Source organism: Callospermophilus lateralis, unplaced genomic scaffold, assembly GCF_048772815.1.
Source record: "Callospermophilus lateralis isolate mCalLat2 unplaced genomic scaffold, mCalLat2.hap1 Scaffold_72, whole genome shotgun sequence".
Taxonomy (NCBI): Eukaryota; Metazoa; Chordata; class Mammalia; order Rodentia; family Sciuridae; genus Callospermophilus; species Callospermophilus lateralis.
Genome location: NW_027515276.1, coordinates 5,841,526 through 5,913,614, shown reverse-complemented (window position 1 = coordinate 5,913,614; position 72,089 = coordinate 5,841,526).

Below are 72,089 nucleotides of genomic sequence, written 5' to 3'. Positions count from 1 at the left end.
TGAGCAGCATAAACAAGCGAGGAAGAAAAGGAGAACAAACAACGAAGAACACCCTAAATATTCAGGAGGACCAGGATTCATCAGAAAAGTGGTCATATAAAGAACTCAAGGAATACCTTAGACAGATGGAATGGAAACTTAAAGAAGATACGAGACAGAAAATCCAAACAGTAAAAGAAAACATTGAAAATGAATTACATAAACATATAAAAGAAAAAGTTAAGCATCTTTATCAGTGGATAGAGATTATAAAAAAAATCAAACAATAATTCTAGAAATGAAGGAAATGATAAACCAAATTAAGAACTCCATTGAGAGTATCACTAACAGAGTGGAGCAAGTAGAAGCCAGAATGTCAGATAATGAAGACAAAATATATCATCTTGAAACGAGTCCAGCCAACTCAGAAAGGCTGGCAAAAAAATCACAAGAAAAACATCCAAGAGATTTGGGATAACATAAATAAAACCACACTTACGAGTCATCAGGATAGAGGAAGGTACAGAGACTCAAACCAAGGGAATGAGAAAACTGCTGAATGAAATAATTACAGAAAACTTTCCAGAAATAAAAAAGGAAATGGATATACAAATTGTAGATGCATACAGGACAAGAGCACACAAAATCACAGTAGACGAATGCCAAGACACATTGTTATGAAGATATCCAATATACAGAACAAAGAGAAAATGATAAATCTACAAGAGAATGGAGGCAGAATACATTCAGTGGTAAACCAATAAGGTTAACAACGGATATTTGATCACAGATGCTGAAAGCGAGAACATCCTGGAAAAACGTATTTCAAACACTGAAAGACAATGGATGCCAACCAAGAATTATGTATCCAGCATAATTAACCATCAGGTACGACAATAAAATAAGAATCTTTCATGACAAACAAAAGCTAAAAGAATTTGAAGCCAGAAAACAAGCTTTACAAAGCGTCTTGAGCAAAACACTACACAAGAAAGAAATGAAAAACAACAACCAAAACCATCAGTGGGAAGTACCTTGGTAATGACAGAGGCAGGGTGAAAGCTTATCATGGAGAAAAAAACTAAATTTAAAAAAAGATAAATAATCAAACATGGCTGGCAGTACAAACCATACATCAATAGTAACTCTGAATGTAAATGGCTTCAACTCTTCAATAAAGCGACATAGGCTGGTAACTTGGATTAAATAAACAAATCCAACAATATGTTGCCTCCTGGAGACACATCTGAAATGCAAAGACACACAGGCTGAAGGTGAAAGGTTGGGAAAAAATACACCATGCACACTTATCCTCATAAGCAAGCAGGGGTGGACATCCTCATATCAAATAAAATCGACTTCAAGACTAAGTTAATCAAAAGGGATAAGGAAGGACATTATATACTGTTAAAAGGAACCATTCACCAACAAGACATAACAATTATCAATATTTATGCACTAAATAATGGTGCTACGATGTTCATGAAACAAATTCTCCTCAAGCTCCAAAATGAAATAGACCTCAACACAATAATTATGGGTGACTTCAACACACATCTATCACCATTGGACAGATCCTCCAAACAAAAGTTGAATAAAGAAAGTATAGAACTCAATATCACAATCAATAACCAACATGTAACTGACATATATAGAATATATCAACCATCATCAAGTGGATATACTTTTTTCTCAGCAGCACATGGATCCTTCTCAAAAAAAGACCATATATGATGCCATAGGGCAACCCTCAGTAAATATAAAGGTGTGGAGATAATAACATGCATTTTATCTGATCATAATGGAATGAAACTGGAAATCAATGATAAAAGAAGGAAGGAAAAATTCTACATCACATGGAAAATGAACAATATGTTACTGAATGATCAATGGGTTACAGAAGACATAAAGGAGGAAATCAAAAAATTCTTAGAGATAAATGTAATTATAGACACAACATATCGGAATCTATGGGACACAATGAAAGCAGTTTTAAGAGGGAAATTCATCGCCTGGAGGTCATTCCTGAAAAAAAAGGAAAAACCAACAAATAAGTGAGCTCACACTTCATCTCAAAGCCCTAGAAAAGGAAGAGCAAAACAAAAGCAAATTTAGCAGAAGGCAAGAAATTATTAAAATCAGAGTGGAAATCAACGAAATTGAAACAAAAGAAACTATTGAAAAAATTAACAAAACTAAAAGTTGGTTCTTCGAAAAAATAAATAAGATCAAGAGACCCTTAGCCATGCTAAAGACGAAAAGAAGAGAAAGAACTCAAATTACTAACATATGGGATGAAAAAGGCAACATCACAACAGATGCTACAGAAATACAGAAGACAATTAGAAATTATTTTGAAAACCATTATTCCAATAAAATAGAAAATAGTGAAGACATCGATAAATTTCTTAAGTCATATGATTTGCCCAAACTGAGTCAGGAGGATACACACAATTTAAACCGACCAATATCAATGGATGAAATAGAAGAAGCAATCAAAAGACTACCAACCAAGAAAAGCCCAGGAACGGATGGCTATACAGCGGAGTTTTACAAAACCTTTAAAGAAGAATTAATACCAATACTTTTCAAGTTATTTCAGGAAATAGAAAAAGAGGGAGCTCTGCCAAATTCATTTTATGAGGTCAACATCACCCTAATTCCAAAACCAGAAAAAGACACCTCAAAGAAAGAGAACTACTGACCAATATATCTGATTAACCTAGATGCAAGAATCCTCAATAAAAATCTGCCTAATCGAATGCAAAGGCACATCAAAAAAATTGTTCACCAGGATCAAGTAGGATTCATCCCTGGTATGCAACGATGGTTCAATATACGAAAATCAATAAATGTTATTCATCACATCAATAGACTTAAAGATAAGAACCATATGATCATCTCGATAGATGCAGAAAAAGCATTTGACAAAGTACAGCATCCCTTTATGTTCAAAACATTAGAAAAATAGGGATAACAGGAACTAACCTCGACATTGTAAAAGCTATCTATGCTAAGTCTCAGGCTAGCATCATTATGAATGGAGAAAAATTGAAGGCATTCCCTCTAAAATCTGGAACAAGACAGGGATGCCCTCTGTCACCACTTCTATTCAATATAGTTCTCAAAACACTGGCCAGAGCAATTAGACAGACGAAAGAAATCAAAGGCATAAAAATAGGAAAATAAGAACGAAAATTATCACTATTTCCTGGTGACATGATTCTATACATAGAAGACCCAAAAGGGTCTACAAAAGAACTACTAGAACTAATAAATGAATTCAGCAAAGTGGCAGGATATACAATCAAAACCCATAAATCAAAGGCATTTCTGTATATCAGCGACAAACCTCCTGAAACAGAAATGAGGAAAAACACTCCATTCACAATACCCTCAAAAAAATTAAATACTTGAAAATCAACCAAACAAAAAAGGTGAAAGACTTATACAATGAAAACTACAGAACCCTAAAAAGAGAAGTAGAAGAAGATCTTAGAAGGTGGAAAAATATACCCTGTTCCTGGATAGGCAGAACTAACATCATCAAAATGGCGAAATTACCAAAAGTTTTCTATAGGTTCAATGCAATGTCAATCAAAATCCCAATGGCATTTCTTGGAGAAATAGATAAAGCAATCATGGAATTCATATGGAAAAATATAAGACCCAGAATAGCAAAAGCAATTCTAGCAGGAAGTGTGAATCAGGTGGTATAGCGATACCGGACTTAAAACTATACTACAGAGCAATATTAACAAAAACAGCATGGCACTGGTACCAAAACTGGCAGGTTGACCAATGGTACAGAATAGAGGACACAAAGACTAATTCACAAAGCTACAACTATGCTATATTTGATAAAGGAGCTAAAAGCATGCAATGGAGGAAATATAGCATCTTCAACAAATGGTGTTGTAAAAAATGGAAATCCATATGCAACAAAATGAAACCGAATCCCCTCCTCTTGCCATGCACAAAAATTAACTCAAAGTGGATCAAGAAGCTAGATATCAAATAAGATACTCTGCATCTGATACAAGAAAAAGTTGGCTCCGATCTACATAATGTGGGGCAGGGCTCCAAATTCCTTAACAGGACACCCATAGCAGAAGAGTTAATAACAAGAATCATCAAATGGGACTTACTTAAACTGAAAAGTTTTTTCTCAGCAGGATAAAAAATGAGAGAGGTAAATAGGGAGCCTAAATTATGGGAACAAATTTTTACTCCTTACACTTCAGATAGAGCCCTAATATCCAGAGTATACCAAGAACTCAAAAAATTAGACAATAAGATGATAAATAACCCAATCAAAAAATGGGCCATGGACCTGAACCGACACTACTCAGAGGAGGACATACAATCAATCAGTAAGTAAATGAAAAAATGCTCACCATCTCTAGCAGTCAGAGAAATGCAAATTAAAATCACCCTAAGAAACCATCCTACTCTAGTAAGATTGGCAGCCGTTATGAAGTCAAACAACAAGTGCTGGCGAGGATGTGGAGAATAGGGTGCTCTTGTACATTGCTGGTGGGACTGCAAACTGTTGTGGCAAATTTGAAAAGCAGTATGGAGAATCCTGGGAAAGCTGGGAATGGAACCACCATTTGACCCAGCTATTGCCCTTCTCAGACTATTCCCTGAAGACCTTAAAAGAGCATATTACTGGGATACTGCCACATTGATGTTCATAGCAGCACCATTCAAAATTGCTAGACTGTGGAACCAACCCAGATGCCTTTCAGTAGATGAATGGATAAAAAAATGTGGCATTTATACACCATTGAGTATTATGCATCATTAAAAAATGACAAAATCATTGAATTTGCAGGGAAATGGATGGCACTAGAGCAGATTATTCTTAGTGAAGCTAGCCAAACCCTAAAAAACAAATAAAAATGTCTTCTTTGATATATTGAGAGCAACTAATAACAGAGCAGGGAGGAAGAGCAGGAAGAAAAGATCAACATTAAACAGAGACATGAGGTGGGGGTCGGAAAGAGAGAGATAAAGGAAATTGCATGGTAATGGAGGGAGACCCTCATTGTTACACAAAATTACATATAAGAGGTTGTCAGGGGAATGGGAAAATTAACAAAGATATAAATGTATTAAAGTAGATGGGGTAGAGAGAGAAGATGGGAGGGGAGTGGGGATACTAGAGGATAGAAAATGTAGCAGAATACAACAGTTACTAATAGGGCATTATAAAAATGCAGATGTGTAACACATATGATTCTGCAATCCGTATTTGGGATAAAAATGGGAGTTTATAACCCACTTGAATCTAATGTATGAAATATAATATGTCAAGAGCTTTGTAATGTTTTGAACACCCAATTAAAAAAATAAAAAAAAATATGAAATAAAATAATTGAAAAAAAAAAAAACACATGGAGAAATATTTCACTCTCTTCCAGAACAATGCCTTGACATTACCCTCGCCCCAAGTAATACATCATTAGAGGAGAAGAGTTAGAAAATCTGGGAATACATAGCTGGAATTTAATATGCTCAAAAGTTCACAACATTGGAGATGGTAGACTAGTTTACTAAAGTAAGGGACAGGGTAAACACTCCACAAATATGGAGCTCTGCTGGCCTAAAGACTTCTTCTGAAACTGCCACTGAGGTTGGGCACTTGAAATATATGTTGTTGTCAGGAGCTTTAGATTCCTGGGTCTGCATCTATGTGACCTGGAGGACATGGTTTCTTATGTTCCAATGAACATGAGTCAGCAGTGCTGAATTCAATCTTTGTAGGTAAACTGTGGTCACTGGGGGCTAAGTGTCTCCCGGTGTGGACTGTGAAGCCATTTGGTCATCCTCCACATTTTGTGGTGTTTCTTGCTGCTGCACTGGTAGTTTGGTATTTGCTTCACAAAATACAAAGAGTCCACCTGGGACAAAGTGTTGGAGGAAGTTTCTCACGTGTGGTGGGTCAGGGTCTGCAGGAGAATGCACCCACCAAGGTTCTATCCCAAATAGCTTGCCTCTTGACCATAGCAACGTGATTCTGAACATTGCCCTAAAACCTCTACAAATAAAAATACGCCTTTACATATAAGGGTCTGCTCGCTGCACCATGTCAGGCACAAGCAATTTGGAAGCCAATGGAAGATCCACATGGCTCCACCACAGATGATTTATCACACACCTGCCGACTGCAGCTCTATGCCCACTACTCAGCAGGCTCCAAATTACTGGCATCTCTGCTCTACTCCATTTTCTGGAAACCCAGTCCATCAGGCACTGTCTGGTATACTCATAGTCAGCAACAGGATATCCAAAGGTTCTCCAGTGCCACCTGGTCATGGAAATTTAAAAAAATTTCACGGTATTTATCTAGCCATTTTTCAAGGATGAAGTTGAAGGCACTGTGGGTTTCACTTCATTCAGGAACCATTAAATGGTGAGGATGCTCATTTCAATGAAAGCTCTGGAGAACTCTCATAAGCATGGCTTCCTAAAGAGTGGCCAATGATCACATGATGCTAGGCACATTGAGGTCTACAATGTGAGGTCCATGTGTGTTTTGACTCTCAACTATGGCTGCCAAGTCTTTCAGAATAAAATTATGTGATACCCTGGCTGAGATTCCAAGTGCTCTGTGCAAAGCCAACCTGGGCCTAGATCTCAGTTTCCAAGGGCAAATCTCATGCGTGGCCTCCTAAAATCCCAACTCAATTCATGGCAATACTTCTCTGAGGTCAGTACCTCAATTCAGTATCTAAGAGGAATCACACCAGAGTTCAAGCCCAGGTGGACCCAGTCGTCACTTCCAACCACCACCCAAATGACCACAATTAAAACCAAAACACTCCCACATGACCCACATTTTCTTCCATATAGACACTCATCATAACTTCTGGCTGGAGGTTTCCATAAGGGGCTCCGCCCAAGCCAGTGTCAAAAATAAGCTCCTGTGCCCCTTAATTTGACTAAACTGAGGGTGGCTGTACACACTTCCTGTGAACAAGATGTGATCAAATAGGCCTGCCATTAATACTGCTCTGCTTCTCCAATTTGAGGACTACTGACTGTGGGTTTTAGATTCTTTATGTGAACTGGAGTCATGATAAAACCCAAGCACCTATGGGATAGAATCTGCAGGGCTTTGAAGAACTCATTTGAGACAAAGGATCCCTATTCTCACTTGATGGAGGTCACGAACCTTACAGAGGAAGACGAGAGACTTCATCCACAATGACTGCTCTTTTTGCCACTTTGGTTTTGGATGTACACATGGAATCTTTCTTTAGATCCATCAGGTGATGAGAAACTAAGCAACAGCCTCACACAGGGCCAATGGTCTGAATGAGACACATCTTTTTCAAAGCAATTAAGAAAAGAGCCACAGGTGATGCCCATTCATTTCCATTTGAAAACTGTTTTCTTCAGGCTTCACAAAGGGGTGGCCTAAGGCAAAGACCTTCCTGACATTTAGGGCAACAGAACAATAGGTAACCAAAAGGCCCAAAGCAGGGTTTCTCCACTGAGTCTTTAATGGTCATAGTGATTTCTGAGTTTTCTGTGATGCTCGCCATTCCCTTCAGCTATCCAGTACATGGCCATGTCACAGAGCTTGGAGGTGGTATATATCTTGCACAAAAAACCATGAGCCTATTCTAGAGAGTGGCCAGAATTCAGGAAGAAAAGTGGAACTTAGGAAGATAGCAGGTGTAGTCAATTGATAAGGCAAGCCACAGTCCATTCATAAATTGTGCAGGATGAATTCTGGGAAGCTTTCTACTAAACAGGACATATCCATTGATCCAATATCTTTTCTAATGTCTACAACCATAGATAACAGTGGGATACACAGACATAGAAACACTCGCCTTGCCAAACGACTTACTAGAAACAGTTCACTCCAAACCAAACAAACCGACTTCCCTGCCTATTTTCAGAACATGAGACAAAACCACAAAACCACAACCAAACCTACAAAGGCACCTCCTTCTGCCAAGTAGGTCTTTGACTATCTTGAGTGTCCTCTGACTTATGGGCCATACTATGTTCCCCCGAAATGGCCACTCCTGTCTCAGATTTGGACTCCATGGCCAACTCTATTTAATTGTCAGGAGCCAGCTGTGAGCCACTACCTGTTTTCTCAGGAAAGGCCCCTCTTCAGAGATTTCCTGCCATTTGGCCATCCTCACATGAGTAGGTACCAAGAAAGACTGACTCTGTCCTTGGTAAATCCAAACAAATGAGACCACTCGGACTGGAACTGGCCCTGGCTTTTTTGCCTGAATTCCTGGATCCCAAGATCAGAGAGTTCCATCACCAAGGAAGTGAGGTGAGGTCACTTCTTTCAGAAATTGAAAAATCTGTGGAAAGCAACCCTGGGCCTAGATCTCAGTTCCAAGGGTGACTCTTATGCGTGGCCTCCTAAAATCCCAACAAAATTCAATGCAATACTTCTCTAAGGTCAGTTCCACAACTCAGTCTCTAAGGGGAATCACACCAGAGTTCAAGCCCAGGTGGACCCAGTCATTTCTTCCAACCGCCACACAAATGACCAAAATTAAAACGAAAAGACTCCCAGATGGCCCTCATCTTCTTACATATTGTCATTCATCATAATGTCTGGCTGAAGATTTTCATGAGGGGCGAAGCCCAAGAAAGTGTCCAAAATAAGCTCACTTGCCCCTCATTTGCCTAAAGTCAGGGTGGCCTGGACACCCTTGCTGTGAACCAGGAGTGATCAAATAAGCCTGTCATTAATAATGCTCTGTTTCTCCAATTTGAGGCCTACTAATTTTCAGGTATATATTCTTTGTGATTTGGAGTCATGCGAAACCCCAAGCACCTCTGCAGGGCTTTGAGGAACTCTTTTGACCCAAAGAATCCATTTTCTCACTTGACAGAGGTCAGGAACCTAACAGAGGAAGGCAAGAGACTTCATCCACAATGACTGATCTTTTTGCCATTATGGTTTTTGATGCACACATGGGATCATTCTTTAGATCCATCAGGTGCTGAGAATGTAAGACACAGCCACACACAGGCCAAGAGGCTAATTCAGCCACAACCCTTTCCAAAGCAATTAAGCAAAGAGCCACAGGTGATGCCCATTCATTTCCATTTGAAAACTCTTTCTTCAGGCTTCACAAAGGGGTGGCCTGAGACCAAGTCTTTCCTGACATTCAGTGCAACAGAACAATACGTAAGCAAAAGGCCCAAAGCAGGGTTTTTCCACTGAGACATTTCTGTTCACACTGATATCTGAGTTTTCTGAAAGGCTGGCCATTCTCTTCCGCTATCCAGTACATGGCCATGTCACAGAGCTTGTAGTGGTGCATATCTTGGACACAAAACCATGAGCCTATTCTGGAGAGTGGCCAGAATTCAGGAAGAAAACAGGAACTTAGGAAGATAGAATGTGTTGCCTCTCGATAAGACAAGCTGCAGTCCATTCATAAATTGGGCAGGATGAATTATGGGAAGATTTATAGTAGACTGGACGCATCCATTAATGCATTCTCTTTTCTAATGTCTACAACAATGGACACAATGGGATACACAGACATAGAAACACTCGCCTGGTCAAACGACTTACTAAAAACAATCCACTCCAAACCAAACAAACCAACTTTCCTACCTGTTCTCAGAACATGGCCTGACCTCTCTCAGATCTGGTTTCCTTGTCCAACTCTGTGAAGTTGTCAAGAAAAAGGGGTGAGCCACTACTTGCTTCTTCTGGAAAGGTCCCTCTTCAGAGCTCTCCTGGCATTTGGCCATCCTCACATCGGTAGGTACCAAGAAAGACTGACTCTGTCCTTGGTAAATCCAAACAAGTGAGTCCACTGGGACTGGGGCTGCCTCGGGGTGCCTGGATTCTTGGATACAAAGTTCAGAGAGTTCCATCACCAAGGAAATGAGGTATATCACTTTCTTTGGAACTGAATGAGGTCACTGCCTTGGCAACCACTTTGTCCTAACAGTTGCTTCCAAGTGTCCCATGAGATGGAGGCTGCCCCTACTTCCTGTGACACTTTCACAAGGTAGAATGGTATGTCAACCATAGGCACCCAGCAGCAGCTCTCCACACAGGCCTGGTTTGGTCCATCTTCTCTACAATAAAAAGAGAGAGGCTGATTCAGACACATCCCTTCATCCTGACCAGGTTGTTTGCCATGGAAGATGACTTTTGCTCTCTCAGGTCCTTCATAGCTGCCTACATCTTCTCCAGGTATCATTTCTGAATGGACCTTTGAGGTTCTCAGCAGGTGGAATGTCCCCTACTTTCCTGTATTGTAAGAACGACTCTATCCCTGCTCTTCTGTAAAATGAGATTGAGGAATCAGTGTATGTTTAGGCTTAATAACAGGTTCGATTTGGGTTAGCAATCATTCTGTGTGATAAATAATGGTATTGGAAACCTGCGATATTTACAAGAATATCGAGGTGAAATATAAGTATGAAAACAGAAATCTAGGTATGATTTGAAGCCCAGAAGGGCATTGGGCCCTTAATTGGGATACTTAGTTTTGAATTATATTCTACAAAGATGTCTCAGACAATTTGATATACAATGGCATAGGACCTTGTACCTTGGATGTTTGAATGTAGAAGAGAACATCCAATCCAAAGGGATAGTCAGTAGAATTAGGAAGATAGTCGGTAGGTTTAGGAAGAAGAGTGAGTGTAGGATTGGGACTAAAAATTCTTTAGCTATAGGGTTTCGGATAGAGAGTGAATGTAAATGTCAGCACATATGAAGAGCCAGTCACTATGATGAAATTGGGAAAATATGTAGAAAAGCAGATATCAATAGAGACATTATGAAATCAGGCAAAGTATTAAGTGAGTGATAGGAGTAGACATTTTCACCAGGGTTGAGTTTGAATATATAATCTTAGGAAGAAACAAATATGTAGTAACCAATTGGATTGACATTTGAGAGCATTAGGCAACCTGGACAAGGATGTTTTTAGTAATCCATGATAGCTTTCCATTTAGTCTTTGGAACAATCATAAGTGTGACCTTTACATTTTTTGTCCAGAATATTACTGTGATAAAATCTATATGTAGATCAGGTGACATGAGTATTTCTACTACCATTTCTGGGAGCAATATACTGAAGACGTAAAATTTGTATTGGGGGTACAAAGAGGTGTACCCTGTGTCCATGAATATAGAGATTAAGCATGAATACACCATACTGTGAATAAATAATATAACTGGTTCCAACTTTAAATAATGGATTGAATTGATATCTGAAAATATACAATAAATCTTATATTGATATATATTCATTCATTCCAACCAGTTATACATCTAATGGTAATATTAGTGTTTTGATTTATCATGAAGAGTGTGTGAAGTTTGCTTCAAAAGTGATTTTGGAAATCGAAAATAATGTGTTCGGAAAGAATTCTCATGCAAAGACCAGTCAAGAAATATGGAGGAATACATGTGTTTTGAAGCAGGAAGTGATTGAAAGTGAAACAAATGCCTATAAATTTGCTAAATTTTTTATGAAATATATATCCTATGATGTGCATAAACTGATGAAATTGTAATGTACCAGTTTTGAATAAAAATTAACATAAAAATACACATCATGTCCCATTGGAATCTACTTGCATTGATGTTAAACTTGGTCAGTTACTGTAGAAATATTAGGATTCGCGTGCCTCATTCACCGAAGTTAGTTTTCTTTTTTTTTTTTAATTTTTTATGGTTGTTCTAAACATTATTTATTTCTTGATATATCATATTTCACACTTTGATTCAAGTGGGTTATGAACTCCCATATTTTCCCCATATACAGATTGCAGAATCACATCAGTTACACATCAATTGATTGACACATTGCCATACTAGTGTCTATTGTATTCTGCTGCCTTTCCTATCCTCTACTATCCCTCCTCCCCTCCGCTATCTTCCCCTCTCCTCTCTCTACCCCCTCTACTGTAATAAATTTCTTCCTTTTGTATTATTTTTCCCTTTCCCCTCACATCCTCTTTTATGTAGTTTTGTATAACCCTGAGGGTCTACTTCCATTTCCATGCAATTTCCCTTCTCTCTCCCTTTCTCTCCCACCTCTCATCCCTATTTTATATTAATCTTCTTCTCATGCTCTTCATCCCTACTCTGTTCGTAGTTACTCTCCTTTTATCAAAGAAGGCATTTGGCTTTTGTTTTTTAGGGATTGGCTAGCTTCACTTTGCATAATCTGCTCTAATGCCATCTTTTTTCCTGCAAATTCTATGATTTTGTCATTTTTTAAAGCAGAGTAATACTCCATTGTGTATAAGTGCCACATTTTTTTATCCATTCTTCTATTGAACAGCATCTAGGTTGGTTCCACAGTCTTGCTATTGTGAATTGTGCTGCTATGAACATCAATGTAGCAGTGTCCCTGTAGCATGCTCTTTTAGGGTCTTTAGGGAATAGACCGAGAAGAGGAATAGCTGGGTCAAATGGTAGTTCCATTCACAGCTTTCCAAGAAATCTCCATAATGCTTTCCAAATTGGCTCTACCAATTAGCAGTGCCTCCAATAATGTACAAGTGTACCTGTTTCTCCACATCCTCACCAGCACTTGTTGTTGTTTGACTTCATAATGGCTGCCAATCTTACTGGAATGAGATGGTATCTTAGGGTGGTTTTGATTTGCATTGCTCTGACTGCTGGGGATGGTGAGCATTTTTTCATGTACTTGTTTTTTGATTGTATGTACTTCTCTGAGAAGTGTCTGTTCTGGTTCTTGGCCCATTTGTTTATTGGGTTATTTGTTTTCTTATTGTCTATTTTTTTGAGTTCTTTGTATACTCTGAATATTAGGGCTCTATCTGAAGTGTGAGGAGTAAAGATTTGTTCCCAGGATTTAGGCTCCCTATTTACCTCTCTTATTGTTCCTTTTGCTGATAAAAAACTTTTTAGTTTGAGTAAGTCCCATTTGTTGATTTTAGTTATTAACTCTTGTGCTATGGGTGTCCTATTCAGGAATTTGGAGCCCGACCCCACAGTATGTAAATCGTAGAAAACTTTTTCGTCTATCAGACGCCATGTCTCTGATTTGATATCAAGCTCCTTGATCCATTTTGAGTTAACTTTTGTGCATGGCGAGAGAAAGGGATTCAGTTTCATTTTGTTACATATGGATTGCAAGTTTTCCCAGCACCATTTTTTGCAGATGCTATTTTCCTTCATTGCATGCTTTTAGCCCCTCCATCAAATATAAGATAGTTGTAGTTTCCTGGCTTGGTTTCTGTGTCCTCTATTCTGAACCATTGGTCCACCCGCCTGTTTTGGTACCAGTACCATGGTATTTTTGTTACTATTTTTCTGTAGTATAGTTTGAAGTCTGGTATCGCTATGCCGCCTGATTCACACTTCCTGCTTAGTGTTGTTTTTGTTATTCTGTGTCTTTTATTTTTCCATATGAATTTCATGATTGCTTTCTCTATTTCTAGAAAAAATTCCGTTTGGATTTTGATTGGCATTGCATTAAACCTATTGAGAACTTTTGGTAATATCACCATTTTGATGATATTAGTTCTGCCTATCCATGAACAGGATATATTTTTACATCTTCTAAGATCTTCTTCTATTTCTCTCTTTAGGGTTCTGTAGTTTTCATTGTATAAGACTTTCACATCTTTTGTTAGGTTGATTCCTAATTATTATTATTTTTTTTTTAGGATATTGTGTATGGAGTGGTTGTCCTCATTTCTATTTCAGAGGATTTGTCGCTGATATGCAGGAATGCCTTTGATTTATGCATGTTGATTTTATATCCTGCCACTTTGCTGAATTCATTTATTAGCTCTATTAGTTTCTTTGTAGACCCTTTTGGGACTGCTAGACATAGAATCATGTGATCTGATAATTTAAGTTCTTCTTTTCCAATTTTTACGCCTTTTATTTCTTTCGTCTGTCTAAATGCTCTGGCTAGTGTTTCGAGAACAATGTTGAACAGAAGTGGTGAGAGAGGGCATCCCTGTCTTGTTCCAGATTTTAGAGAGAATAACTTCAATTTTTCTCCATTCAGAATGATGCTAGCCTGAGGCTTAGCATAGATTGCTTTTACAATATTGAGGTATGTTCCTCTTATCACTAGTTTTTCTAGAGTGTTGAACAAAACAGAATGCTGTACTTTATTGAATGCTTTTTTTGCATCTACCGAGATGATCATATGGTTCTTATTTTTAAGTCTATTGATGTGGTGAATAACATTTATTGATTTCCGTATATTGAACCAGCCTTGCATCACACTGATGAATCCTACTTGATCAGGATTCACAATTTTTTTGATATGTTTTTGTATCCAATTCGCCAGAATTTTATTGAGGATTTTTTCATGTAGGTTCATTAGAGATATTGGTCTGTAGTTTTCTTTCTTTGAAGTGTCTTTGTCTGGTGTAAGAATCAGGGTGATCTTGGCCTCGTAGAATGAATTTGGAATATCTCCCTCTTTTTCAATTTCCTGAAACACCTTGAAAAATATTGGTATTTGTTCCTCTTTAAAGGTTTTGTTGAACTCTGCTGTATACCCATACGGTCCTGGGCTTTTCTAAGTTGGTAGTGGATTGATGGTTTCTTCTATTTCCTCAATTGATATTGGTCTGTTTATGTTGTCTATATCCTCCTGACTCAATATGGGCAGATCATATGACTTAAGAAATTTATCGATGCCTTCACTGTCTTCTATTTGTTTGGAGTATAAGGATTAAAAATAATTTCTGATTATCTTCTGTATTTCAGAAATATCTGTTGTGATATTTTCTTTTTTAATCCCTTATGCTAGTAATTTGAGTTCTCTCTTCTTCTCTTTCATAGCATGGCTAAGGGTCTGTCAATTTTATTTATTTTTTCAAAGAACCAACTTCTACTTTTGTCAAGTTTTTTCAATTGTTTCTTTTGTATCAATTTCATTAATTTCAGCTTTGATTTTAATTATTTCTTGCCTTCTACTTCTTTTGCTGTTTCTTTGTCTTCTTTTTCTAGGATTTTGAGATGAAGTATGAGATCATTTATTTGTTGGTTGTTTCTTTTTTTAAGGAATGAACTCCAAGCAATGAATTTTCCTGTTAGAACTGCTTTCAATGTGTCCCATAGATTCTGATATGTTGTGTCTGTGTTTTCATTTATCTCTAAGAATTTTTAAATTTCCTCCTTGATGTCTTCTATAACCCATTGATCACTCAGTAACCTATTGTTCATTCTCCAAGTGATGCATGATTTTTCCTTCCTTCTTTTATCATTGATTTTTAGTTTCATTCCATTATGATCAGATAATATGCATGGTATTATCTGTACTCCTTTATATTGTCTAAGAGTTGCCCTGTGACATAATATATGATCATTTTTTAGAAGGATACATGTGCTGCTGAGAAAAAAGGTAACTGTTTGATGTTGGGTGTTATATTCTACATATCTCAAATAAGTCTAGGTTATTAATTGTGTTATTGAGTTCTATAGTTTCCTTATTCCTTATTCCTTGTTTGGAAGATCTGTCCAGTGGTGAGAGAGGTGTGTTCATGTCTCCCATGATTACTGTATTGTGGTGTATTAGACTCTTGAACTTGAGAAGAGTTTGTTTGATGAACATAGCTGCACCATTGTTTGGGGCATATGTATTAATGATTGCTGTCTCTTGTTGGTGTATGGTTCCCTTGAGCAGTATGTAGTGTCTCTCTTTATCCCTTTTGATTAACTTTGGCTCAAAATCTATTTTATTTGATATGAGTATGGACTCTCCTGCTTGTTTCCGAAGTCCATATGAGTGATATGATTTTTCCCAAACTTTCACCGTCAGTCTATGTATGCATTTTCCTATCAAATGCATCTCCTGTAGGCAGCATATTGTTGGGTCTTGTTTTTTGTTCAATTCTACTAGCCAGTGTGTCTTCATTGGTGAGTTTAAGCCATTAACATTTAGGGTTATTATTGAGATATGGGTTGTTCTTCCAGTCATATTGGTTTATTTATGTTACTAAACATGGTTTGTTTTCCTCTTTGATTATTTTTCCCCCTTTAATGTCCTACCTCCCACTGTTGGTTTTCATTGTTATTTTCCATTTTCTCTTCCTGCAATGTTTTGCCGAGGATGTTTTGAAGAGATGGTTTTCTAGCTGCAAATTCTTTTCACTTTTGTTTATCGAGGAAGGCTTTAATTTCATCTTCCATACTGAAGCTTAATTTCGCTAGATACACAATTCTTGGTTGGAACCCATTTTCTTTCAGTGTTTGAAATATGTTATTCCAGGATCTTCTAGCTTTCAGAGTCTGTGTTGAAAAATCAGCTGTTATCCTGATTGGTTTACCCTTAAACGTAATCTGCTTCCTTTCTCTTGTAGCTTTTAAAATTCTCTCTTTTTTCTGTTTGTTGGGCATCTTCATTATAATGTGTCTAGTTGTGGCTGTCTTATGATTTTGCACATTCGGCGTTCTGTAGGCTTCTAGGACTTGGGATTCTGTTTTATTTATCAAGTCTGGGAAGTTATCTCGTATTATTTCATTGAATAGGTTGCTCATTACTTTGGTTTGGACCTCTATACCTTCCTGTATCCCAATGACTGTTAAGTTTGGCCTCTTTATGTTATCCCATATTTCTTGGATATTCTGCTCGTGGTTTCTTAACAGTCTTGCTGAGTGGTCTATGTTCTTTTCAAGTTGAAATACTTTGTCTTCATTGTCTGATGTTCTATGTTCTAAGTGTTCTACTCTCCTGGTAGTATTCTCAATTGAGTTTTTAAGTTGGATTATTCCTTCCTGCAATTCTAGGATTTCTGTTTGTTTGTTTTTACAACCTCTATCTCCCTATATATTTGATCTTTTGCTTATTGGATTTGTTTATGTAATTCATTGTCGAAGTGATCTTTAATTGTCTGATTTTGTTGTCTAATGTGTTCCTTGAGAGTCCAGATCATCTAAAGCATGAGTATCCTGAATTCTTTATCTGACATTCCATCTGATGCAGCTATTACCTCTTCTAAAGTTGTGTTGACCTGCATTGCTTGTGGTCCTTTCTTTCATTGTCTTTTCATACTGCTCGCGTTTCTCTCTGCTTGTTGAAACTGTTTTGTTTTGGGCAGTGGCTCTGCTCTGCCCCTATTCCTATTGGGGTGACCTAACAACCACGTTGGTGGGCCGCTGGGCTTGTACTGGGCACGGGAGAAGGCTCTGCTTTGCCACTACTCCAATAGGGGTGCCGTGTCTACCACACCAGAGGGTCATTGGGCCTGTTCTGGGCATAGGCGGTGGCTCTGCTCTGCCCCTACTCCAATTGGGGTGACGTGACTACCACGCCTGCTGGTTGATGGGCCTGTTCCGGGCACGGGCGGCAGCTCTGCTCTGTCACTACTCCAATTGGGATGACATGACTACCACGCCTGCAGGTCGCTGGGCCTTTGCCGGGCATGGGCGGCGGCTCTGCTCTGCCCTTCTGGCTTGAAGACAAAGTGAGAGAGACTCGGGTGTTTGTGACTCACTTTTTTTACCAGGAGACCAACTGTTTCTGTCACCGCTGGTATCGATGAAGTTATCTCCTCCACCACTTTGTGATGACATCAGATCTCTAACATGTTGGTATCCCATGTGAATGGCAGCATTTCGTTCTCTTTGCCGGATGACCAAAGCAATGGGTGAGTCCTGACCAGCCCTCACAAGCCCCGTCTCAATCCTGTTGCCACTGCCTATGAAGGCTAGGTAGGTATTTACCTCCACAGTATTCAGCAAGACCTAGACCGAGAAGGAGTTTCCGCGGGTTCTTTAGCCCTGGGCCTGATCAGTTCCAGGAGCCAGAATTCGGCCGCTCTGGGCTTGGTGTATGTTCTGATAGGAACAGGCCTGAGTAATTTGTCTCCGAGACACAGGCAAATGGCAGCCTGAGATTACCTGTTCTATAGCTGAATGAGCTGCTATGAGTTGAAAACAGGAATGGTGACGTCAGCTCTCCAAGATGGTGGCCCCTGGCTTCCTCTGTGGTCTGACTGGTGTGGAAAACCGAATTGGACCGCGTCCTTCCCCGGTCTCAAACCCAGAATTCAGCAATGAGCACAGTGATTGTACAGCTGGCAGGAGCCCACAGAATCCGCACCACTGAATATTTGTGTTGCTATCTCATTGTTTGCCAGCATGCGCCACAGACTCTAGCCGCAGGGCGATTTGCTGAATAAGCAGCATGACGCTCCATGTGGACAAATCACTCATGTTTGAGCCCCGTAGCTAATCCTCATGAGATGGAAATACTTCCACTAGGTTTTGGAGCACCCAAATTTTGCTGGAAATTCGTCATTCTCTTGCACAGTGATGCTGTATATGGGGTTGATGCACTCCTTTTGCTGCCATCATATGATCCCCTGAAGTTAGTTTTCAGTACTGGAAACGAATATGTATTTCAGGTGGATGAATATTTCTGAGAATAAACTTGTGAAAAGTTGATTATAAATCCACATACATAAATATGAATGAATTTAGGGAGTGTAAAATAAGACAAATACATTTCATATTTTGAAAAATCTGGAGAGTGAATACATATATATATATATATATAGATAGATAGATAGATACACACACAGAGAGAGACATTAAAAAGTAGCATTATGTATGCCAATTGAAATTCACCATGAAATATATATCAACCACAGATCCAAAAATACTCATTTTCCTGAACATCAATTTATGTTGTTCAACTAGAAAGCTGACCCATATGTTGAATTTTCAGTTCCAACAGCGTTTAGTAGGAGTGATCTTTTCTTACAGTTTGTATCTGCCAAGTCAGCCACCTCACAAAATGTATGTGTGATACCAGGTAGAATTCAATATGTGCATAAAAAAATACATGTGCTGAATAGACTACAGAGAAAGGGAGACAGTTATTCACATATTTGTTAACTTTTAAAACACATAAAGAACTGTTTCAATTAAAATTTGCTAGATTTATAGCACCTACCATTTATCATAGAAAAGGCAAGTCCAACTATACACCATGCCTCCTGTGAACCTCTTGTATTTCTATTTTGTTTGGGTTATTTTTCTCCATCATATTAAGATTAGAAGTAAAAGTCTAGAAGGGAATTTGTTAGTGTCAGGGATTCAGTATTTCGAATGGAAAATTGGAAAATGTATCCAATGTGTATGCAAATATGTGCTACACAAAAATCTTCCCACTCTCATTCAGAACAATGCCTTGGCATTACCTTCGCCCCATGTAAGACACAATTAGAGGAGAAGAGTTAGAAAATCTGTGAATACATACCTGTTATAGAAAATGCTCAGGAGTTCACAAATTTGGAGGTGGTAGAGGAGTTTCCAAAAGTAAGGGACAGGGTAAACACTCCACAAACATGAAGCTCTGCTGGCCTAACATCTGGAGAAACTACCTCTGAGGGTGAGAACTTGAAATATATTTTGTTGTCAGGAGCATTAGCTTCCTTTGTAGTGAGACCATCAAAGCTGGGTCTGCATCTATGTGACATGGATGACATGGTTTCTTATTTTCCGATGAACATGAGGCAGCAGTGCTGAATTTTCTCTTTGTAGGTAAACTGTGGCCACTGAGGGCAAGTGTCTCCTCATCTGGACTGTGAAGCCATTTGGTCATCCTCCACTCTTTGTGGTGTTTTTTGCTGTTGCACTAGGAGTGTGGTATTTGCTTCATGAAATAAAAAGAGTTCAACTGGGACACAGTGCTGTAGGGAGTTCTTTCAGTTGTGGTGGGTTGGGTTCTGTTGGAGAATGCACCAACCAGGCTTCTATCCCACATAGCTTGCAACATTGACCATAGCAACCTGATTCTGAACATTGCCCTGAAACCTCTCCATATAACAAGATTCTTTTACATATAAGGGTCTACTGGCTGCAAAATGTCAGTCACAAGTTATTTGGACACCAATGGCAGATAAACATGGCCACACCAGAGATATTTTATCACACACCTGCCCACCACGGCTCTAGGAACACTACTCAGCAGGTTCCAACTTACTTGCATCTCTGTTATACACCATTTTCATGAAACCCAGTAAATAAAGGCAATGTCTTGTATTCTCATGATCAGCTAGAGGACATCCAAAGGTTCTCCTGTGACACCTAGTCTTGGGAATTTCAAAAATTTCATGGTATTCATCTAGCCATTATTCAAGGAAGAAGTTGTAGGCACTGTGGGTTTCAATTCATTCATTAACCATTAAATGTTGAGTAAGCTCATTTCAATGAAAGCTCTGGAGAACTCTCAGAGGCAAGGCTTCCCAAAGGGTGGCCAAAAGGTCACATGAAGCCAGGCCCATTGAGGTCTACAATGTGAGGTCCATGTGTGTTTTCACTCTCAACTATGGCTGCCAAGTCTTTCAGAATAAAATCATGTGATATCCTGGCTGAGATTCCCTTTGCTCTGTGGAAAGCCAACTTGGGCGTAGATCTCACTTTCCAAGGGCGACTCTCATGCATGGCCTTCTAAAAGCCCAACACAATCCATGGCAATACTTCTCTGAGGTCAATTCCAGAACTCAGTCTCTATGTTGAATCACACAAGAGTTCAAGCCCAGGTGTACCCAGTCATCTCTTCCTACCGCCATACAAATGTTCACAGTTAAAACCAAAACACCCCAACATGGGCCTCATCTTCTTCCATGTAGACACTCATCATAACCTCCGGCTGGAGGTTTCCATGAGGTACACAGCCCACGTCCGTGTCCAAAATAAGCTCCCTTGCCCCTCATTTGCCTAACATCAGGGTTGCCTGGACTGCCTTCCTGTGAAACAGAAGTGAAAAAATAGGCCTGGCGTTAATACTGCTCTACTTCTCCAACTTGAGGCCTACTGAGTGTGGGGTTTAGATTCTTTATGTAAATTCATTTTTTTTTGTTGTTGTACTTTAACTTTTTAATATGTTTTCATTTTTTAAATATTTTTATTTAATTATTATTATTATTTTAAACTTTAATTTACATCTTTTAAATGATCATTATTTTTAATTTTTTTTCTTTCTTTCTTTCTTTTCTATTTTTTCTTTTGTTTTATCATTTCTTTTCAATTTTCTGATTTCCCCTTCCTCGAATTCTACCTGCCTACTCTCATTCTCTTTAGTGACTTCTTCCCTTTCCTTCTAATATCTTTTCTTCCAAGCATCAAATAAATTTGTAAGAGTAAGCAGTAACTCAACAGTCAAACAGAGCAAGAAGTAACATGAGCAGCACAAAAAATCAAGGAAGAAAATAAGTACAAACAAAGAAGGACAGCCAAAATATTCAGGAGGACCTATAGTCATCAGAGAAATGGTCATATAAAGAACTCAAGGAATACCTTAGACAGATGGAATTGAAACTTAAAGAGGATACGAGACAGCAAATCCAAAAAGTGAAAGAACACATTGAAAATGAATTACATAAACAGATAAAAGAAGAAGTTATGCATCTTTATCAGGAGATAGAGATTATAAAAAAATCAAACAATAATTCTAGAAATGAAGGAAACGATAAACCAAATTAAAAAGTCAATTGAGAGTATCACTAACACTGTGGAGCAAGTAGAAGACAGAATGTCAGATAATGAAGACAAAATATATCATCTTGAAATGAATCTAGCCAACACAGAAAGGCTGGTAAAAAATCATGAGTAAAACATCCAAGAGATATGGGATAACATAAAAAAAAAATTAATGAGTCATCTGGATAGTTACACAGATTCAAACCAAGGGAATTAGTAATCTATTGAATGAAATAATTACAGAAATATTTCCAGAAATACAAAGTAAATGGATATACACATTGGACATGCTTACAGGACACGGAGCACACAAAATCACAGTAGACCAACACCAAGACACATTGTTATGAAGATATCCAATATACAAAACAAAGAGAAAATATTAAAAGCTCTAAGAGAAAGGAGGCAGATTACATTAAGGGGTAAACCAATAAGGTTGAGAATGGATTTTTCATCACAGTCGCTGAAAGCGAGAAGATCCTGGAACAACGTATTTCAAACACTGAAAGACAATGAATGCCAACCAAGAAATCTGTATCCAGCAAAATTAAGCTGCAGATATGACGATGAAATAAAAATATTTCATGATAAACAAAAGGTAAAAGAATTTGTAGCCAGAAAACCAGCATTGCAAAGCATCTTGAGCAAAACAATACACGAAGAAGAAATGAAAATCAACAACCAAAACCATCAGTGGGAAGTGCCTCAGTAATGACTGAGGGTGGGGGAAAAGCTAATCGTGGAGAAACAAACTAAATAAAAAAAAAAAAGATGAATCATCAATCATGAGCGGCAGTACAAACCATATATCAATAGTGACTCTAAATGTTAATGGCTTAAACTCTCCAATAATGCGACATAGGCTGGTAACTTGGATTAAAAATGAATCCAACAATATGTTGCCTCCAGGAGACACATCTGAATGGAAAAGACATACACAGGCTGAAGGTGCAAGTTTTGGAAAAAATATACCATGCAACGCTCCCCATAAGCAAGCAGGGGTGGCCATGCTCATATCGAATAAAATCGACTTCAAGACTAATTTAATCAAAAGGGATAAGAAAGGACATTATATACTGTTAAAAGGAACCATTCATCAACAAGACATAAAAATTATCAATATTTATGCACCAAATAATGGTGCTGCAATGTTCAAAAAACAAATTCACCTCAAGTTCCAGAATGAAATAGACCACAACACAATAATTATGGGTGACTTCAACACACCTCTCTCACCATTGGACAGATCCTACAAACAAAAGTGAATAAAGAAACTATAGAACTCAATATCACAATCAATAACCTAGACTTAACTGACATATATCGAATATATCAATCATCATCAAGTGGATATACTTTTTTCTCAGTAGCACGTGGATTCTTCTCAAAAATAGACCTTATATTATGTCATAGGGCAACCCTCAGTAAATATACAGGGGTTGAGATAATACCATGAATTTTTTCTCATCATAATGGAATGAAACTGGAAACCAATGATAAAAAAAGGAAGGAAAAATCCTACATCACATGGAAAATGAACAATATGTTACTGAATGATCAGTGGGTTACAGAAGATATAAAGGAGGAAATCAAAAAATTCTTAGAGATACATGAAAATACAGACGCAATATATCAGAATCTATGGGACACAATGAAAGCAGTTTTAAGAGGGAAATTCATCTTCTGGATGTCATTCCTGAAAAAAAGTAAAAACGAACAAATAAATGAGCTCACACTTCAACCCAAAGCCCTAGAAAAGGAAGAGCAAAACAACAAAAAATGTAGCAGAAAGCAAGAAATAATTAAAATCAGAGCAGAAATCAACGAAATTGAAACAAAAGAAACTATTGAAAAAATTAACAAAACTAAAAGGTGGTTCTTCGAAAAAAAAATATGTTCGACAGACCCTTAGGCATGCTAATGAAGAGAAGAAAAGAGAGAACTGAAATTACTAACATACGGGATGAAAAAGGCAATATTACAACAGATGCTTCCGAAATAAAGAAGACAATTAGAAATTATTTAGAAAACCTATATTCCAATAAAATAGAATATAGTGAAGACATCGATAAATTTCTTAAGTCATATGATATTCCCAGACTGAGTCAGAAGGATACACACAATTTAAACAGACCAATATCAATGGATGAAACAGAAGAAGCAATCAAAAGACTACAAACCAAGAAAAGCCCAGGAACGGATGGCTATACAGCGGAGTTTTACAAAACATTTAAAGAAGATTTAATACCAATACTTTTCAAGTTATTTCAGCATAGAGAAAAAGAGGGAGCTCTTCCAAATTCATTCTATGAGGCCAACATCACGCTGATTCCGAAATCAGAAAAAGACACCTCAAAGAAAGAAAACTACAGACCAATATATCTGATGAACCTACATGCAAAAATCCTCAATAAAACTCTGGTGAATCGAATACAAAGGCACATCAAAAAAATTATGCACCATGATCAAGTAGGATTCATAGCTGGGATGCAAGGATGGTTCAATATACGGAAATCAATAAATGTTATTCACCACATCAATAGACTTAAAGATAAGAACCATATGATCATCTCGATAGAAGCAAAAAAAGCATTTGACAAAGTACAGCATCCCTTTATGTTCAAAACATTAGAAAAAATAGGGATAACAGGAAGTTACCTCGACATTGTAAAAGCTATCTATGCTAAGCCTCAGGCTAGCATCATAATGAATGGAGAAAAATTGAAGGCATTTCTTCTAAAATCTGGAACAAGACAGGGATGCCCTCTCTCACCACTTCTATTCCATATAGTTCTCGAAACACTGGCCAGAGCAATTAGACATACTAAAGAAATAAAAGGCATAAAAATAGGAAAATAAGAACGCAAATTATCACTATTTTCGGGTGACATTATTCTATACATAGAAGACACAAAAAGGTGTACAAAAACTACTAGAACTAAAAAATGAATGACCTGCGAACCACCGGCAGGTCAGGCCCAGAAACCTGCAGAGGGGCACAGCTGCCCCACCCACCTGCAAGGTAGGCGATACCGTGACCACTGACAAAACAGGCCCAGTGGCCGTCTGACACATCACCCCGGTTGGGGGAGGGGCAGAGCTGCCACCAGCACCTGTTAGGTAGACAGACCTGCAAACGACAGACAGAACAGGACTAGCGGCCAGCGGAGGTGCAGAGCCGCTGCTCACGCCTGCAAGGTAGGCGAACCTGTGACCACCGAAAGAACAGGCCCACCGAAAGTAGAGGCACAGCAGCCTGCCGGCGTAGTAGGCACATTGCCCCAATTGGAGGAGGGGCAGAACCACCGCCAAAGCCTGCGAGGGAGACTTTGCAACTATACAAGAGCAATATAAATATATAGGGGGAAAATCAATAACACAACAGTTTCACCAAGCAGAAAGAAACGCGATCAGTATGAAAAGACAAGGAAAGAAAGGACCACAAGCAATGCAGGTCAACTCAACTTTAGAAGAGGTAATATCTGCAGCAGATGGAATGTCAGATAAAGAATTCAGGATATACATGCTTCAGATTATCTGGAGTCTCAAGGAAGACATTAGACAGCATAATCAGACAATGAAAGACCACTTCGACCACTTCGAAAATGAATTACATAAACAAATACAAGAAGCAAAAGATCAATTATACAGGGAGATCAAGGTTATAAAAAACAAACAAACAGAAATCCTGGAAATGCAGGAAACAATAAACCAAATTAAAAACTCAATTGAGAATACTACCAGCAGAGTAGAACACTTAGAAGATAGAACATCAGAAAATGAAGACAAAGTATTTCAACTGGAGAAGAACATAGACAGCTCAGCAAAGCTGTTAAGAAACCATGAGCAGAACATTCAAGAAATATGGGATAACATAAAGAGAGCAATCTTAAGAGTCATTGGGATACAGGAAGGTATAGAGTTCCAAACAAAAGGAATGAGCAATCTATTCAATGAAATAATACGAGAAAACTTCCCAGACTTGAAGAATGAGACAGAATCCCATATCCTAGAAGCCTACGGGACGCCAAATGTGCAAAATCATAAGAGAGCCACACCTAGACACATTATAATGAAGATGCCCAACATACAGAATAAGGAGAGAATTTTAAAAGCTACAAGAGAAAGGAAGCAGATTACATTTAGGGGTAAACCAATCAGGATAACAGCTGATCTTTCAACACAGACTCTGAAAGCTAGAAGATCCTGGAATAACATATTTGAAACACTGAAAGAAAATGGGTTCCAACCAAGAATTGGGTATCCAGCAAAATTAAGCTTCAGTATGGAAGATGAAATTAAAACCTTCCATGATAAACAAAAGTGAAAAGAATTTGCAGCTAGAAAACCATCTCTTCAAAACATCCTCGGCAAAACATTGCAGGAAGAGGAAATGGAAAATAACAATGAAAACCAACAGTGGGAGGGAGTACAGTAAAGAGGGGGAATAATCAAAGAGGAAAACAAACCATGTTTAGTAACATAAATAAACCAATATGACTGGAAGAACAACCCATATCTCAATAATAACCCTAAATGTTAATGGCTTAAACTCACGAATTAAGAGACACAGGCTAGTAGAATGGATCACAAAACAAGACCCAACAATATGCTGCCTTCAGGAGACGCATTTGATAGGAAAAGACATACATTGACTGAAGGTGAAAGGTTGGGAAAAATCATATCACTCTTATGGACTTCGGAAACAAGCACGAGTGTCCATACTCATATCAAATAAAATAGATTTCAAGCCAAAGTAAATCAAAAGGGATGAAGAGGGACACTACATACAGCTCAAGGGAACCATACAACAACAAGACATCACAATCATAAATATATATGCCCCAAACAATGGTGCAGCTATGTTCATCAAACAAACTCTTCTCAAGTTCAAGAGTCTAATAGACCACCATACAATAATTATGGGAGACTTCAACACACCTCTCTCACCACTGGATAGATCTTACAAAGAAAAGTTGAATAAGGAATCTATAGAACTCAATAACATAATTAATAACCTAGACTTAATTGACATATATAGAATATACCACCCAAGATCAAGCAGTTACACTTTTTTCTCAGCAGCACTTGGATCCTTCTCAAAAATAGATCATATATTATGTCACAGGGCAACTCTTAGACAATATAAAGGAGTAGAGATAATACCATGCATCTTATCTGAACATAATAAAATGAAATTGAAAATCAACAATAAAAGAAGTAAGGAAAAATCTTGCATCAATTGGAGAATGAAAAATAGGTTACTGAATGATAAATGGGTTACAGAAGACATCAAGGGGGATATTAAAAAATTCTTAGAGATAAATGAAAACACAGACACAACATATCAGAATCTATGGGACACATTGAAAGCAGTTCTAAGAGGAAAATTTATTGCTTGGAGTTCATTCCTTAAAAAAAGAAAAAAACCAACAAATAAATGATCTAATACTTCAACTCAATGTCCTAGAAAAAGAAGAGCAAAACAACAGCAAAAAAGTAGAAGACAAGAAATAATTAAAATCAGAGCAAAAATTAATGAAATTGAAACAAAAGAAACAATTGAAAAAATTGACAAAACTAAAAGTTGGTTCTTTGAAAAAATAAATAAAATTGACAGACCCTTAGCCACGCTAATGAAGAGAAGAAGAGAGAGAACTCAAATTACTCGCATATGGGATGAAAAAGGCAATATCACAACAGACACTTCAGAAATACAGAAGATTATCAGAAATTATTTTGAATCCTTATACTCCAATAAATTAGAAGATAGTGAAGGCATCGATAAATTTCTTAAGTCATATGATTTGCCCAGATTGAGTTAGGAGGATATTGACAACCTAAACAGACGAATATCAACTGAGGAAATAAAGAAACCATCAAAAGACTACCAACTAAGAAAAGCCCAGGACCGGATGGGTATACAGCAGAGTTTTACAAAACCTTTAAAGAGGAACTAATACCAATACTTTTCAAGCTATTTCAGGAAAATGAAAAACAGGGAGAACTTCCAAATTCATTTTATGAGTCCAACATCACCCTGATTCCTAAACCAGACAAAGACACTCCAAAGAAAGAAAACTACAGACCAATATCTCTAATGAACCTAGATGCAAAAATGCTCAATAAACTTCTCGCGAACCGGATACAAAAACATATCAAAAAAATTGTGCACCATGATCAGGTAGGATTTATCCCTGGGATGCAAGGTTGGTTCAATATACGAAAATCAATAAATGTTATTCACCACATCAATTGGCTTAAATATAAGAACCATATGATCATGTCGATAGATGCGGAAAAAGCATTTGACAAAGTACAGCATCCCTTTATGTTCAAAACTCTAGAAAAACTAGGGATAACAGGAGCATACCTCAATATTGTAAAAGAAATCTATGCTAAGCCTCAGCCTAGCATCATTCTGAATGGAGAAAAACTGAAGGCATTCCCTCTAAAATCTGGTACAAGACAGGCATGCCCTCTCTCACCACTTCTGTTCAACATAGTTCTCGAATCACTGGCCAGTGCAATTAGACAGACAAAAGAAATTAAAGGCATAAAAATAGGAAAAGAAGAACTCAAATTATCACTATTTGCAGATGACATGATTCTCTACCTAGCAGACCCAAAAGGGTCTACAAAGAAACTATTAGAGCTAATAAATGAATTCAGCAAAGTGGCAGGCTATAAAATCAACACGCATAAATCAAAGGCATTCCTGTATATCAGCAACAAATCCTGTAAAATATATATGAGGACAACCACCCCATTCACAATATCCTCAGAAAAAATAAAGTACTTGGGAATCAACCTAACAAAAGAGGTGTAAGACTTATACAATGAATACTAAAGAACCCTAAAGAGAGAATTGAAGAAGATCTTAAAAGATGGAAAAATATACCCTGTTCATGGATAGGTAGAATTAACATCATCAAAATGGCGATATTAACAAAAGTTCTCAATAGGTTTAATGCAATGCCAATCAAAATCCCAATGGCATTTCTTGTAGAAATAGAGAAAGCAATCATGAAATTCATATGGAAAAATAAAAGACCCAGAATAGCAAAAACATTGCTAAGCAGGAAGTGTGAATCAGTCGGTATAGCTATACCAGACTTCAAACTATACTACAGAGCAATAGAAACAAAAACAGCATGGTACTGGTACCAAAACAGGCGGGTGGACCAATGGTACAGAATAGAGGACACAGAAACCAATCCACAAAACTACAACTATCTTATATTCGATAAAGGGGCTAAAAGCATGCAATGGAAGAAGGCTAGCATCTTCAACAAATGGTGTTGGGAAAACTGGAAATCCATATGCAACAAAATGAAACTGAATCCCTTTCTCTCACCATGCACAAAAGTTAACTCAAAGTGGATCAAGGAACGTGATATCAAATCAGAGACATGGCGTCTGATAGAAGAAAAAGTTGGCTATGATCTACATACTGTGGGGTCGGGATCCAAATTCCTAAATAGGACACCCATAGCACAACAGTTAATAACTAGAACCAACAAATGGGACTTACTCAAACTAAAAAGTTATTTTCTCAGCAAAAGAAACAATAAGAGAGGTAAATAGGTAGCCTACGTCCTGGGAACAAATCTTTACTCCTCACACTTCAGACAGAGCCCTAATATCCAGAATATACAAAGAACTAAAGAAATTAGACAATGAGATAACAAATAACCCAATCAACAAATGGGCCAAGGACCTGAACAGAAATTTCTCAGAGGAGGACATACAATCAATCAAGAAGTATATGAAAAAATGCTCACCATCTCTAGCAGTCAGAGAAATGCAAATAAAAACCACCCTAAGATACCATCTCACTCCAGTAAGATTGGCAGCCATTAGGAAGTCAAACAACAACAAGTGCTGGCGAGGATGTCGGGAAAAGTGTACTCTTGTACATTACTGGTGGGACTGCAAATTGGTGCGCCCAATTTGGAAAGCAGTATGGAGATTTCTTGGAAAGCTCGGGATGGAACTACCATTTGATCCAGCTATTCCCCTTCTCGGTCTATTCCCTAAAGACCTAAAAAGAGCACACTATAGGGCCACTGCTACATCCATGTTCATAGCAGCACAATTCACAATAGCAAGACTGTGGAACCAACATAGATGTCCTTCAATAAAAGAATGGATAAAAAAATGTGGCATTTATACACAATGGAATATTACTCTGCATTAAGAAATGACAAAATCATAGAATTTGGAGGGAAATGGATGGCATTAGAGCAGGTTATCCTAAGTGAAGCTAGCCAATCCCTTAAAAACAAATGCCAAATATCTTCTTTGATATAAGGAGAGTAACTAAGAACAGAGTAGGGACGAAGAGCATGAGAAGAAGATTAACATTAAACAGGGATGAGAGGTGGGAGGGAAAGGGAGAGAGAAGGAAAATTGCATGTAAATGGAAGGAGACCCTCAGGGGTATACAAAATTACATACAAGAGGAAGTGAGGGGAAAGGAGGAAAAATATAAGGGGGAGAAATGAATTACAGTAGAGGAGGTAGAGAGAGAAGAGGGGAGGGGAGGGGGGAGGGGGATAGTAGAGGATAGGAAAGGCAACAGAATACAACAGTCACCAGAATGGCAATATGTAAATCAATGGTTGTGCAATTGATGTGATTCTGCAATCTGTATATGGGGTAAAAATGGGAGCTCATATCCCACTTGAATCAAAGTGTGAAATATGATATATCAAGAACTATGAAATGTTTTGAACAACCTACAATAAAACTAATTAAAAAAAAACCAGCATGGTACTGGTACCAAAACAGGCGGGTGGACCAATGGTACAGAATGGAGGACACAGAGATTAATCCAAAAAGCTACAACTATTTTATATTTGATAAAGGAGCTAAAAGCATGCAATGGAGGAAATATAGTATCTTCAACAAATGGTGTTGGGAAAAATGGAAATCCATGTGCAACAAAATGAAACTGAATTCCTTTCTCTCGCCATGCACAAAAGTTAACTCATAGTGGATCAAGGTGCTAGATATCAAATCAAAGACTCTGTGTCTGATAGAAGAAAAAGTTGGCTCTGATCTACATATTATGGGGTCGGGCTCCAAATTCCTTTATATGACATCCATAGCACAAGAGTTAATAACAAGAATCAACAAATGGGACTACTTAAACTGAAAAGTTTTTTATCAGCAAGAGAAAGAATAAGAGAGGTAAATAAGGAGCATACATCATGGGAACAAATTTTTACTCCTCACACTTCAGATAGAGGCCTAATATCCAGAATATACAAAGAACTCAAAAAATTAGACAATAAGATAACAAATAACCCAATAAACAAATGGGTCAAGGACTTGAACAGACACTTCTCAGAGGAGGACATACAATCATTCATCAAGTACATAATAAAATGCTCACCATTTCTAGCAGTCAGAGAAATTCAAATCAAAATCACCCTAAGATACCATCTCACTCCAGTAAATTGGTAGCCAATATGAAGTCAAACAACAACAAGTGCTGGCAAGGATGTGGGGTAAAAGATACTCTTGTACATTGCTGGTGGGACTGTAAACTGGTGTGGCCAATTTGGAAAGCAGTATGGAGATTCCTGGGAAAGCTGTGAATGGAACCACAATTTGACTCAGCTATTGCCCTTCTCTGACTATTCCCTGAAGACCTTAAAAGAGAGTAATACAGGGATACTACCACATGGATTTTCATTGCAGTACAATTCACAATTGATACACTGTGGATCCAACCCAGATGCCCTTCAATAGATGAATGGATAAAAAAATGTGGCATTTATACACTATGGAGTATTACGCAGCACTAACAAATGACAAAATCATAAAATTTGCAGAAAAATGGATGGCACTGGAGCAGATTATCCTTAGTGAAGATAGCCAATCCCTAAAAAATAAATACCAAATGTCTTCTTTGATATAATGAGAGCAACTAAGAACAGAGCAGGGAGCAATAGCAGGAAGAAAAGATTAACTTTAAACAGAGACATGAGGTGGGAGGGTAAGTGAGAGAAAAGGGAAATTGCATGGTAATGGAGGGAGACCCTCATTGTTACACAAAATTACATATTGTTGTGAGTGGAATGGGAAAATAAACATGGAGTGAAATAAATTACAGTAGATGGGGAAAAAAGAGAAGATCGGAAGGAAGGGGAGGGGAGATAGTAGAGTATAGGAAAGGTAGCAGAATACAACAGTAGCTAATAGGGCATTATGTAAAAATGTGGATGTGTAATCGATGTGATTCTGTAATCTCTATTTGGGCTAAAAATGGGAGTTCATAAGCCACTTGAATCTAATGTATGAAATATTATATGTCAAGAGATTTTTAATGTTTTGAGCAACCAATGAAAGAAAAAAAGTAGCAATATATATGCCAATCGAAATTCATCATGAAATATATATAATCCACAGATCGAAAAATATTCATTTTTCTGAACATGGATTAATGTATAATGTTATTCAACTAGGAAGCTCACCCATAGGTTGAATTTTCAGTTCCAACAGCATTTAGGAGGAGTTATCCTTTCTCACAATTTGCATCTGCCAATTCAATTACCTCACAAGTATGTACGTGTGGTACCAGGTAGAATTCTATATGTGCATATAAAAATACATGTGCTGAATTGGCTACAGAGAAAGGGAGACAGGAATTCACATATTTGTTAATTTTAAAAACACATGTAGAACTATTTCAACAAAAAAATGACTAGATTAATAACTCCTACACTATATAATGCAAAAGGCAATTGTAACAATACACCATGCCTCCTCTGAACTGCTTGTATTTCTATTCTGTTTGGGTTATTTTTCACCATCATATTAGAATTATTAGTCAGAGTATAGTAGGGTATGTGTTAGTTTCAGGGCTTCAGTATTTCAAATAGAAAATTGAAAAATGAATCGAATGTGTATGTAAATATGTGCTACACAAAAATCTTCCCACTCACATTCAGAACAATGCCTTGATATTACCTTGGCCCAAGTAAGACACAATTAGAGTAGAAAAGTGTGAAAATCTGTGAATACATATCTGAAATGGAATATGCTCGGGAGTTCACAACCTTGGTGGTGGTAGAGGAGTTTCCAAAAGTAAAGAACAGTGTAAACACTCCACAAACATGGAGCTCTGCTGGCCTAAGACTTCTTGGAAAACTGCCTCTGAGGTTGGGCACTTGAAATATATGTTGTTGTCATGAGCTTTAACTTCCTTTGTAGTGAGACCATCAAAATGGGTCTGCATCTATGTGACCTGGAAGACATGGTTTCTTATATTCCAATGACCATGAGGCAGCAGTGCTGAATTCTCTCTTTGTATGTAAACTGTGGCCACTGGATGCTAAGTGTCTCCTCGTGTGGACTGTGAAGACATTTGGTCATCCTCCACTTTTCGTGGTGTTTCTTGCTGCTGCACTGGGAATTTGGTATTTGCTTCACCAAATACAAGGAGTTCTACTAGGATACAGTGCTGAAGGGAGTTCTGTCACGTGTGGTGGGTCAGGGTCTGCAGGAGAATGCACCAACCAGGCTTCTATCCCACACAGCTTGCCCCAATAACCATAGTAAACTGATTCTGAACATTGCCCTGAAACCTCTCCATATAAAAAATGCCTTTACATATAAGTGTCTGATTTCTGCACTATGTCAGTCATAATCCATTTGGAAGCCAATGGCCGATCCACATGGCCCCACCATGGTGTTTTATCACACACCTGCCCACCACTGCTCTAGGCCCACTAATCAGCAGGATACAAATTACTGGCATCTCTGTTCTACACCATTTTCATAAAACCCAGTAAAACAAGGCATTCTCTGGTATACACATGATCAACCACAGGACTTCCAAAGATTCTCCAGTGCCACCTGGTCATGGAAATTTCAAAAATTTCATGGTATTTATCTAGCCATTTTTCAAAGATTAAGTTGGAGGCACTGTGGGTTTCAAATCATTCAGGAACCATTAAGTGTTGAGAAAGCTCATTTCAATGAAAGCTCTGGAGAACACTCACAGGCAAGGCTTCTCAAAGAGTTTCCAAAAGGTCACATGAAGCCAGGCAAATTGAGGCCTACAATGTTAGGTCCATGTGTGTTTTGACTCTCAACTATACCTGCCAATCTTTCAGAATAAAATCATGTGATATCCTGGCTGAGGTTCCCATTGTTTTGTGGAAAGACACCCTGGGCCTAGATCTCAGTTTCCATGGGTGAGTCTCATGCATGGCCTTCTAAAATCCCAACACAAATCATGGCAATACTTCTCTGAGTTCAATTCCAGAACTCAGTCTCTAAGGGGAATCACGCCAGAGTTCAAGCCCAGGTGGAACCAGTCATTCCTTCCAACCACCACAAAAATGACCACAATTAAAATCAAAACACTCCCACAGGGCCCTCATCTTCTTCCATATAGACACTCATCATAACCTCTGGCTGGAGATTTCTATGAGGGGCACAGCTTAAGAAAGTGTCCAAAATAAGCTCACTTGCCCCTCATTTGCCTAAAATCATGGTGGCCTGGACACTCCTCCTGTGAACCTGGAGTGATCAAATATTCCTGCTGTTAAAGTGTTCCACTTCTCCAATTTGAGGCCTACTGGCTGTGAGGTATAGATTCTTTATGTGATTTGGAGTCATGAGAAAACCCAAGCACATATGGGCAAGCCTCCGCAGGGATTTGAAGAACTCATTTAATCCAAAGAATCCCTATTCTCACTTAATGGAGGTCAGGAACCTAAAACAAGAAGGCAAAAAAATTCATCCACAATGACTTCTCTTTTGGCCATTTCGGTTTGGGAAGCACATGGGATTTTTCTTTAGATCCATTGGGTGCTGAGAATCTAAGTCACAGCCTCACACAAGGACCAGAGACTGATTCAGACACATCCCATTCCAAAGCAATTAAGCAAAGAGCCACAGGTGAAGCCCATTCATTTCCATATGAAAACAGTTTTCTTCAGGCTTCACAAAGGGTTGGCATGAGGCAAAGACCTTCCTGACATTCAGGGTAATTGAAACACAAGTAAGCAAATGGCCCAAGAAGGGTTTCTTCACTGAGACTTTACTGGTCACACTGATATCTGAGTTTTCTGAGATGCTCTCAATCTCTTCAGCTATCCAGGACATGGCCATGTCACAGAGCCTTGTGGTGTTACATATCTGGGACACAAAACCATGAGCGTATTCTGTAGAGTGGCCAGAATTCACGAAGAAAACAGTAACTTAAGAAGACAGTAGGTGTTGCCCATCCATAAGGCAAAGTGAAGTCCATTAATCTATTGGGCAGTATTAATGTGGGGAAGCTTTCTACTAGAGAAAACAAATCCATTGATGCATTCTCTTTTCTAATGTCTACAACCATGGATACAGTGGGATACACAGACATAGAAACCCTCACAATGTCAAAGGACTTACTAGAAACGCCTTTCCTACCTATTCTCAGAACATGAGAAAAAAACCACAAACTCACACCCACAACGGCAAAGCCACCTCCTTCCCCCAAGTAGGTCTGTGACTATCCAGAGTGTCTTCTGACTGGTGGGCCATATTATGTTCCCCCGAAATGGCCTGTCCTCTCTCAGATCTGGTCTCCTTGGCCAACTATGTGAAGTTGTCAGGAGACAGCGGTGAGCCACTACCTGCTTTCTCAGGGAAGGTGCCTCTTCAGAGCTCTGCTGGCAATTGGCCATCCTCACATCAGTAGGTACCAAGAAAGACTGACTCTGTCCTTGGAAAAAGCAAACAAGTTAGCCCAATGGGACTAGGACTGGGACTGGCTCTGGGTGCCTGGCTTCCTGGATCCCAAGTTCAGAGAATTCAATCACCAAGGAAGTGAGGAGAGGTCACTTCCTTCAGGAACTGAATGAGGTCACTGCCTTGAAAACCACTTTGTCCTAACAGTTGCTTCCAAGGGTCCCATGAGATGGAGGCTGCCCCAACATCCTCTGACACATTCAGAAGTTAGAATGGAATATCAACCTTAGGCACCCAGGTACAGCTCTCCACACAGGCCTGGTTTCTTCCAACTTCTTTACAATAAGAAAAGAGAGGCTGACTTAGACCCATCAATTCATCCTGACCAGGTTGTTTGCCATGGAAGATTTCTATTGCTCTCTCAGGTCCAACATAGCTGCATAAATCTTCTCCAAGGATCATTTCTCCATGGATCTTTGAGGTTCTCAGAAGGTGGAAGATCACCTACATTCCTATATTGTAAGACCAACTCTGTCCCTGCTCTTCTGTAAGTTATATTGATGGAACAGTGTATGTTTAGGGTTAATAACATGTTTGATTTGGGTTAGGAATCATTTTGTGGGATGAATAATGGTATTGGCAACCTTCGATATTTACAAGAGTACATAGGTGAAATATAAGTATGAAAGCAGAAAATTAGGAAAGATTTGAAGCCCAGAAGGGAATTGGACCCTTAAGTGGTATACTTAGCTTTGAGTTATGTGCTGCACAGTTGTCTCAGATAAATCAATATACAATGGCATAGGACCTTGTACCTTGGATGATTGAATGTTGAAGAGAACATCCAGTCAAAAAGCGATATTCAGTACGATGAGGAAGGTAGTCGTTAGGTTTAGAATGAAGAGTGAGTATAGGATTTGGACAAAAAGTTCTTTAGCAATAGGGTTTCGGTTAGAGAGTGAGTGTTAATGTCAGCACATGTGAAGAGTCAGTCACAATGATGAACTGGGGAAAATATGAGGGAAAGCAGATATCAATAAAGACATTAGGAAATCAAGCAAAGTACAAAGTGAGTGATAGGATTACACATTTTCAACAGGCTTGAGGTTGAATATATAATCTTAGGAAGAAACAAATACGTAGTCACCAATAGGATTGACATTTGAGAGCATTAGGCAACCTGGACATAGATGTTTTTAGTAATCCATGCTCACTTTCCATTTAGGCTTTGGTACAATTGAAAGTGTGACCTTTGCTTTTTGTGTCCAGAATATTTCTGTGATAAAATGTATATGTATATCACGTGACATGAGTATTTCTAACACCATTTCCAGGAGCAATATTTTGAAGACATATAAATTTGTATTGGGGTACAAATAGGTATACCCTCTGTCTATGATTATAGCAAAAACGCATGAATAGACCATACTGGGAATAAATAATATAACTGGATCCACTTTAAATAATGGATTGAATGAATATCTGAAAATATATAAGAAATGTTATAAAGATGCACAATCAATCATTCCAACCAGTTATATATCTAATGGTCATCTTAGGGTTATGTTTTATCATGAAGGATGTGTGAGTTTTGCTTAAAAATTGATCATGGAAATTGAAAATAATATATTTGAAAAAAGTCTCATGAAAAGACCAGTCAAGAAACATAGGAAAATACATGTGTTCTGGAGCAAGAAGTGATTGAAAGTGAAACAAATGCCTATAAATTTGCTAAGTAGTGGATGAAATATATATCCTATGATGTGCATAAACTGAAGAAATAGTAATGTACCAGTGTTGAATAATAATTAATGTCAAAATACACATCATGTCCCATAGGAATCTACTAGCATTGATGTTAAACTAGGTCAGTTAATGTAGAAATACTAGGATTTGTTTGCACCTTTCACTGAAGTTAGTTTTCAGTGCTAGGAAACAAATATGTATTTCAGGTGGATGAATATTTCTGAGAATAATCTTGTGAAAAGTTGATTATTAATCCACATACATGAACATGAATGAATTTAGGGAGTGTATATAAGACACATATATTTCATATTTTGAAAAATCTGGAGATTTATTTTGTGTATATATATATATATATATATATATATATATATATATATATATATACACACACACACACACACACACACAAACACACACACAAACAAAGACATTCAAAAGTAGAATTATATATGCCAATCGAATTTCACCATGAAATATATATCATCCACAGATCCAAAAATATTCATTTTACTGAACATGGATTTATGTATAATGTTATTCAACTAGGAAGCTCACCATTAGTTTGAATTTTCAGTTCCAACAGCATTTAGGTGGAGTAATCTCTTCTCACAATTTGTATCTGCAATGTCAGGCACCTCACAAAAATGTACGTGTGATATCAGGTAGGATTCTATATGTGTATATAAAAATTAATGTGCTGAATAGGTTACAGCGAAAGGGAGATAGGAATTCACATATTTGTTAACTTTAATACACATATAAAACTATTTCAATTAAAAAATGACTAGATTTATAACACCTACCTTTTATCTTGCAAAAGGCAAGTCCAATATACACCATGCCTCCTCTGAACTGCTTGTATTTCAATTCCGTTTGGGTTATTTTTCTCCATCATATTAGTATTTGTAGTTAGCATCTAGAAGGGTATGGGTTATTGTCAGGAATTCAGTATTTCAATTGGAAAATTGGAAAGTGAATCCAATGTGTATGCAATTATGTGCAGCACAATATTCTTCCCACTCTCATCCAGAACAATGGCTTGACATTAACTTCGCCCCAAGTAAGACGCAATTAGAGAAGAAGAGTTAGAAATTCTGTGAATACATATCTGGAATGGAAAATGCTCAGGAGTTCACAACCTTGGAGGTGGTAGAGGATTTTCCAAAAGTAGGGGACAGGGTTGATCACCCAACATGATCTTTCATTAAAATTGTGAGCCATCTTGCCACAAAGCAATGAAAAGATAATTTTTGCTTTACTATAAATTACTGCAAATTCTGAACCTGCTTAGAATGCCTGACCATGTTTTGAACTCACCCATGCCTGGCTCTCTGACCAGATAACAGCCCTCTCTGAAACTTTAATGACACCTCATAAATATTCGCCTTCCCTGGCCAGACAATGACCCTCTCTGAGGCTCTAATGGTCCTCATAATTTCTGATGCTGGGGCCAGAAAATCAAATGTAAACTACAATTAGTGTGATGCTTGTCAAAGTTCTGTTTTCTGTAACCCCCCTTTTGTGTAACTTTCTGGGCTATAAAGCTGGGCTGTAGGAAAGGTGGGGTTGCTGTCTTGTTCCCGCCATTTTGAGAGGGAGAGGCAGCCTGGCTGGTTGAAATATTAAGCTTGCCTTAATTTGATTTTAATTGGAGTCAGTGGTCTTTTCTTGTGTCCTGGACTAACATTTTGGAGTTCCCCAGCAACATGACCCGACCAGATCACAAAGCCAGACTGCTGGACATTCTGAAGCTGGCCTATCCTCCAGGACTCCAGGCTGGAGAGACAAGTTCCAAGGCCTTGGAATGAGCCTTCAGTCCGTGGATCACTGCAGTGAACCATCGCACTAAAACTATTATCAAGCACCTGGTGGAGGAGGCCTTCATAGGTAAGAGGCGCCTTTATAACATCTGATATCCGGTTAAGGGAGTACTCTTCTGATGACAGAGAGGTGGCCTGGGAAGGCTCACATATACTCCTGTCCGGGACAGTAATAGGAATCATTCTTTCCTCTGTTCTTTTCTGTAGGGAATACCTCTGAAAGTGTAGAGAGGTGCCGACTGGCACGCAGGAGCTCCAACCCCGGAGCTTTAGCAAGACGCTGCATTGCTCCTCTGGTTTTCTGTTAATTCGCCGAGTTTCTGTTTCTTTTTGTGTTTTGTTCTGTGTTCTAAATGTTTTTTTTTATTTGTTTGTTTTTGTGCGTTTTGTTGTGTGATTTCTGTGGTAAAAACTTAAGGATATTGGACGTGAAAATGGGTAATAAAGCATGTAAGCCTGTCACCCCTTTGGACTGTGTTTTAAAGAAATGTGATGCACTATACCCCCCTTTGTTAAGCAGGATGAGAGAAGCCCCTAGCTGGCTGTCTGGAGCACACCCACTGCAGAGGGCAATGCCTGCTGGAGACCTAATAACTGAGTATCTCCCAGGTTAACAAGTGAAGCTCCTTTAAAACCCCTTGTCCCTCCAGATCAAGAGAGTCACAACTTTGGACAGAGTCCCCTGTTTTTATCCTTTGTTAGCAAAGCAGTAAACCTCCCTTTTACTTTTTCTCAAACCCTGTCCTTATATTAAATTGGTATTAATTGGCTTCAAGGTCCAGAACCGAAATTTAAGTTACGAATTTTGATACCCCCCCGACCCCGGAATTTTTGAGAGCTGACTACTGAAATGTTAGGAGATTCAGCGTGCTTGGGGTGGAACCAAACCAGAGGAGCTAATCCTGTAAGTAAAAGACGGGACTGAGGGACTCCCAGCAGCTGCCGAAGTCCTGTTGCTTCAGTAAATTCCCTCCTTCCTTCCCTGCACTGTAAGTATTATGCCACCTCTGTTTTCTTAAAAAAGAGAAAAAGAAAAAGGAGACACTAAATGCAGTAAAGTCACCATGGAGACCTTTGATATTACATTTCAGGTTGCCCCTCTGTGAAAACATCTGATGCCCTTGTGGGGACATCTATCATGCCACTGGTGTAGGAGATTTTTCTCTTATCTGCTGTTTTAAAGGCTTCTGTCCTGTCAGCCATAGTCTGGAGCTCCTTTCTGTCTGTCTTTTGTCTTTGTTTCTGGCCATTTACGACATGTGCAATAATGTGTTGATATTATAAATTGTTTCTTGGGAATGATCTTAGCTGAATGTGTGTCTAAATGATGATGTTTTATTGTAACAATATGGTATCTGGATGGGTTTTTGTAGCATTGCTCAATCTTGCAGTTAAAAGTCGGGTTTAGGTAATTTTTTAGTTTATGATTTCAGATAATTCATGCCAGAGAACTTAAATACTTAAAATGGAAAACTAAAGAATTCTACTTCCAAGTTGGCAAGTAACTTCCCAATCATTTAGTCTTTTTTTTCCACGAATTTTTAATTGGGTAGCCTGGGAAAATGTCACAGTGTGTCAGTGCATTAATTTGGACAAGGATAGTAAATCATAGTATGGTATCTGTTGACAAAACAAAATGTTAAGGTATAAAATTTTGAATTGTATCTTAAAATTGTATCATAATTTTCAACATCCTCACCTGAAATTTATGGTTAAAGTGCCTTAGGCCTGAGGTGTCCGCTCAGAATAGCAGTTTTGTCCAGCTCCTTCCAGAACTCAGCCAGGACTTATGTTAAAATGTAAATGAAAGAAGCCTGCAAGCTCAGTAGGAGACTGATCTGATGTCTAAGTGGGAAAAAAAAAAGGTAAATCGTATGGTATTTACTAATTACTGGCCAGTCATTTTTTCTAGGACTCTCATTTTTTCCTTAGATTCTGTATTTTTTTTGAGCTCATTATTTTGATCCTAGAGAACTAGGTTAATATTTTTCTCATCAGTTCTATCTTTGACCAACAGTGGAGTTCTGAAACATTACAATGGAGATTTCACCTGTGAAAAGCTACAAGGCCTTACTATTATTATTTGTGCACACTTTTGTTATGTGTTGTATGTCCATATATCCATATGTTCGTATATCATATATATGATATACAAATTAACATATATAAGGAGCGATCATTAAAAAAAAGCACTCATAAAAACAAATTTTAAAAAGGGGATTTGAAGATCTTTAATTCACGTGAGTTAAATGGTTCACTTTAAATTTAGATAAACAAATAACAATAAATATCTTTAAATTTAAGCTTACAAGTTTTTCTAGCTGCTCAAAAATCTAATAAAATATTAATGTCTATAAAATGTCTAATATGCCTTGGTTCTAGGACTTTTCCTTTAATAAAAAAATGGTTTACACTGTTCAATACATTTCTCTAATATTTTGATAAATAAGTGAAGTAAATTTGATATGGGATTACTCATTCATGAGTACTTTTGTTAGATATCTGATTGATTTAGTAAGGTCTGTATAAGTTTGTTCTAAAGTCTGTATAAGATTGTAAAAATCAGTCATGTGATAAAGCGACACAAATTTCTGAAAACAAAAGTTTACCCATAACATTGTGTTTATTTTTATTTTTCTAGAGCAAGCAACCATAAAAATTAAACAACTGATTAAATAAGAACTGTTATTTTAGAGCACAGTACTGGAATTTCTTTAAAAGCTAAATTTGGTTAATGTAAAAACATCAATGTCATTGTGATGCTATTAATGTGCTCATATCTTCCAGGTATACAAGTCTGTAAGGTAGAAACTTTAAAAGAGCATTACATCAAGCTGGTGTTCTGAAGTTGTATGGTAAAAAAAAAAAAAAAAATATATATATATATATATATATATATATATATATATATATTGGGGATTTATTTACTTGTTATCAATAAGATATGTAAAGTTTTATGTTACTTTTTACATTGGGGAAAAATTTAAATATATTTTTAAGTTAATGAGCGCCTAATCTATGTAAAGGTTAAAAACTTTCAGCCTTTCTTTAATTCATGTTTTAAATGTGATATCATATGGTGTTAGCTAATGTTCATGTGACTTCAAACAATTTATGTAAACTGTGTAAGATGATATTTTTTTAAAAAAAGATCAGCTTTAGAACTAAAAGACTTAAGATTTATATAGAGCCCTGCCTTACCTGAGATAAGGCTCTGTGTCTCATCTTACAACATGTGAGAATAACTACGAAAGCAGTAGGTCAGATGTTATTTAATTTAAAGTTACGTTCAGAAGTTTTTTTTTTTTTCTGTCAAGATTACTAGGATCTCAAAAAGGGGATATAATTTATAACTCAGCCAAAAATTCAGGGTAGCTATTACACGAACTAAGTATTTTTACTCTTGTTAATTTTATTTTGTAATTTCCTTATAAGTTAACTAAAGATTCCCTGTTAGTGTTTTACAAAAGAGTTGCTTTTGAACACAACATTGGTTAATTTAAGATAATAAGGCATCACCTACAAGACAGAAAAATACAGATCCCAAATAATAAAAAGATAAATAATTTTAAATTATAGACATTAAAGCACAGTACTCTTAATATAAGGCTGTTAAAATTTATTTGCTGGATGTTTAAGATTAGGATTTAAAATTTAATTTAAATGAAAAGGGACAATAAAACAAATTTTGGCTCTTGACCTCTGAGTCAGTTTGTATCCAGGGAACAGGAGACTTCTCTAAAGAACTTTGCAACTCTCAGCCACATAAACTCCTGATCAGGAAGATTAATGAGGCCACTGGAGAACAGAAAGCCAATCAGTGCATTTTCTACGAAGAAGAGAGTCATCAGAGAAGGGAGATATTCCTGATGCTTCTGAGAGAAGCCACATTTTCAAGCAAGACCTGGAATCACCTAGCGCAAATGGCACTAGCAGAACTGAGAAGCTGCTCTCAAGTTTCCCCAGAAATGACTCCCATAAAATCTCAGCTGACTGTTAACAATAGATAGAAACAAAAGTCAGTTTTACTGCTTCATCTTAAACTCTTAGCAAAGACAGATAAACCCAAAATACAGCCATTCCTGGGCATTTTAAATAATAATAGTTATAATAATATTTTAATGTATACACTTTATGGTAGCCTCCCAAAATAAGTAAGACTGGAGGCTACAAAGAAGGATTCTCAGAGAGGAATGCCTGATGAGAATAAAAAGAGACTATCAAGAGGAGCTACCAGAGGCAGAAGTTTTTTGTTTAAGGCCTACAGATATTCCTAACCTACACAGGTAGGCTTGGTGTTTGCTAGTATGATTATCCAGCCCTGACTAACAGAATTAAAGGTTTCTCTATTACACACAGAGGTCATACTAGTAAAAGGAATTTGCAAGATCAGATGACATTAAATTATTAAACTGTATCTTATGGGGTGGGACAACTGTGACACTAAAAGTTAAATATTAAGTTGAAAGTCCTGATAACTGGGGATATTGAAGACAGATGAGGGGACATCTATACAGTGACTTGTTTCAGCAGCTGCAACATTTATTCAGTACTCATGGTTTTTGTTTCTCTCATAGAAGAACCCATCCCCAGATGACTTTACAAACTGTTCTACCACAACCAGACTTCAAACCGAACTGACTTCTAAAAGGCAACTCATGTCCCTCATGCTGTGCCCCCTCATGTCACCCTCTCTCAGCTCAGAAGAAGCCAAAATGAGTGACGCCACTCTTCTTACAACAATGGAGCCAAAAATAAATAGACTTTCATTTTAAGTAATTAATTAAGTCAGGTAAAATCAGGGAGACTGGTTTTGTGTGAGTTCAAAAAATATGGAGACTGTTACGTGAGGTATTAAAATTCCCTCAGTGCTCTTCCCCTACCCTATCAAAGATTTGAAAGGGACACATTAGAAAAGGGGGGAATGATAGACCCAACCTGATCTTTTATTAAAATTGGGATCCATCTTGCCACAAAGCCATGAAAAGAAAATTTTGGCTTAACTATAAATTACACCAAATTCTGAACCTGCTTGCAATGCCTGCCCGTGGCCTTGAACTCACCCATGCCTGGCTCTTTGACCAGGAACAGCCCTCTATGAAACTTTATTGACACCTCATAAATACTGGCCTTCCCTGGCCAGACAATGACCCTCTCTGAGGCTCTAATGGTCTTCATAAATTCTGATGTTGGGGCCAGCAAATATATATATATATATATATATATATATATATATATATATATATATATATATATATATAAACTACGATTATTTTGATGCTTGTCAAAGTTCTGATATTTTAACCCCCCTGTAGTGTAAAATTCTGGGTTATAAACCTGGGCTGTAGGAAATTTGGGTGGCTGTCTTGTTCCCACTGTTTTGGGAGGGAGAGGCCACCTGGGCAGTGGAAAATATAAGCTTGCTTTAACTTGATTTTAATTGGAGTCAGTGGTCTTTTCTTGCATCCTGGTCTAATAGGTAAATGCTATCAAACATGGAGCTCTGCCAGCCTGAAGACTTCCTTAGAAACTGCCTCTGACGATGGGCACTTGACATATATGTTGTTGTCAGGAGCTTTAGCTTTCTTTCTAATGAGACCATCAAAGCTGGATCTGCATCTATGTGACCTGGAGCACATGGTTTCTTGTTTTTCAAAGGACATGAGGCAGCAGTGCTGAATTCACTCTTTGTAGGTAAACTGTCGCCACTGAAGGCTAAGTGACTCCCCGTGTGGACTGTGAAGCAATTTGGTCATCCTCCACTTTTCGTGGTGTTTCTTGCTGCTGCACTGGGAATTTGTTATTTGCTTCACAAAATACAAGGAATTCAGCTGGGACACAGTGCTGGAGGGAGTTCTTTCACATGAGATGGGTCAGGGTCTGCAGGAGAATGCATCAACCAGGCTTCTATCCCACATAGCTTGTCCCCTTGACCATTGCACCTGATTCTCAACTTTGTCCTGAAACATCTCCATATAACAAGATGCCTTATATGGAGAGTTATCAGACATATAAGTGATTCCTGGCTGCACAATGTCAGCCACAAGCCATTTGGAAGTCAATGGCAGATACACATGGCCCGACCACAGATGTTTTATCACACACCTGCACACCACAGCTCTGGGCCCACTACTCAGCAGGCTCCAACATACTGGTATCTCTGTTCTACATCATTTTCATGAAACCTAGTCAATCAAGGCACTGTCTGGTACACACTTCATCAGCAAGAGGACATTGAAAGGTTCTCCAGTGCCACCTGGTCATGAAAATTTCAAAAATTTCATGGTATTTATCTAGCCATTTTTCAAGGATGAAGTTGGAGAAATTGTGGATTTCAGTTCATTCAGGAACCATTAATGTTTGAGGAAGCACATTTCAAGGAAACTCTGGAGAATTCTCAGAGGCAAGGCTTCCCAAAGAGTGGCCAAAAAGACACATGAAGCCAGGCCCATTGAGGTCTACAATGTGAGGCCCATGTGTGTTTTGACTGTCAACGATGGCTGCCAAGTCTTTCAGTATAAAATAATGTGATGCCCTGCAGAGATTGACAATGCTCTGTGGAAAGCCACCCTGGGCATTGATCTCAGTTTCCAAAGGCAACTCTCATGCGTGGTCTCCTAAAATCCCAACACAATTCATGGCAATACTTCTCTGAGGTCAGTTCCTGAACTCAATCTGTAAGGGGAATCACACCAGAGTTCAAGCCCAGGTGGACCTAGGCATCTCTTCCAACCACCAAACAAATGACCACAATTAAAACCAAAACACTCCCAAATGGCCCTCATCTTCTTCCACATAGACACTCTTCATAACCTCTGGCTGGAGGTTTCCATGAGGGGCACAGCCCAAGACATTTTTCCAAATGAACTCCCTTGCCCCTCATTTGCCTAAAGTCAGGGTGGCCTGGACTCCCTTCCTGTGAACCAATAGTGATCAAATAGTCCTGCTCTTAATACTGCTCTGCTTCTCTAATTTGAGGCCTACTGACTGTCTGGTATATATTCTTTATGTGAATTGGTGTCATGAGAAAACACAAGCCCTTATGTGCTAGCCTCTGTAGGGCTTTGAAGAACTGATTTGACACAAAGGATCCCTATTCTCACGTGATGGAGGTCAGTAAGCTTACAGAGGAAGGCGAGAGACTTCATCCACAATGACTGCTCTTTTGGCCATTTTCGTTTTGCATGCACACTTGGAAACTTTCTTTAGATCCATCAGGTGCTGAGAATCTAAGCCGCTGCCTCACACAGGGCAAAGAGGATGATTCAGCCACATCTCTTTCCAAAGCAATTAAGCAAAGAGCCACAGGTGATGCCCATTCATTTCCATTTGAAAACTCTTTTTTTCTGGCTTCACAAAGGGGTTTCCTGAGGCAAAGATCTTCCTGACATTTAGGAAAACAGAACAATAGGTAAGCAAAAGGCCCAGTGCAGTGTTTTTCCACTGAGACTTTAATGGTCACACTGATATGTGAGTTTTCTGAGATGCTTCTATTCTCTTCAGCTATCCAGTACATGGCCATGTCACAGAGCTTGGAGGTGGTACATATCTTGGAAACCAAACCATGAGGCTATTCTGGAGAGTGGTCAGTATTCAGGAAGAAAACAAGAACTTAGGAAGATAGTAGGTGTTGCCCATCCATAAGGCAAGCCTCTCTCCATTCTTAAATTGTGCAGTATGAATGTTGGGAAGCTTTCTACTAGACAGGACACAACCATTGATGCATTCGCTTTTCAAATGTCTACAACCACAGATACAGTGGAATGCACAGACATAGAAACACTCGCGTTGTCAAACGACTTTCTAGAAACATTCCAGTCCAAACAAACAAACAGTCTTTCCTACCTATTCTCAGAAAAGAGACAAAACCACAAACTCACACCAACACCCACAACGGCACCTCCTTCCCCCAAGTATGTTGGTGAATATATTGAGTGTCCTCTGACTGGTGGTCCATACTATGTTCCCCCTAAATGGCCTGTTCTGTCTCAGATCTGGTCTCCTTCGCCAACTCTGTGAAGTTGTCAGGAGCCATGGTTGAGCCACTACCTGCTTTCTCAGAAAAGGCTCCTCTTCAGAGGTCTCCTGACATTTGGCCATTATCACTTCAGTAGGTACCAACAAAGACTGACTCTGTCCTTGGTAAATCCAAACAATTGAGACCACTGGGACTGGGACTGGGACTTACTCTGGGTACCTGGCTTCCTGGATCCCAAGTTCATAGTGTTCCATCACCAAGGAAGTGTGTACTGATATTTGCTTCTAAGGGTCCCAGGAGATGGAGACTGCCCCTACTTTCTGTGACAGTTTCACAAGTTAGAATGGTATATCAACAATAGGCACCCGGGAACAGCTCTTCTCACAGGCCTGGTTTGGTCCATCTTCTCTATATTAAGAAGAGAAAGGCTGATTCAGATACATCTCTTCATCCTGACCCGGTTGTTTAACATTGAAAATGACTTTTGCTCTCTCAGGTCCTTCATAGCTGCCTTCTTCTCCATGCATCATTTCTGCATGGACCTTTGAGGTTCTCATCAGGTGGAAGATACCCTACAATCCAGTATTGGAAGACCAACTCTCTCCCTGATCTTCTGTAAAGTTAGATTGAGGGAACAGTGTATGGTTAGGGTTAACAACATGTTCGATTGGGTTAGGAATAATTCTGCAGGATGAATAATGGTTATGGGAACATGTGATATTTACAAAATATACAGTTGAAATATAGGTATGAAAACAGAAATCTAGGTAAGATTTGATGCCCAGAAGGGCATTGGGCCCTTGATTGGGATACTTAGCTTTGAATTAATTTCTGCACAGATGTCTCAGATAAATCAATATACAATGGTATAGGATATTGTACCTTGGATGATTGAATGTCGAAGAGAACATGCAGTCAAAAAGGGATAGTCGGTAGGATTAGAAAGATAGACGGTAGTTTTAGAAAGATGAGTGAGTATAGGATTTGGACAAAATGGTCTTTAGCAATAGGGTTTCATGTAGAGAGTGAATGTAAATGTCAGCACATGTTAAGAGGCAGTCACAATGATGAACTGGGGAAAATATATATCAATAGAGACATTAGGAAATCAGGCAAAGTATAAGGTGAGTAATAGGATTAGACATTTTCAACAGGTTTGAGGTTGAATATATAATCTTTGGAAGAAACAAATATGTAGTCACCAATAGGATCCACATTTGAGAGCAATAGGCAAACTGGACATGGATGATTTTAGTAATCCATGTTCAATTTCCATTTAGGCTTTAGTACACTCATAAGTGTGACATTTGCTTTTTGTTTCCAGAATATTACTGTGATAAAATGTATATGTAGATCAGGTGACATGAGTATTTCTTTCACCATTTCTAGGAACAGTATTTTGAAGACGTGTAAATTAGTATTTTGAATACAAATAGGTGTACACTGTGTCTATGAATATAGAAATAATGCATGAATAGACCATACTGTGAATAAATAATATAACTGGTTCCAACTTAAATAATGGTTCAAATTGATATCTGAAAATATACAGGAAACCTTATATTGATATATATCCATTCATTCAAACCAGTTATACATCTAATGGTAATATTAGGGTTATGGTTTATCATGAAGAATGTGTGAGTTTTGCTTCAAAAGTAATTGTGGAAATCGAAAATAATGTGTTTGGAAAGAAGTCTCATGAAAAGACCAGTCATGTAACCTGGAGGAATACATGTGTTTTGAAGCAGGAAGTGATTGAAAGTGAAACAAAAGCCTTTAAATTTGTGAACTTGTGGATGAAATATATATCTTATGATGTGCATAAACTGAGGAAATAGTAATGTACAAGTGTTGAAAAAAAATGAACGTCAAAATACACATCATGTCCTATAGAAATCTACTTGCATTTATATTAACCTGGGTCAATTAGTGTAAAAATATTAGGATATGTTTGCACAATTCACTTAACTTAGTTTTCAGTACTAGGAAACAGATACGTATTTCAGGAGGATGAATATGTCTTAGAATAATCTTATGAAAAGTTGATTATAAATACGCACTTAAATATTAATGAATTTAGGGAGTACATAATAAGATACATTTATTTCATATTTTGAAAACTCTGGAGAGTATATATATATATATATATATATATATATATATATATATATATATATTAAAATACACACACAGAAATTAAAAAGTATTAATATACAAGCCAAATGAAATTCACCATGAAATATATATCATCCACAGATCTAAAAATATTCATTTTACTGAACATGAATTTATGTATAATGTTGTTCAGCTAGGATACTCACTCATAGGTTGAATTTTCAGTTTCAACAGTGTTTAACAGGAGTGATCTCTTCTCACAATTTGTATCTGCCAAGTGAGCCACCTCACAAGAATGTACGTGTGGTACCAGGTAGGATTCTATATGTGCATATAAAAATATATGTGCTGAATAGGCTACAGAGAAATGGAGACATGAATTCACATATTTGTTAACTTTAAAAACACATGGAGAAGTGTTTCAACAAAAAAATGACTAGATTTTAAACTCCTACCATATATAATGCAAAAGGAACGTCCAAATTTTAACCTTGCATCCTCTGAACTACTTGTATTTCAATTTGGTTTGGTCTATTTTTATCCATCATAATTGGATTTGTAGTCAGAGTCTAGTAGGGAGTGGGTTACTATGGGGGATTCAGTATTTTGAGTGAATAATTGGAAAATGAATCCAATGTGTATGCAAATATGTGCTACAAAAAAATCTTCCCACTCTCATCCAGAACAATGCCTTGACATTACCTTAGCCCCAAGTAAGATACAATTAGAGGAGAAGAGTTAGAAAATCTAGGAATACATATCTGGAATGGAAAATGCTCTGGAGTTCACAACACTGGAGGTGGTAGAGGAGTTTCCAAAAGTAATGGAGACTGTAAGAACTCCACAAACATGGAAGTGTGCAGGCCTCAAGACATCTGGGAAACTGTCTTTGAGGTTGTACACTTGAAATATATGTTGTTTTCAGGGGCTTTAGCTTCCTTTTTAGTGAGACCATCAAAGCTGTGTATGCATCTGTTACATGGAGGACGTGGTTTCTTATTTTCCAATGAACATGAAGTAGCAGTGCTGAATTCTCTCTTTGTGGGTTTACTGTGGCCACTGGGGTCTAAGAATCTTTCCGTGTAGACTGTGAAGCCATTTGGTCATTCTCCAATTTTGTTGTGTTTCTTGTTGCTGCACTGAGAGTTTGGTATTTGCTTCACAAAATACAAGGAGTTCCACTGGGACACAGTGCTGGAGGGAGTTCTGTCACGTGTGGTGTGTAAGGGTGTGCAGGAGAATGCACCAACCAGGCTTCTACGCCACATTGCTTGCCCCCTTGACCGTAGCAACTTGATTCTGAACATTGCCCTGAAAACTCTCCATCTAACAAGATGGCTTAATATACAAAGGTATGCTGGCTGCACCATGTCAGTCACAAGCATTTGGAAGCCAAAGTAAGATCCACATGACCCCACCACAGATGTTTTATCACACAACTGCACACCACAGCTCTGGGCCCACTACTCAGCAGGCTCCACCATACTGGCAGCTCTGTTCTACACCATTTTCATGAAACCCAGTCAAGGAAGGCACTGTCTGGTACACTCTTGATCAGCAACAGGACATCCAAAGGTTCTCCAGTGCCACCTGGTCGTGGAAATTTCAAAAATTTCATGGTATTTATCTAGACATTTTTCAAGGATGAAGTTGGAGAAACTGTGGGTTTCAATTCATTCAGGAACCATTAAATTTTTAGGAAGCACATTTCAAGGAAAACTCTGGAGAATTTTCAGAGGCAAGTCTTCCCAAAGAGTGGCCAAAAGGCCACATGAAGCCAGGCCCATTGAGGTCTACAATGTGAGGTCCATGTGTGTTTTGACTCTCAACAATGGCTGCCAAGTCTTTCAGAATAAAATCATGTGATGTCCTGGCTGAGATTGACAGTGCTTGGTGAATAGCCACCCCAGGCTTAGATCTCAGTTTCCAATGGCGACTCTCATGCATGGCCGCCTAAAATCTCAACACAATTAATGGCAATACTTCTCTGAGGTCAGTTCCAGAAATCAGTCTTTAAGGGGAATCGCACCAGAATTCCAGCCCAGGTGGACCCAGGATTCTCTTCTAACCACCAACAATTGACCACAATTAAAACCAAAAAACTCCCACATGGCCCTTTTCTTCTTCAACATAGACACTCTGAATAACCTCTAGCTAGAGGTTTCCATGACGGGCGCAGCCCAAGACAGTGTCCAAAATAAGCTCCCTTGCCCCTCATTTGCCTAAAGTCAGAGTGGACTAGACACCATTCCTGTGAACCAAGAGTGATCAAATAGCCCTTCTTTAATACTGCTCTGCTTCTCCAGTTTGAGGCCAACTGACTGGTATTGATTCTTTATGTGAATTGGTGTCCTGAGAAAACCCAAGCACCTATTGGCTAGCCTCTGCAGAGCTTTGAAGAACTGGTTTGACCCAACGGATCCCTATTCTCACTTGATGGAGGTCAGGAAGCTTACAGAGGAAGGCGAGAGACTTCATCCACAATGACTGCTCTTTTGGCCATTTTGGTTTTGGATGCACACTTGGAAACTTTCTTTAGATCCATCAGGTGCTGAGAATCTAAGCCACTGCCTCACAGAGGGCAAAGAGGCTGATTCAGCCACATCCATTTCCAAAGCAATTAAGCAAAGAGCCACAGGTGACGCCCATCCTTTTCCATTTGAAAACTGATTTCTTCAGGTTTCACACAGGGGTGGCCTGAGGCAAACACGTTCCTGACATTCAGGACAACAGAACAATAGGTAAGCAAAAGTCCAAAGTAGTATTTCTCCACTGAGACTTTACTGGTCCCACTGATATCTGAGTTTTCTGAGATGCTCTCATTCCCTTCAGCTATCCAGTACATGATCATGTCACAGAGCTTGGAGGTGGTACATATCTTGGAAATAATACCATGAGGCTATTCTGGAGAGTGGCCAGTATTCAGGAAGAAAAGAGGAACTTAAGAAGATAATAGGTGTTGCCCATCCATAAGGCAAGCAGCTCTTTATTCTTTAATTTGGCAAGATGAATGCTGGGAAGCTTTCTACTAGACAGGACACAACCATTGATGAATTCTCTTTTCAAATGTCTACAAAAACGGATTCAGTGGGATACACAGACATAGAAACACTCGCGTTGTCAAACGACTTTCTAGAAACATTCCAGTCTAAACAAACAAACCGCCTTTCCTACCTATTCTCAGAACATGAGAGAAAACCACAAACTCACACAGACACCCACAACGGAATCTCCTTCCCCCAAGTATGTCTGTGAGTATCCTGAGTGTCCTCTGACTGGTGGGCCATACTATGTTCCACCAAAATGGCCTGTCCTATCTCAGACCTGGACTTCTTTGCCAACTCTGTGAAGTTGTCAGGAGCCATGGTTGAGCCACTACCTGCTTTCTCAGAAAAGGCCCCTCTTCAGAGCTCTCCTGGCATTTGGCCATTCTCACTTCAGTAGGTACTAAGAAAGACTGACTCTGTCCTTGGTAAATCCAAACAAATGAGACCACTGGGACTGGGACTGGGACTGGCTCTGGGTGCCTGGCTTCCTGGATCCCGAGTTCAGAGAGTTCCATCACCAAGGAAGTGTGATAGGTCACTTCCTTCACGAACTGAATGAGGTCACTGGGTTGGCAACCACTTTTTCCTAACAGTTGCTTCCAAGGGTCCCATGAGATGGAGGCTGCCCATACTTCCTGTGACACTTTCACAAGATAGAATGGTATATCAACCATAGGCACCCGGGAACAGCTCTCCACACAGGCCTGGTTTGGTCGATTTAATCTACATTAAGAAGAGAGAGGCTTTCAGACACATCCCTTCATTTTGACCAGGTTGATTTACATGGAAGTTGACTTTTGCTCTCTCAGGTCTTTCATAGGTGTCTACATCTTCTTCAGGGATCATTTCTGCAAGGAACTTTGAGGTTCTCAGCAGGAGGAAGATCCCCTACATTCCTGTATTGTAAGACCAACAATATCCTTGTTCTTCTGTTAAGTTATATTGAGGAAATATTGCATGGTTAAGGGTAATAACAGGTTCGATTTGGTTTAGGAATCATTCTGCAGGATGAATTATGGTATTGGGAACCTGCGATATTTACAAGAATATACTGGTGAAATATAAGTATGAAAACAGAAATCTAGGTAATATTTGAAGTCCAGAAGGGCATTGGGTGGCCTGAACACCCTTCCTTTGAATCAGGAGTGATCAAATAGTCCTGCCGCTAATACTGCACTGCTTCTCCAATTTGAGGCTTACTGACTGTCAGGTATAGATTCTTTATGTGATTTGGAGACATGAGAAAACCCAAGCACCTATTGTCTCATGCCACAGCAAATGGTTTATTGGGGGTCCAGCATGCTGGGGCTCAAAGCTCACTTCAGAGGAGGAAAGAACAAAGAGCCCCGAGAACAACTTGAGAAGAGATTATATACAATCTTTAGAGAGTGCAGGGACTTTATATACATCATAGCCTCCTTTAGCAAATATCATATACTGTGGGAAAATCAAATAACAACTCTAAAACATGATTAGCACATTCATTGGCGGGAACAGTTCGGGCAGGGGGTGATTGGTCAGCCCTCAGAAGGGGTATACATTTAAACTGATTGGTTGAAGCCCTGAGATGTATACGTGCTGAGATGCACGGTTTCTGGGAAGGGGTTGTTAAGTAACTAGGTGGTCAGGAAAGATTTCAACACATCTAATGGGCAGTTCCGGGAATTGTCTTCACTGACACAGGAATTTCAGGTTCTGAGCACAGCTTGTAAACTTTACAAAACCTGTTTCTTTACGTTTCAATTTAAATTTCTTTAATTCTTTCATTTCTCCTTTTTCTGCCTACTTTTAATTTTAAAAGTAATGAATCATAATTTTTGTGGGGTCTCACATTCTATTTCTGCCAGTGAAGTGTATTTCTGTCTGATTACCATGAGTTTTACCTGCCCAATCTGAGCCTGGAGAAAGGAAACTATGAGGTTAAGCAAACAAGGTCCCACAGTTATCAACACCATAAGCATGATCAGGGGTCCAGCTAAGGCTGATAGGAGTGTAGTTAACCAGGGGGACAAGGTAAACCATGACTCAAACCACACTTGTTGAATCTCCCTTTCTCTCTGGTGCTCTTCAAGGCATTTTCTCAATTTACTCATGGATTATTTTACAACTCCATTATGGTCAGCATAAAAACAGCATTTTTCTCTCAGTACAGCACAGAGGCCCCCCTCCCTTATTAAATAGAGGTCTAATCCTCACCTGTTCTGTAAAACAACTTTAGAGAGAGAGGTTAAGGATTCCTGCAAAACTGTGATGGAGGTCTCTAATGTCTTCAAGTCTTGATTTATTGCTGTTTCTAATCAGGCCATTTGTTGTGACCCATGGATCATATCAGCTGTTCCTGTACCCACTCCTGCAGCAGCTCCTAGCCCCAATAGGATGGCTAGAGTAAGGGACACTGGCTCCCGGCAAAATCGGGTTGTTTGTCCACCTAGTAGACCTTCAAAGGATTCTGGATCATGATAGAGCACCCTGGGGGGTATCTGCACCATTACACAATAATGTACAGAGCTGTCAAATACCTGGGCTGAAATGCAAGGAGTTCTGACTGTGTGGAGTTCAGTACCATAAAGGTTCCTTTAATTAGTTCCCAGGGGGAGGAGTCAGCTGTACTCTGGACTGGGGAAGTAGGCAAAGACGGAAACTGCGAAGTATGAGATGGTAGAGGGGTTTTGGTAGATCTAGGCATGGGAGGTTTAGGAGGCTTAATTCCTGACTTGAATGGATTGGGTCCTATTGCTGTGGGATTTTCTTCCTTTTTAAGCCGGATGGTGAACCAGAGACCAAAGTCATAACCAGGGCCATTAATATAGAATCGCATTCCCCAAGTATTTCCCATAGGCCATGTTGTTCTGAGGTAGCCCCTTCCTTTGGAAGTGAAAGTTATATTGAGGGGGTAACATAGACTATTTTTTCCACAGCAAGTTTTTGACACCACTTGGATAGCGGCACATTTATTGGGATCAATCCAGATGTCATTTCATCCTACCGAATCATACTGTTTGGGGAGTTTGGGTTTCACAATGTAGCTCCCGTGTGTTCACAACCCCAAGATCTACAATAAAAGTCACTGGGTCCTCCACAGGTTTGGGCCTGTTTGCGATTTCAGAAATCAGCTGGGCACACTTAATAAACAAGACTGGCTAGTTTACACCTGAGCTGGGGAGATGACATCAATAATTCATGGGGTAAGTTGGTCTATGTTGCCCTGGTTTGGGCTTTAGTGGGATCTGTGTGGGGTCCACTATGTCAGGGAGATCCCAGTCAGTGAGGCCTATGGCAAGCTGACAAATGTCCGGGTGGAGAGATGGCCACCAAGTCCATAAGGGGGCTGTATGTGAAATAGACCACACTACTTGCCCAGTAGGATTTATAACTTGCCATTGTTGCTGAACAGGCTGATGGGGATTAGGACTGCTGGTGGTCAGGGGAAGAATCCATAGCCCTACCCACACCACAGACATGCAACTTGAGAGGGTTACCAGTCTGTTCCAGTTTCCAGCCAGAGAATGGACAGGGCACAGGATTGAGATGGGAGGCATGGATCCATGAAGTGATCCCATCCACTTTCACCACTGTAGGTGTTATAAGCAGCATCTGGTATGGTCCTTTCCAGCAGGGTTCCAGGGATGACACCCGATACTGTCTCATGTAGACGAAGTCTCCCACTTGATATCGATGTGGAGTTCCCTCGTCTCCAGGATGATAAGCAGTGGCCAACTTTTTCCACAGGTATCGCTGGGTGCTGGGTTTGTTCAAGGGCTTTAAGTCTGTCTAGCAAGGGTGTGTGAAAGGAATCATTAATCTCAGAGTTGGGGTTAGGTCCCTTAATGGAGGAGGGGCACCGTAGAGAATTTCATAAGGGGTGAGGTTACACAAAGGGGCGGATGGGTATTTCTTGCACGAAAAAGTACATGAGGTAGGAGCATAGTCCAATTTTTTATGCCGGTCTCCAAGATTAATTTCGTTAAGTCTCTTTGATGGTTCTATTCATCATTTCTACCTGTCCTGAGCTCTGGGGTCTATAAGCACAATATAACTTCCAATTAATCCCCAGGGTCCTGGAAAATCCCTGACTTACCTGGGCCACGGATGCCGGTCCGTTATCAGACCCTATTACCTTAGGCAGGCCTAACCTTGGAAAACTGTCTTCTAGGATCTTTTTGACCACCATCTGAGCTGTTTCTTTCTTCATGGGGAAGGCTTCGACCCATCCTGAAAAAGTATCTACAAAGACTAGGAGATATTTAAGTCCATACCTTGCTGGCTTAATTTCAGAAAAGTCCACTTCCCAGAATTGTCCTGGTCTGGTTCCTCGTATGCGCTTCCCTGCAGGAATCTTGGATGGGAAAGTATTAACTAATTGGAAGACTTGAAAAGCTCTAGTCACCTGCTCAGCTATTTTTTTCCTCTTTGAGTCAGTCAATAATAAGTCCTTTCTTCGGTCCTTTAAGAGTGCCTATAACTTCTTTGAGCCTAAGTGGTTGAGCTGGTGTACGTCTTTGACATAAAGGTGGGCTTTTTGAAATTGTAAACTTGGCTCTGTAGGGTCCCAGATTTCTGTATCTGTCTCCTCAGATGATAAGTTGCCTGAATGTTCCGGGGCGGCCAAGTCTCCTGATTTTTGTTCCCCCCGGTGTGGAAAAAGTTAACAGAGTCACTCCGTTTAGGGCTGCCAATTAAGCTTCCTCATCTGCCCTTCTGTTTCCAACTGCCACAGGGTTGTTTCTCTTCTGGTGCCTGGGACAGTCCACTATAGCTAGTTCCTTATGGCTCTGCACTGCTGAGCCAAGGTGGAGGATCTCATCTTTATTTTTTATTTTTTTCCCGGCAGAGGTTAATAGCCCGCATTGTTGGTAAATAGTCCCGAGCATATGAACAGTGGCAAATGCATAGTGGCTATCAGTTTATATGGTGGCCCTTTTCCCTGTTGCTAGTTCCAATGCTTTCATAAGGGCAATCAGTTCTGCTTTTTGGACTGATGTCCCTTCTGGGAGACCAGAGTATCAGATGAAATCAGTCTTGCTAACTGCTGCTGCTCCAGCCCGCTGCTTACCATCTTGGAGGAAGCTGCTGCCATCCGTAAACCATACGACTTCAGGGCGAGGCAGTGGCTGATCCTTCAAGTCTTGTTGTATACTGGTTTCCTTGCCAGTATGTGTTGACACTCATGAGTGACGGGTCCTGATGATTCTTCTGGCAGCAATGTAGGTGGGTTGAGTGGAGCAGGGGGTCCCAGCGTTATTCTGTCTTTGTCAAGCAAGAAGCTCTGGTAGTGGTTTATTCTGGAGTTTGATTGCCACCTCTCTGGAGGCTAACAGATGATGCTCTCCAGGGCATGGGGGGCTATAATGGTTAGCTTCTTTCCCAACGTTAATTAATGAGCATCTTTTATTAGAAGGGCTGCCGCTGCTATAGCACTTAAGCAATGGGGCCACCCGCTAGTCAATGGGTCCAGTTTTTTGGATAAATACGCTACTGGCTTTTTCCAAGGTCCCAAAGACTGAGTGAGCACTCCCCGTGCTATTCCTTTCTTTTCCTCGATATAGAGAGTGAAGGGTTTTCTACATCTGGGAGTGCTAAGGCCGGAGCAGATAGCAGCACCTTTTTTGGACATTATCAAAAGCTTGTTGGTGCTCAGGGGTCCATTGGAAGTGGGCATCCCCCTTTATCAGCGGGTATAAAGGGGCAGCCAGAGATGCAAACCCAGGAATCCATAACCTGCAAAAGCTGGCAGTCCCAAGAAACTCTCTGAGTTTTCTCTTATTAGATGGGGGCAGTATCTACAAAACGGTTTTTTTTCTGGGCTCAGGGAGCCATTGTTTGCAACCCCTAAGAGAATAATCCAGGAAGATTACTTCTTGCTGACAAGTTTGGGCCTTTTGGCAGAAGCCACATATCCAAGCCGAGCAAGCTCGAATAATAGTGCTTGGGTCCCAGACTCATAGGTCTCCTTGGTGTTGGCTGCCAGTAGAAGATCATCCACTATTGGAGTAGGGTGACTTTGGGGTGTGCAGTTTTGAAGTCATTGATGTCTCTGTGGAGGGCTTCATCAAAGAGAATGGGGGATTTTTTGAACCCCTGTGAGAGTCTAGTCCAGGTTAGTTGGCCAGATGTTCCAGGTTCTGGGTCTATCCACTCTAAAGCTAACAGCAACTGACAGTCCTTATGTAGAGGCGAGCAGAAGTAAGCATCTTTTAAGTCCAGCACAGTGTACCATTTCTGCTCCGGATTCAGAGTGCTAAGCAAATTATATGGATTGGGTACTGTGGGGTGAATGTCCTGCACTCTGTTGTTTATCTCTCTTAGGTCTTGAACAGGATGGTAGTCCCCAGTTCCTGGCTTTCTTACTGGTACCCGGGGGTGTTCCAGGCTGATTGACAGGGCCTTAGGACCCCAAGACCCAGGTATTTATGAATATGGGGCCTTATCCCATCCTTAGCTTCTTTGCTTAGAGGATATTGTTTAACACTAATTGGAGACGCAGAGGCTTTTAATTCTACTACTATTGGAGGTTGTTGATGACTAGACCTAACCCAGCAGTTTCTGCCCAGGCATTAGGATAATCTTTTATCCATTTCTGGGGTAGTTTGCCTGTTTGATCAGTCCTAGGGGGCGCGAAGAGTTGATGTTCATCTTCTACAGACATAGTCAAAGATGTTACTATGGGAGTTAATACTGCAGGCTTTAGAACCCCCACTTGGGGACCATTAGGGTTAAAGGTTATTCTAGTCCAGAGTTTGGTAAGCATATTCCTGCCCATCAATGGGGCCAGGCATTCTGGGATTACTAGGAAAGAGTGGTGGACTTTTTCCTTTCCGAGGTCCATATTCATCTTAGTTGTCCAAGCCTGATATCTACTGCCATTAGCCCCTTGAACTAGGGACGAATTAATTGATAGGGGGGCCAGTGAAGTCTTAAGGGCTGAGTATACTGCTCCTGTAATCACTTCAAAGTTCACTGTGTTCCCCTCAACTTCAAATGTTACTCTGAGCTGGGGGAGGGGATCTGAGCCCCGAATTTTCTAGTCCTCTTCTAGAGTCAGCACGGCGGGCTGGTGTGGCTGCTTCTTTTGGGGGCACTCTTTGGCCCAGTGTTCTTTTTTATTACAGTGGGCACATTGATTTGAGGCCAACGGCAGCCTTTGGTGTGGGCCCAGGTATGCCTTTATGTATCCCTGCTTTTTAACTTCTGGCCTATTTGCTGCTGTGACCAGAACCTTAGGCAATGCTTTACTCTGCCATTTGCTTCTTTCCTCCTTCTTTTGTTCCCTTTCCTTCTCTCTCCTCTATTCCCTTTCCTCCTCAGTTTCTCTCTTATAATATACTTTCTCAGCTTCTCTGACTAAATCTCTTAAGGTCATATCTTATAATCCATCTAGACGTTGTAACTTTCTCTTAATATCTAGGGCAGTCTGCTCGATAAAGGCCATTGCAACAGATGGCTTTTGGTCTTCTGCCTGAGGATCAAAAGGAATATATTTCCTATACGCTTCCATAATTCTCTCCAGAAACATAGAAGGAGACTCATTAGGCCCTTGGATAATCTCTCTTACCTTGGCCAAATTAGTCGGCCCTCTGGCGGCCGCTCAGAGACCCACTATTAGAGAACGGCGATAAGTGGACAGATGCTACCTACATTCAAAGGTGTTGGGGTCCCAGTTGGGTCGGTTCATGGGCCCGTAGGGACAGAGAGGGAGCATCACTGGGGCTTCCGAGTTTTATATTATTTATCTCCTGCGGGTTCCTTTAGGTGGCCCAGATTCCTTCAGGGGAGCAGGGTCTGCTGCTGCTGCGGGGAAGTCCCCTGGAGGGCTTGGGTCTGGCCCAATTGCCTCTAGCGGCGGAGAGGCTGAGTCAGCAGCGGGAGGATCATCTGGAACATGTTGTGGGTTGGGGAGCGAGGGTAGAGGATAAGGAGAGAGAGGAGTGTCCAGTCTTGTGACTCAGAATGGAGGGAAGAGGGGGAGGAGCAGAATGTTGGAATGATTAGATCGTGGGGGAAGGGGTATATGGCTGTTAATCAAGTGGCCCCGGTGAAAGACAATATCTCTGACTTTTCGGATTAGAGGGAAGTGGAAGGATTCTTCTCGGGGCCATCCGACTCCTAGGATGGGCCATTCTGAAGCACAGAGAGTCTGCCAGATCCGGCATTTTACTGAAAAAGAAAGATTCTTGGTACTTGAGCGAACATCAGTCCAATGATCAAGGTTAAGGGACAGAGGCATGGAAGTGTTTTGTCCCATAATGTCCCATAATGGGAGTTACTCAAACAGGGACAGTGAATACACAAACGTGACACAGACAAAGACAAACAGTAAACGTTTAACACGAGTCCAAAAAAAAGATTAGAACTGAGTAACTGGCCAAACCTGATGGGTTAGACAATAAAGACAGACAGTAAACTCAACATGAGTTCCTGACAATGAACAAAACTGAGTAGCCAGCAAAACCTGATGGGCTGGAAAACCGAATCCTGAAGCAAAAAATAACCGAGTTGAGGAATCTACTAATCCTCAATTTCCCGAGTCCTCTGGAGTTTCCCCCAGGGACGTGGCCTGTGACTCTGTGACACATCTGTCAGCCACCATCGCAGAGAGCTAATGTTCTTCACCGACAGCCATTTTGCCAAGCCCTAACATGAAACCCGAAACCAGAAAGAGGCACCTCAATTACTCTGAAAGGAGTCCATTGGGATCTTTTGTTCGTCACTGCTGGATTTCTCAGCTAGGGCCTCCAGATGAAAAGGTGGGCCGAACATCGGAGGAAAAGACCACCAAGAGAATTTCTCATGAAACAGCAAAGGGTTTATTGGGGGTCCAGCATGCTGGGGCTCAGAGCTCACTTCAGAGGAGCAAAAAACAAAGAGCCCCAAGAACAACATGAGCAGATTTTATATACATTCTTTAGAGAGGGCAGGGACTTAACATACATCCTAGCTTCCTTTAGCAAATCACCGTATACTGTGGGAAAATCAAATAACAACTCTAAAACATGATTTGCACATTCATTGGTGGGAACAGTTCAGGCAGGGGGTGATTGGTCAGCCCTGAGAAGGGGTATACATTTAAACTGATTGGTTGAAGCCCTGAGATGTATATGTGCTTAGCTGCACGGTTTTTGGGAAGAGGTTGTTAAGTAACTAGGTGGTCAGGGAAGATTTCAACACACATCTAATGGGTAGTTCCGGGAATTGTCTTAACTGCCACAGGAATTTCAGGTTCTGCGTGCAGCCTGGAAACTTTACAGAACCTGTTTCTTTACGTTTCAATTTCAATTTCTTTTATTCTTTCAGAAGCTTACAAAGGAAGGCGAGAGACTTCATGAACAATGACTGCAATTTTGGCCATTTTGGTTTTGGAAGCAGACATGGGATCATTTTTAGATCCATACGGTGCTGGTAATCAAAGCCACAGCCTCACACAGGGCCAAGAGGCTGATTAAGACACATCCCTTTCCAAAGTAATTACTTCTCTGAGGTCAGTCACTGAACTCAGTCTCTGAGGGGAATCACACCAGAGTTCAAGCCCAGGTGGACCCAGTCATCTCTTCCAAACTCCACACAAATGACCACAATTAAAACCAAAACACTCCACCAAGGCCCTCATCTTCTTCCATATATACATTCATCATAACCTCTGGCTGGATGTTTCCATGAATGGCACAGCCAAAGAGAGTTTCCAAAATAAGGTCTCTTTCCCTTCATTTGCCTAACCTCAGGGTAGCCTGGACACCATTTCTGTGAACCAGGATTGATCACATAGGTCTGCCATTAATACTGCTCTGCTTCTCCAATTTTAGGCCTACTGACTGTCAGGTATAGTTTCTTCATGTGATTTGGAGTCATGAGAAAACCCAATCATCTCTACAGGGCATGAAAGAACTCATTTGTCCCAAAGGATCCCTATTCTCACTTGATGGAGGTCAGGAACCTAAAAGAGGAAGGTGAGAAACTTCATACACCATTACTGATCTTTTTTGCATTTTGGTTTTGGATGCACACATTGAATTTTTCTTTAGATCCAACTGGTGCTGAGAATCTAAGCCACCACCTCACACAGGGCAAAGAGGCAGATTCAGACACATCCCTTTCCAAAGCATTTAAGCAAAGAGCCACAGGTGATGCCCATTTATTACCATTTGAAAACAGTTTTCTTCAGGATTCACAAAGGGCTGGCCTGAGGCAAAGACCTTCCTGACATTCATGGCAACAGGCAAATAGGTTAGCAAAAGGCCCAAAGAAGGGTTTCTCCACTGAGACTTTCCTGGTCACACTGATATCTGAGTTTTCTGAGATGCTCGCATTCCCTTCAGCTATCCAGTACATGGCCATGTCACAGAGCTTGGAGGTCGTACATATCGTGGACACAAAACCATGAGCCTATTCTGGAGAGTGGCCAGAATTCAGGAAGAAAACAGGAGCTTAGGAAGATAGTAGGTGTTGTTAACTAGATTTATAACACCTACCCTATATCATGCAAAAGGCAAGTCCAAATATACACCATGCCTCCTCTGAACTGCTTGTATTTCTATTCTGTTTGGGTTATTTTTCTCCATCATATTAGGATTAGTTGTCAGAGTGTAGTAGGGTATGGGTTAGTGTCAGTTGTCCCGGCCGGCTGGACACATCAACGTGGGCAAGAAACTTAGTTGGGGAGGAATGAAGGGACAAGAGACATGAGAGATTACAGCAAGACTGGAGTTCTGATCATGCTGCAAACTTTTATTGTTCTCACATGGAAATTTATATGCTGTGGATGGGAAAGCTCTCTTATCGGCAGTTGCTGGATGTCTTCAGAAAGTGAGATAACCTCAGGATGTTGCCGGAAGACAGATGACTGCAGGATGTCTCAGGGAGATAGATGGCTGCGGGATGTCTCCCAGGCAGGATATCTCCCAGGGGGCTGTTTCTTTTCAGTGTCAGGCTATACTTTGAAGGAGAACTTCCTTCTAGCCCCTGACCTCTCCCCCTTTCTTATATAAAATATTTGACCATAACTTACCGGCCAATGTTTTAGGGGGTGATAGAGGCTCTGTTTCTCTAGCAGGCCTTTGAATATCTCCTGATTCGAGAGAGCATGTTTACAAGATTTCGTGGTGGCCTTGGCATATTTTTGGAGGAGACGGCTTTAAAAGGGAAGCATGCCGACCGCCATGCACCAGAGCGTGTCACTAAGAGGTCTTCTGTTTTGGTATCCGTGGATCCATCCTCCTGCAGTCCATCCTGCATCCTCCGTTATTATGGCCTAACGTCCTCACTCCATGGGTGCATCCCCCCCCAAGTGAAGGGGCCCATGGAGGACGAACCCTTATGGCAATGGCAGAAGATGGTTGGTCAGAGCTGTTACTTATAGTTTAATGTAAGAAAGAGAGATCTGTGGGGATATAAACTTAAGAAATAAGCCTGTGAGAAAGGTAGAACATCCTTTTAAATGTTGGCAGCATGGTCTTCCATCTCCAGGTGATGATAGTGGACCTGTATGGGCTTAGAGGCCAAAATATTAATCTGTTCTATAATAAATTGTACAAGCCTGTTTATAATGCAGGGTTCTATGGACACCATTAAAAGTAAACCCAACAAAGGGCCTAATAGGGGAAGAAGGTAGGGTAGAAATCCATTAAACCCAGTCCAGAGGGGATTTTCAAAAAGTTCCCTTCGTCTCTTTTCTAGATCTTCTTGAAGCTGCTTAATTTTAGTGCGTACTATGACTGATTTATTGGCATTAAAGCAGCATCGTGCCCCTAAGGCCAAGCAAATACCTCCCTGGTTAGCTGTCAGTAAATCTAAGCCTTCTCTGTCTTGAAGGAACACCTCTGCCAGGGAGTCTACTAGGTCCTGCAAATCTTTAATGGTTCCTGATAGAGTTTTTACATCATTTATAAGTTGTTGAGACAGGCGACGCTAAGAGTGTATAGCCATGCCTAAGCCAGCTGTACCTGTGTTCACAGCAGCTGTTATTCCAAGGCTGGCAAAGAGTGGTAAGGCCTGTATTGCCCGCCTGTGTCTTTTGACTAAGGTGTCTAGACTAGGAATGCATAGAGTTTTGTCTCCTGGGACAATAGTTATATCAGGGAGTAATAAGGCAAGAACACAGCCAACGGTCCAATTCGATGGAAGCCTCAGGAAGGCCGAGTTTCCTCCACACATAAAAACTGTGCCATTGGAGGGACAAAGAGATGGGGTGGGTGAGGAATAGTTTTGTACTGTTGAGCAATTTCCAAAGGAAGGAACTCCAACATCAATATCATAGGTATTATTTTGCATCGCGCCTAAAAGACATATTGTAAAAGTGCCTATAGACTGTACTTTAAAAGGAAATCTGGGTTGGCATGTATTATCATCGTCTATGATAGAATTAATAGGAACTGCAATAGGCATGGTTGCCCCTGTTGTCATGGAGAGCCAGCAATCACCAGCAAAGGTGGGGTTGGAATTATTAAGCAAGGAGAAGGTAGTTTTCAAAATATCTAATATATTGTTATCTAAACCGGGGAGCTGGCATTTTGGCTATATTAAGAGATGATATGTGAGCTCAGGGATTTGGGGTTTCAAAAGTTTGATTATCTGAGGATGCTTGACAGCATAAGGGAATCCTCCACCATCAGCGACCCCTGTAGGTGCCTTAATGGGGCAGAAGGGGGGTTTACCAACAGGGCCTTTGCACCCAGCTGACTGTAGCTTGGTGTATTTGCCTTCTCCTCCCCGGTCAAAAAGAACGGGGGTATAATGAATAGTGGTCCCTCCTGCTGCATGAGTTTTAGTTAGGGAGGCTTCAAAAAATTGTTCTCCCTTCTTGTTGACACAAATTGAGGCCGACGCATAACAAGTGGCATGCATTGCTTGGGTATGCGTTCAAGTTGCAGAACAATTTTAGAGAGCATTACTTGAACTAGGGGGAATAATCTTTGGCTTGTTAACACATACCAATTTAGGCTGATGAACTCCTCTGAGTTTATGGTCAACCTCGGCCCGGAGGTAAGCCACCTTAGTCACGCAGTCAGCAGTCTGGGTCAAACTAGTGGGAGCCTGAGTCAAAGATCCTCCCTTGCGTTCACAGGGAGGGCCAAAAAGGTACTCCATGATGTTGGAAGGTGGAGGGCCAAAGCCTCCGTGTACAATCCTGTTCAGCAGAAGTGCCTTAAGTAGGATCCTCAAACAGATTGTTGGCTGCATCTGAAAAAGAGGAAAATTTGTCCTCAGGGTGAGGGCCTCCATCCCCGTGTTGAGGTAAGCCATTAACCTGTTTAACCAGGCGTTCTGGTAACCATCTTGGGGCTGCTTGCTCTTGGTCCAAAACACAAGCTGAGCCTCGTCCACAGATGAGGACAGGACCTGGGCCTTTCCATTTATTTGTAAGGGGATTGTGCCACATAACAGGTGGGAGAACAGAATTGGACGAGGATTGCCAGTGTCAGTCTGCAGCCGAATGGCCTTCATTGTCTAGGGAAAGAAAAATAAGGGCAAATAATGCATGATTAAGGCGATGCCTGTGAGTGGTAAATACAAGTGCAGAAGCATTAAAGCGGGTTAGCCAAGTCTTTAGGTAAGGTGGGCACGTTCCACAATGCCTGAGGCTTGTATGGAATTCCAGTAGTATGACAAATTTGCGAGGAAGCACAAAACTGTTTAAACTTGGCACTGGTATATGCAGGACAATTATCTTTTTTTTAGTATGTATTGGTTTACCCATTACGGAAAACACTGAAACAAGATGAGAAAGGACATCTTTGATAGCCTCTCCAGAATGTGGTGATGCAAAAATAAGGCCGCTGAAGGTATCTACAGAAACGTGTATATATTTGGTTTTTCCAAATTCAGAAAAATGAGTAACATCCATTTGCCAAAACTGATTGGACAGTAATCTTCGGGGGTTAACTCCCAAGTGTTGAATGGGGAGGGAGACAGGGCAACCAGGGCATGCTTTTACTATTTCTCGTGCCTGTTTCCTGGTAATTTTACATAGTTATCGAAGGTTCTGGGAATTTAGATGGTGAAGATTGTGTAAATCCGTGGCTTTTGAATGGAGCCAACAAAAATTGAAAAGATGAAACGAGTTGCTGCATCAGCTTTGGCATTACCTTGTGTTAGAGGGATGGGAAGATCAGAGTGTGCCCTGATGTGTCCTAAGAAAAATGGGTGTTGTCTGGCCTGAATTAGCTTCTGAAGCTGGTGAAACCGATGGGCCACATTGGAAGAAGCCTTAATGGTGGGTGAAATCTGAAGTAGGGGCACAGAATGAGCAATGTAGGCACTGTATGTATAAATATTAACAGGATTATCAAGAAATGTTTTAAAAACTTGTGTTATGGCAAACAATTCCACAAACTGTGCTGAATGATAGACAGTATCAAAGGTGTTAGGTTGGTTATTGACAACAAAGACTGCTCGGCCATTACTGGAACCGTCTGTAAAGACAGTAAGGACTTGAGGAATGGGAGCCTTTTGAGTAATTTTGGCAAAAATAAATGGATGTAACTGGACAAAATATAAAAGGGGGTCATTGGGGAGGTGGTTATCAATTGTTCCCAAAAAGCCTAATAAGGCAATACGCCATTCATTCTCTGTCTGTAGTAAAAATTGGGTTTGGTCTTTAGTATATGAAATTAAAATATTATCATGGTCTTTGCCAAAATGTTGTCGAGATAGCAAACGACATTTAAAAATAATAGAAGCTACCTGAGCAAGAAAAACAGTAATAACCTTGGAGAATGTGGTGGGTAAATGGACCCAAAGCAAAGGCATCCTTTATTTCTAAAATGTGTATTTCGCTGCCGAAATATTCCTGTGGGTGTATGAGGAGTGTGTAAAATAACCAGAACCAGAGGAAGGTTATAAGAATGTTCTGTAAAAAACTGTTTGGCAATGGCTTCTGTGACTTGGTTTAATGCCTGTCATGCCTCGGGAGTAAGCTTTTGAGGGGAGGAGGGGTGGGAATCACCTCTCAAAATATCATTAAGGGACAAAAGTATACAAGTGGGTAATTTTAAATATGTTTTTAGCCATTGAATATTCCCCAGTAATTTTTGAAAATCATTAAGGGTGTGAAGATGGTCCACCCATAGTTGTGTCTTAGGAATTTGGATCTGATTATCTTGAAGTTTAAGGACCAAATAGGTATAACAGTCCTGTGTTTTAACCTTATTAGGAGCTATCTGTAGTCCCAAGGTAGTGAGGATTTTGTAAAGGTCCAAGTAACAATTATTAAGGTCATGGTTATTAGGTGCAGCAATTACAAATCATCCATATAATGTAAAATATAAATTTGTGGCCATAGCTCTCTCACAGGGTCTACTGCTTGAGCAACATATTTTTGGCAAAGACTAGGGCTGTTGGCCATACCTTGGGGAAGAACCTTCCATTGAAATCTCTGCATAGAGCCCTGAAAATTAAGGTGAGGGAGACTAAAGGCAAAATAGTGTCTATCCTCAGGATGTAAAGGAATGGTAAAAAAAAAAAAACAATCTTTTAAGTCAATAATCATTTTACAATAGTTTTTGGGAATAGCCACTGGTGTGGGAATGCCTGGCTGTAGTGCTCTTATTCGGCACATAGGTTTATTAATGGCACACAAATATTGTAAAAGGCACCACTTGCCTGATTTTTACTTGATAACAAAAATTGGAGTATTCGATGGCGAGGTTGAGGGCTCTACATGGCCGGCTGCCAGCTGTTCCTGCACTAACATGGAGGCAGGCTCCAAATTTTCTTGGGTAAGGGACCATTGATCCAACCACACAAGAGTCTGAGTCTCCCAAATAATTTTATCTCCATGGGGTACAGGAGAGTCAGAGACTGACACTAAAAATCCGAATACCCAAGTCCATATGTATTTCTTTTTTGTATGGGTTTTATTGGCTCAACCAGTCCTTGTCTCAGTCTCCCAAGGCCTATACCAGGGACAAAATAAATACGAAGCATTTGATGAGTCACCATGGAATTGGGACTGGCATGAATAACTTCCATTTGACTCAAAATATCTCGGGCCCATAGGTTAACAGGGAGGTCAGGAACAATGAAAGGAGTGACAATTCCCTTATTACCCTCTTTATCAGTTCAGCTAAGAGCCGTAGAGCTGACCAGAGGATTTTTTGACTGTCCTATCCCTTTAAGGTCAGTCAAGGATGGGGTGAGGGCCCAAGCTGATGACCAATATTTTTGAGAAATAATTGTGGCATCAGCTCCAGTATCTAGAATTCCTTGGAATTCCTTTCCTTCAATAAGTAAGGAAATGGTGGGTCTATTTTGAGAAACGGGTTGAACCCAATTTACATCAGAGCAGCCCAAGGAGGCAGTCCTCCGTGGTAGGTTTGGGTGGTTAAGTGCCTCCTGGATTCAAGGGAAGGAGTATTAATTGTGCAAGACTTGTTCCTGCTGGGATGGCCAAAACTCCATTAATAGCTGTGGCCAGTATTTTTTTTCTCCAGTGAAGTCATTATTATTAATGCCATGGAAGACCTGAACACCATGTAAGTTAGTAAGGCTCTTCCAAAAATAAGGGCACAGATATGAGATGGAGGGGGACCCATAATTCCAGTGGGTATTATCTGGGGCCCTTGCATTGAGTCTAATATAGTTTCAGTGGTGGCACAGATGTCCAATCCTGTGCTGCCTGGAGTGGCTAGTTGGAGTGAAGCAATTGTGGAGAAGAATTTTGAGGTAGGTTGGGAGTTTGGAAGGAAAAAAATCTTATTGCCCCTGGTTTTGTCCTGGGGGATGTCGTGGCCCGGGGCTGGCCCCGCAGCGAGTTTCCCAAGAAGCAGGAAAAAATAGCCTGTCTGAGGGCATTTGTCTTAGATCTACACTCACTGGCCCAGTGATGACCTTTACCACATCTAGGGCAAAGGGTAGCTTGGGGCGGTATAGCCCCAGTTGAAGGAGATGCTATTCCTAGGCTTTCTTTGCCTGTCGGACACTTGCGTGCAAAATGGCCAGGTTGTTTACAAGTAAAGCAAGTACGTGAGCCATTATTGTGAAAGGTCTTGGTAAAGGTGGCACCTAGGGCAAGACCCATGGCATGAGCTGCACCTACCCCTGCATAGAGTCTAATAAAGTCAGAAAGTTTCCCTTTATCCTTATGTGGTTGAAGAACATCCTGACATGCCGGGTTGGCGTTTTCAAAGGCAAGATGTTTCACAAAAGAGCTTTTGTTTTCACTTGGTCCAAGCAAGCATTCCACAGCTAGGTTAAGCCTGGGAACAAAGTCGCTATAAGGCTCGTCGTGCCCTTGTCGAATTTTTGCCAGGGAAGTGGTAGCCGAGGCTTTTGAGGGAGGTGTCTCCAAGCATGTAAGCCAGCCATCTGAATCTGCATCAAAAGTCCAGCAGGGAAATGTGCCTGTTTAGTTTTAGTGTCAAAAGGCTCATTGCCCACTAGCTTAACATAAGACCCGGACTTAGAGGAGGCCTTAGTTAAAATTTTTTGAGCAGTTTCCCGACAGTGCTCTTTGAAATCTGCATTCCATAACAGAAAGTCTCTGGCACTGAGGGTAGCTTGGTCTAAAAATTTCCAATCATTGGGAGTAAGTCATTGTGTGCTGTGGCTTTCTAATAAAGCCAACATGTAGGGTGCAAAGGGGCCATAGTGAGCTCAAGCTTTTTTAAGTTTTTCAGGAAAATGCAGGCTTAATTTTTTGTAGACTCTGGGTTCCTGCCTGCCTAGGGCTGAACTCCTCATCCTCTGAGTCCTGATCTCCTTATTGCATTTCTCCGCTTCCTCCTCTTGATCCTCGTCTAAGTCTTTGACCTCAGCCTGGGCAGGCTTATCTATCTGACTGGTGGTGACTGGGAAGGCGAGCACAGGTTGATGGAGTGGCTTCACCTTTGTATTAGACCACTGTAGGCCAGTTACTTTGACTCCATACCTAAGGCTAATGAACAGAGCTCAGAGTGAAGGGATCTTAATTCTTTTAAAGGTTGGATCTGTTCCTGTCTATGTTGGAAGGATGCTCACAAAGGAGCCAGTTTAGCCAAGGGAAGTGGGGAAAAAATATCTGGGGGGGCGGCATTTGTACCCTGAAGGGCCAGAGCACAAAAGGCAGGAGGGATATAGGAGGGGTTGGATGTGTAAGTCCTATAGGCTGTGGCAGGGTCTTGAGAGGTGCAGGGTCTTCTGAATGGTAGCGAGCTGCTTCCTTCTCCAAGGTAGCCTCCTCTACAGGGGTCAATGAGTCTCCGGAATTTAAAACTGGATAAAGGCAGTTGGTAACCATTGGAGCCTTAATCATTAGGGTGGTATTTTGAGGGGGACCAGGAAGGTTCCCATGGTCCTGGGGAGCCTGAGAAGGGTCTATGTCTATACTAACTGATGGGCATGCCGAGGGGATACGAGAAGTATTTGCATAGCCTCTTCCCCAACCTCGACAAGTTTTAAGGTACCATTGTCAAAGGGTGAACTTTTAAGAATTTCATTAATTAAGTTCCAGTAAGAAAAGGTGGGAACAGGCACATTTTCTGGGCCAAAGGATTCATAATAATCTTTTAAACAGTCTCCTACTCCAAGCCATCTTTTACCATCAATGGTCCTTTCAAGAGGAAACCATGGACACTGCTCTCTTATGTATGAAAAAAAAAATTAAGTGTTTTTTCAAAACACACGCCCCCATGTCTGCAAGGACTCCTTGTAGCCTGACAAAAACAAATCATGTGACGAAATTGCTTGTCCCATAGTGGGTCAATCACCGTGCGTCATCCCCACGCTCCTCCTGTATCTGTCTCTCGGTGGTGTCTTCTACAGTTATTGCAAGCTCCTCTTGACCAAATCTTCCAGGAGGACGGGGTCCCCCTCAATCAATAGCTCAAGCCCCAGTCGGTGGGCGCCAGATGTCCCAGCCGGCAGGACACATCAACGTGGGCAGCGAACCTAGATAGGGAGGAATGAAGGGACAAGAGACACGAGAGATGACAGCAAGACAGGAGTTCTGATCAAGCTGCAAACTTTTATTGTTCACACAGGGGTATTTGTATGCTGGATGTGGGAAATCTCTCTTATCGGCAGTTCCTAGATGTCTTCACAAGGTGAGATAACCTCAGGAAGTTTTCAGAAAGACAGATGGCTGCAGGATGTCTCAGGGAGACAGATGGCTACAGGATGTCTCTCAGACAGGATGTCTCCTGGTGGCTGTTTCTTGTAAGTGTCAGGCTATTCTTTGAAGGAGAATAGAATTCCTTCTATCTCTGACAGTCAGGGATTCAGTATTTCGAATAGAAAATTGGAAAATGAATCCAATGTTTATGCAAATATGTGCTACCCAAAAGTCTTCCCACTCTCATTCAGAACAATGCCTTGACATTACCTTCACCCCAAGTAAGACACAATAAGAGAAGAAGAGTTAGAAAATCTGTGAATACACATCTGGAATGGAAAATTCTCAGTAGTTAACAACCTTGGAGGTGGTAGAGGTGTTTCGAAAAGTAAGGTACATGGTAAAAACTCCACAAACATGGAGCTCTGTTGGCCTAAAGACTTCTTGAGAAACTGCCTCTGAGGTTGGGCACTTGAAATATATGTTGTTGTCAGGAGTTTTAACTTCCTTTGTAGTGAGACCATCAAATCTGGGTCTGCATCTGTGTGACCTGGAGCACATGGTTTCTTATTTTCCAATAAACATGAGGCAGCAGGGCTGAATTCTCTCTTTGTAGGTAATTTGTTGCCATTTGGGGGCAAAGTGTCTCCCAGTGTGGACTTTGAAGCCATTTGGTCTTCCTCTACTTTTCATGGTGTTTCTTGCAGCTGCTTTGGGAGTTTAGTATTTGCTTCACGAAATACAAAGAGGTCAACTAGGACAGAGTGCTGGAGGGAGTTCTGTCACATGTGTTGGTTAAGGGTCTGCAGGAGAGTGCACCAACCAGGCTTCTATCCCACATAGCTTGCCCCCTTGACAATAGCAATCTGATTCTAAACATTGCCCTGAAACCTCTCCGTATAACAAGATGCCTTTACATACAAGGGTATGGGGGCTGCACCATGTCAGTCACAAACCATTTGGAAGCCAATGGCAGATCCACATGACCCCATCACAGATGTTTTAACAAACACCTACACTCCACTGCTCTAGGCCGACTACTCATCGGGCTCCAAATTACTGGCATCTCTGTTCTACATGATTTTCATGAAACCCAGTCAATCAAGGCATTGTCTGGTACACTCATGATCATCTATAAGACATCCAAAGGTTCTCCACTGACACCTGTTCATGGGAATTTCTAAAATTTACTGGTATTTATCTAGCCTATTTTCAAGGATGAAGTTTGAGGCACTGT